Source organism: Enhydra lutris, unplaced genomic scaffold, assembly GCF_002288905.1.
Source record: "Enhydra lutris kenyoni isolate GAN:26980312 unplaced genomic scaffold, ASM228890v2 scaffoldscaffold90, whole genome shotgun sequence".
Lineage (NCBI taxonomy): Eukaryota > Metazoa > Chordata > Mammalia > Carnivora > Mustelidae > Enhydra > Enhydra lutris.
In genome coordinates this window covers 5,499,179-5,564,263 of record NW_019154174.1, presented here as the reverse complement: position 1 = coordinate 5,564,263, position 65,085 = coordinate 5,499,179, and the positions used below count along the sequence as shown (strand labels likewise).

The 65,085-nt window shown below is 55.9% G+C and overlaps 7 protein-coding genes and 1 long non-coding RNA gene across 12 annotated transcripts in view; 3 read left to right on the top strand and 5 right to left on the bottom strand.

Moving 5' to 3' along the window:
- Positions 1–7,767, bottom strand: part of LOC111162306 (family with sequence similarity 57 member B) — a 9,424-nt gene extending 1,657 nt beyond the window's left edge. The window contains exons 1-4 of one of the 2 annotated variants that reach the window (XM_022526634.1): positions 7,658–7,767; positions 7,447–7,505; positions 6,673–6,799; positions 2,219–2,302 (exon numbers count right to left, since the gene is read on the bottom strand). In XM_022526634.1, coding sequence (XP_022382342.1) covers positions 2,219–2,302; positions 6,673–6,799; positions 7,447–7,505; positions 7,658–7,767 — 380 coding nt within the window. Of the gene's footprint in view, positions 1–2,218; positions 2,303–3,185; positions 3,643–6,672; positions 6,800–7,446; positions 7,506–7,657 lie in introns of those variants that run through there. The other variant, XM_022526635.1, reaches the window with a different exon arrangement.
- Positions 7,768–18,703: 10,936 nt separating this feature from the next.
- Positions 18,704–23,443, top strand: LOC111162343. Its single transcript, XR_002641569.1, has 3 exons — positions 18,704–18,775; positions 22,702–23,214; positions 23,369–23,443. It is a non-coding gene; the product is annotated as an uncharacterized LOC111162343 (long non-coding RNA).
- A 130-nt stretch (positions 23,444–23,573) lies between these two features.
- LOC111162175 (aldolase, fructose-bisphosphate A) lies at positions 23,574–29,009 on the top strand. 2 transcript variants are annotated; one of them, XM_022526386.1, is made up of 9 exons: positions 23,574–23,732; positions 26,178–26,304; positions 26,390–26,601; positions 27,184–27,238; positions 27,349–27,509; positions 27,870–27,953; positions 28,081–28,255; positions 28,419–28,618; positions 28,707–29,009. In XM_022526386.1, the coding sequence occupies exons 2-9, from the start codon at positions 26,193–26,195 to the stop codon at positions 28,800–28,802; spliced, it is 1,095 nt and encodes a 364-aa protein (XP_022382094.1). In that variant the 5' UTR covers positions 23,574–23,732; positions 26,178–26,192; the 3' UTR covers positions 28,803–29,009. The 2 variants fall into 2 exon arrangements, with proteins under 2 accessions (XP_022382094.1, XP_022382093.1); XM_022526385.1 differs by lacking the exon at positions 23,574–23,732 and adding an exon at positions 24,686–24,875.
- A 1,873-nt stretch (positions 29,010–30,882) lies between these two features.
- LOC111162177 (protein phosphatase 4 catalytic subunit) lies at positions 30,883–38,206 on the top strand. Its single transcript, XM_022526387.1, has 9 exons — positions 30,883–30,975; positions 31,209–31,371; positions 34,686–34,737; positions 35,328–35,378; positions 35,600–35,701; positions 36,267–36,440; positions 36,543–36,669; positions 37,489–37,678; positions 37,766–38,206. Exons 2-9 carry the CDS (start codon positions 31,274–31,276, stop codon positions 37,893–37,895), a joined length of 924 nt encoding a protein of 307 aa, XP_022382095.1. The 5' UTR covers positions 30,883–30,975; positions 31,209–31,273; the 3' UTR covers positions 37,896–38,206.
- Positions 38,207–39,010: 804 nt separating this feature from the next.
- On the bottom strand, positions 39,011–42,825 carry LOC111162332 (T-box 6). The gene is made up of 8 exons (XM_022526691.1): positions 42,708–42,825; positions 42,384–42,618; positions 41,151–41,418; positions 40,911–41,057; positions 40,735–40,805; positions 39,574–39,647; positions 39,307–39,490; positions 39,011–39,224 (listed from the first exon to the last, which is right to left on the bottom strand). The coding sequence occupies exons 1-8, from the start codon at positions 42,823–42,825 to the stop codon at positions 39,011–39,013; spliced, it is 1,311 nt and encodes a 436-aa protein (XP_022382399.1).
- A 1,148-nt stretch (positions 42,826–43,973) lies between these two features.
- LOC111162241 (yippee like 3) lies at positions 43,974–47,120 on the bottom strand. 3 transcript variants are annotated; one of them, XM_022526513.1, is made up of 5 exons: positions 46,681–47,120; positions 46,341–46,523; positions 46,193–46,236; positions 45,872–45,980; positions 43,974–44,459 (listed from the first exon to the last, which is right to left on the bottom strand). In XM_022526513.1, the coding sequence occupies exons 1-5, from the start codon at positions 46,744–46,746 to the stop codon at positions 44,370–44,372; spliced, it is 492 nt and encodes a 163-aa protein (XP_022382221.1). In that variant the 5' UTR covers positions 46,747–47,120; the 3' UTR covers positions 43,974–44,369. The 3 variants fall into 3 exon arrangements, with proteins under 3 accessions (XP_022382221.1, XP_022382223.1, XP_022382222.1); XM_022526515.1 differs by having other exon boundaries at positions 46,881–47,078; XM_022526514.1 differs by having other exon boundaries at positions 46,341–47,078.
- Positions 47,121–48,601: 1,481 nt separating this feature from the next.
- On the bottom strand, positions 48,602–53,846 carry LOC111162237 (glycerophosphodiester phosphodiesterase domain containing 3). The gene is made up of 10 exons (XM_022526506.1): positions 53,706–53,846; positions 53,423–53,465; positions 53,044–53,179; positions 52,908–52,953; positions 52,645–52,763; positions 52,461–52,550; positions 51,935–52,068; positions 50,545–50,604; positions 50,392–50,443; positions 48,602–48,789 (listed from the first exon to the last, which is right to left on the bottom strand). Exons 1-10 carry the CDS (start codon positions 53,842–53,844, stop codon positions 48,616–48,618), a joined length of 993 nt encoding a protein of 330 aa, XP_022382214.1. The 5' UTR covers positions 53,845–53,846; the 3' UTR covers positions 48,602–48,615.
- Positions 53,847–55,053: 1,207 nt separating this feature from the next.
- LOC111162236 (mitogen-activated protein kinase 3) lies at positions 55,054–61,074 on the bottom strand. The gene is given in 10 exon segments (XM_022526505.1): positions 55,054–55,118; positions 55,952–56,106; positions 56,193–56,302; positions 56,486–56,617; positions 56,967–57,081; positions 57,351–57,467; positions 57,646–57,835; positions 59,708–59,890; positions 60,928–61,038; positions 61,040–61,074. Coding segments are annotated over 9 exon segments (1,116 nt in total). The 3' UTR covers positions 55,054–55,118; positions 55,952–55,983.
- Positions 61,075–65,085: the final 4,011 nt, after the last annotated feature.

Sequence of the window (65,085 nt, the reverse complement as noted above, 5' to 3'; positions counted from 1 at the left end):
GCAAACTCAGGCAAGATCTGAGAGACAGGCGAGGTTAGGACAAATGACAGCAGAAGAGGCAAAAGCAATGGAGACGGGTCATACTGGCGACATCCATTGACACGCAGGCACTGTTCTAACATCCAAAACCTTTTACATGCCTAAACTTATTCACTCCCCACAGAAACCCTATACAAAGTAGGGTTGGTTACCACCCCCATTTTACAGATGAGGAAACTGAAAGACTAGGTGACTTGGCCAAGGAATAACCAACCATGGGAAGTCTGGCTCCACTGTCCCTAGAAGATTCGAGACAGGTATCACCGAGAAGCCGCACTGGGGACTTGGTGGTACTGTCAACGCTGCCTGTTCTGCCCGAATATGGCCCAACCTCTTGTTGTTGTTGTTGCTGGTTTGTTTGTTTGTTTGTTTGTTTGTTTCAGGTACAGCCAAGCATTAAGAAGAAAATGCTGAGGAAAAGGAGCCAAGAAGAGAGAAAGTTCTGTGTACTTTGAGAATAAACAAAAATGAAAAGTGCACAAATATGCAACATTGCATTTTTCTTCTTGACTCAGCACAATGAGCACTTTCTCTTAAATGTTATAGCCGCATGGCAGGTCTCAGGTGGGAGTGCGAGGTCAGGGAACTGGCCCAGCTAGGTGGAGGGATGAAAGCAAAGTCAGCCGGAGTGACGCAGAGAAGGAGCTGAGACCACATAGGAGGAGCTGCCCAAGGGAGAAGAGGAATGAGGGTCTGGGGGGAGGCCAGTGAAGGATCGGGTGAGAGGGAGACAGAATACAAACCCTTGAAGACCAGCCAGCAAGGGGACAGGTAGCCCACTCCAGGAGAGATGATTTGGGGCAAAGAGAATCTGGGACCCACGCTGGAGCATGGAGAAAGGCAAAAGGGAAAGGGAGCAGCAGCCCAGGTTAGACACTCAGGGCAGGAAAGCAGGGAGAGCCCTGGTGGAAAGGGGTTCGACTGGCCCAGGGGGAGTTGGAGCAGGAGTGGCTGGGAGAGCTAGCCCCAGGGGCCAGTGTGGCTTGTTGGGGGGGGGGGTGGGGGGGGAGCAGTCCTGGTTTGACCTGAAGAGTTAAACCCGTCCCCCACCCTCAGCAGCTAGGTGTTCAGGAGTAGGAACAGCTGTTGTCCCTGGATTAACCCTGATCTTCCCCACCCACCTGAGGATTACAGGGGAAGGGACAAGAACAGACCCGGGGAGGGGGGTAAGAAATATGAGTGGAAAGGTGACCTCTGTGTGAGAAGGCTCCTCTTAGGTCCGGGGGTGGAGGAGAAGGGCAGAGGGGAAGAGGAAGCCAAGTGTCCCAATGGAATCTGAAGAAAGAGTTAAGTGCCCACTGTGCAAGGGACAAACTGCTTTGGGCTCACGCAACTCAATGCCTCCTCAGGGCAGCCCTTCCAGGAAGGATTGTACCTCACTCCACAGAGAAGGGAACTCATCTGTAGAGAAAGAGGGGTGCCACCAGGTCAGGGTCCTCTAGACTGTGCTCCTACCACCCAACAGTCACCAGAGAAGGGGGTCAGGACCGGAAGTTAAGCGCGGAGTGTCTGTCTTCAGCACCCAGCCGGGCAATCCTGCAGACGGGTCACCTGGAGCTGGCCCGTCAGCACCACGGACAGGGCCCCCTCTCCTTCCTCCTCCCGCCCCAGCTCTCAGGCCTGGGCTTTTTTGGCAAGCACCCCGCACTGCAGCAGCAGCCAGTGCCAAATTCTGGCCTCTTCACCCTTCCCCTCCCCCCCACCCCCCACAGCCCAACCGTTAGTGGCCTTGTCTCAGTCATCTCGCTCCTCTGTCTCCCTCTTGTGCACGGAGCTGGGACTGGACACCTGGGTTCTGGGAGGGGGGCAGAGGGGTGAGCCTGGCATGGGAGGGAGGTACCCCCGTTGCAGTGCTGGTTAGAAAAGGGGTCTGAGGGATGTAAGGGGGGAGGAAAGGGCACACAGGACTACGATATGAGAGTCCAGGAAGCCTAGGAGACGCTCTGACAATCCTTTCTGATCCCCTCTCCTTTTCCCCCTGGCTCTGACCTTTAAGGACAGGACATGGATAAATTTATCCCTGGGTGTTGAGTTGCAGCTAATGCAGTTAACTTGCTCAGTCCCAAGTGAAGGGCTTGGGGACCACTGAAGGAGTCCCCTAGAAGACCTGGGGTCCCCGGGAGTTACACGCACACACGGGCTGCGGGAACCTGGGCAAAGTTGGTCTCGTGGCACTTACTGGTCATCAATGACATGCTTGCAGGAGGTGGAGACGATGTAGCCAGCGGTGGAGGCCATGACCGCTTGGACAGAGGACACTAGCCTGGGGAGAAAGAGGGAGCAGAGGTAGAGGAAGGAGAGGCAGCCCTTGGTTTCTCTTGTCTTTACTCTCCAGTTCCTGTGCCTCGGGCCACTGTCTGCCCATCTCTGCCTGAGGCCAGCTTGCCCGGGGCTCGCCCCCCACCTCAGGCTCCGGGACCTGTCCTGCTTCTACTCCTCAGTACACCCCACTCCTCGCTGCTGTCTTCCTTCCCTTGGTCATTCGTGGACACCGAGTGGTCCTCCTCTCAGGAAGACACCAGGGAGGTCATCTTGAGATGAGACAATGCTGTTAACAAGGTGTTTTCCTCGGGAGGGTCAGGACAGGGACAGCACTGGATGGCAAGGAGGTACCCCAGGCCTGTTCTCGCAGTGCTAGGCCATCCAGTCACCATGACACTCTTTGGTGACCCCACATTCCCCCAGCCACTTTCCCGCTCACTCTTTGACTGTCCCCATGCTCCCCTCCCCAACTCTGGCCCTCATTCCAGCTTGTACAGAGTTCTGCTGTTCACTCCTCTGTCCCTTGTACCCCCAAACATGTGCCCTGACTAATACACAGCTCTCTGCCCCTTGCCTTATTCCCTAATATCTTATAGGAATGTTTTAGTCACATGCTGATCCTGTTTTGGAGGGTGGGAGGGTGAATGGGGGAGAGGAAAGAAAAGCAGTCTGGATACTAGTAGATCAGATGGCTGGGCTTGAACGAGGTCTCCTGGGACAGTAAGGCAGTGAGGGGGGCAGGAAGCTTGGAGGTAAATCCCACCAACCACTTCAGGAACCCCCAGTCCCTAATGGGCCAAGGGTCCAGGGAAGGACTGGGGTACCTTCCACCCCTATAATGCCTGAGAAGGGGAGAGGAGCCGAGGGGAAGGGATGCAGTTTACCTGGCTGAGACAATGACCGCGTCAGCCTCCTCCCAGCGCAGCTGGGGCAGCCGCTGGAGCGTGTTCTTGGAGAGGAGGAAGAGTCCGGGGAATACCACCCCCCCAGCCACCATTGGGGTCAGCATGGTGGCTCAGGCCACGGGCAGGGAGGCTGGCGGCCGTGAGGGGACAGGGAGGCCAAGCTGAAGGGAGTTAGAGGTGGAGAAGGGACACCAAGCCAGGGAGGGAGGGAGAAAAAAAGGGGCACAAAGGGGACAGGGCGGGGACGGGATGGGGCAGGCGAGTCAGACCAGAGGAAGGGAGAAAGGGAGTTAAATGAGACTGGGGAAATGGGGAGAGACTGGGTAGAGGGAGGATCCGGGAAAGGGAGCGGGAGGAAGCTGGCCAGAGGGCTGGAAGCGAGGCAGGAGGAGAGGACTTGATAAGAGGACAGACAGGGAGAGGGTACCGGAGGAGGAAGAAGATGCGGGTGGGGGAGGGGAGGGAGAGAAGAGGCAGGTGGGGAGGGGGGGTTTACGTGGAGAGGCTGGGAGGACCCGAGAAGGCGGGGTGGGACTGTGGTGCCAGCCCTGGGAGGGAGGGAGAGAGGGAGGGAGGCAGGAAGGAGGGAGGGAGACAAGAGGAGAGGCCGGGCAAGTGGTCAGCGGTCAGCACTGCTCTCCCGCCTCTCGCTGCCGCCACGGTCCCCGCCGCCTGGCCCGGAGGCTGCACGGGGCATTATAGAGAGTTCCTGCCCAGCCCCCTGCCCCCTCGGTGGGGAGGGGGAGGGGGAGGGGGAGCCACCAGCTTGGGGAGGGCGGGGGAGGGGTGGGGAATGATGGCACCGACCAGACACCAAGAAACCGGACCTGCAGCAGCGTCTCCCCATGCAGCTCTGAGCCACAGCAGCGGCTGCGACAGAGATGGGGGGGAGCAGAGAAAGAGGAAGGGGGAGGCCCTTAAAGAGACAGCAGCTGCGGCACAGGGGGCTGCTGGGGACATGGGCCAAGGGAGGGTTGGTTCTCCTGTTGGGGAGGAAGGTGCCCCTGGGGTCCCTGGCCAGCTGGGAGGGGGCTCGGAGCCCCCAGATGGCGACTGGACCCTTTTTCCCACCAGCACATTTCAAATGCCTGCCATTTCTTCCTCTGCCAGTGCCTCCCAATGCTTGCCTCAGTGGTCCGCTGGGGTCCCAGTTCAGGGGCGCCACTCCAGCAGAGAGAAAAAGGGTTCCTTGGAGGAGGGAGTGAGACAAAGTGGTGCAGCTTGCTGTCTCTGAAGGATGAGTTTAAGGACTGGATGAGAATAAAAACACCTCAACACAGCCTCCTTCAGGCTCAGAGACCCCCCACATCCTTTACTCCAATGGGAAGGGGGAAAAGTGGAAGGTATGGATGACGTGCCCCTAGGTCCCATCTTGGCTGCAAGCCTGTCTTGTGATCTTGTCTAACATTTGCAAAGCACCTGTCCCGCTTTAACAGATCAAGGAGTGGTCCTGAAGCCTTTGGTGGCCCTCCCCACAGGTCACATAGTTAGGAGAGGCAGGAGCCCTCCCATGCTGGGTATCTGAGTCGCTGCGGGGTTTGAAGAGGGTGAGGAAAACTTGCCTCTCTGAAAACCCACCGGGAATGGGAGGATGTTCCTGCCCCTGTCCCTCAGGCTGCCTGGCCTTTCCTGGCCTCCCCTAAGCACTGGTCACATTCTTTTCCTTCAGGTTTATTATCTTCCAGTCTCCCCTTCCGGGGGGGTGGGGGAGACTTCACAGAATAGTAGTTTCCATGTGGGAAAGGACCCCAGGGATTTGCTGGTTCAAACCTCTCATTCAACCGTGAGGAAACTGAGGCACAGTGACTTAGGGTCATGCTGCATGTCCGTTCAAGGCCCTGCTGGAACCCCATTGGGGCTCTGAGCTGCTTCTTGGAATTTGGCCTTCCTGTCGTGAACCCCACTGTCCTCCAGACTTCTGCATGATGTGGGGCCTGTACCCAAAACGTACTTTGGTTTCCAGGCCTATCCTATGGTACACTTCAATAAGCAACCCTGTGGGGGCACCTGGGTAGCTCAGTAGGTTAAAGCCTCTGCCTTCAGCTCGGGTCATGATCTCAGGGTCCTGGAATGGAGCCCCACATTGGGCTCTCTGCTCAGCAGGGAGCCTGCTTCCCTCTCTCTCTCTGCTTGCCTCTCTGCCTACTTGTGATCTCTGTCAAATAAATAAATAAAATCCTTAAAAATTTTTTTAAAAAGCAACCCCGCAATTTGTTTTTGCCTGTCCAAAGACCTTTCCCTTTGCTCCCCAAAAGAGGTGCAAAAGGCTGGATTTGCAATTTTGTGCTGCCCTCTAGTGGCATGCAGAAGGAACAGACCCTGAGAGGTCTCTAGCCTTTGGCCAAGGAAGTTAGGGACAACTTAGGGATAATAGTGGCCCTAGCTTCTTGACCTCAGGGCTTCCCCTAAGAGGGGGAAAAAGAACCCAACTTCTTCTTTTTTTTTAAAGATTTTTTAAAATTTATTTGACAGACAGAGATCACAAGTAGGCAGGCAGGCAGAGAGAGAGGAGGAAGCAGGCTCCCTGCTGAGCAGAGAGCCCAATGTGGGGCTTGATCCCAGGACCCTGGGATTATGACCCGAACCAAAGGCAGAGGCCTTAACCCACTGAGCCACTCAGGCACCCCAGGACCCAACTTCTTAAGTGTTTACTACATGCTGGGCAAGAGGCAAGGTAGTTTATGTTCATTCTTAATTTAATCTTCCCAGATGGTAATACCTGTTTTATAGACAAGAAATGGGCTCAGAGATTTAAGGGAGGGGGAAAAATTTTTAAAAACTTGCCCAAGACAACACAGCTATGAGAACTGGCAAAACTGGATAGCTCCAAAGAACAAAGTTGAGTTTGGGGGGAGGGTGGGCGATCGTAGGGCTCCTTATCTACTTGATTCAGGGCTACAAACCTGGTCAAGTCATGGCTTCTCTTTGGATGACATGAATTACAGCAGACAGAGACACTTTCCTGTCTTCCAGGAATCCACCTAGACACCCACATTAACTCTGCCTTCTGTCTGCTCCCTCTCCCACCGGTTTCCATGATAGCTCATGTGTATATTAAGCTATGGCGAATAGGTCAAAAATTGGCAGCAGAAGGGCCCAATCCAGCCCACAAACATGCTTTGTTTAGCCGTATGGTGTTGTCAGGATAGTATTTTCTTAAATTCTAACTTATTTGTCAGTGTTTGAAAATTAGGAGATCTCACATCAAAGCTCAACTTCTTTTAAGAAAGAATCAGGTCAGACAACATGGAGCCCCCCAATTCTAGTTCCGTAATGTTTGGTTGGAGTCGACCAGCTGCTGCCCCATGGATGGGCTAAGCATGGAGTCCTCAAGCTCGCCAGGCATCCCCACACAGCCTACAGCCTTGTTCCTGCTTCTGCTCTCACTACTAACTCTTCCTGAAAGCAGGAGCCCAGCTCCAACCAGCCCCAGCCCAGGAAGGATGCCCTCACCCTGCCCTCTTACTTGGACGCCACCGAAACAGCCTCCGCTCTCTCCATCCGCAGGTTGGAGTGGCTCTGCAGGCCCCAGCAGAGGACAGTGAAGCTCAGTGGGAAGAAAATGCAGCCCAGTACAAAGAACAGGGCCATGTCTGTCTGGGGTAGAGAAGGTGAGAAAAGATGAGCATGAGAACACACAGTGTCCCTCAGACCCGAAGACTCCCTTCACCCTGATTACTCAACGCCCCATGGGATCCATCCATCTGTAAGCCATCAGGTGTTGCTCTCCCCTAATCTCTTTGGGATTTTTTTTTTTCTTTTAAAGATTTTATTTATTTATTTGAGAGGGAGAGAGAAAGCATGACCAGGTAGGGGGGAAAGCAGAAGGAGAGGGAGAAGCAGACTCCCCACTGAGCTGTAAGCCCAAGGTGGGGCTCAATCCCAAGATCCCAGGACCAGGAAATCATGATCTCAACTCAAGGCAGACGGTTAACTGACTGAGCCATCCATGCGCCCCTCTTTGGGACCTTTATTTCACTTTAAATATCCCTCATCCAGAACAGTTGGACATCCTGATTTTTTTTTTTTTTAATCAACCAATTACGACAATTTCATCTTCTCCCTGTAATCCTTGGTGCTGGTCTACACTTCCCAATCCATCTCACACCTTAAAATTTCTTCTCTTCATCCCTCAACCCTACAGATGTGTGCCTGCTCCTTCTTAGGAACTCCACCCTACCCCTTCTTCTGCCCTCCCCCAAGCTCTTCCCTTCTCCTCTCCCTTCTCCTGGGTTCTCACCTGGAGGGGCAAGGTGGAGGCTACAGAGGGAGGCTGATGATTTTCCCCAGCACCCAGAACTCAGAAAAAGGAAAGAGGGTGTTCAAATTACAAAGATATTTGAAATTCAAAAATAATACTTCTTAAAAAAGAAAAACCAAGGCATTATCCCATTAACAAAGGGGGAAAAAAAAAAAGAAACAACGCAACCCCTGAAAACATACATATTTACATATATGTTATTTTTGTCTGGAAGAGCCTCCTCTCCCATACACTGCAGGGAGGGGAGGGGTGCAGAAGGCCCAGGGGTGATGCAGGGAGTTGGGACTCGCCATCCTGCATCTCTTAGGCAGCTTTGAGGGGACCTTCTTTCAGGACACAGGGAGGGTGTCAAACTGCAAGGGCACGAGGCTGAGGCAGCTGGGCGGAGGCAGTTGAAGAGGGCGGGAACACCTCGCTCCCATTGGTGGGCGGGTGGACGGTTTAGAACAGGCTCTCCCCCCATTGGCCCACCTCTTGAAACATGCGCCCTATCATATGCTTCCTGGCAGAGCGGCCTCCTCTGGCGGGGGTGGGCTGTGCGGGGCTTTCTAACGCAGAACTGACCAATTAGAATTCGTGGCTGGCTCAATGGACAGCTTCGTTTCAGGCAGAGCTGGAAAAGGAGTGAGGAAAAGGTGGGAGGGGGAGAATAGGAACGTCCTAGGACTCGTGGCTTTAAAAGGCAGTACAGTATAGGATAATAGTTAAGACGGCAATTTCTAGGGTGGGACCATCTGGGCTTCAAAATCAGACTGCGGATAATAAAAGAAACTGACTGTATGCCTCCATTTGGATGAAGTTCAAAACGGGCAGAAAATCTTTAGTGGAAAATCAGACTAGCACTTAACTTGGTGGGAAGCTACTGACTGAGGGGAGACCCCAGCGAGCCTTCTGAAGTGTTGGGAATGCCCTTATTTTGATCAGGAGTGTACACATAGGTAAACGTGCCCAAGGCGTACCCTTAAAATGTGTGCATTTTATTTAAATGAAGCTGGAATTAATTTTTTAAATGCTAAACAAATTTAGGCTCTTCCATTCCCTGAAAGATGGTGGCCCAATCTCTGTGGACCTCAATTCTTCATCTGTGAAGCTGGTATAAAATGAAACCAGGTCATTAAATGATACTTACAGAACATTTACTATGGGCCAGACACTGATCTGAGTGCTTACAAATAACTCATTTCCCCATTAGCAGAGGAACAGCTTTGCGGGTTGTGTATTATTGTTCCTATTTTAAAGAGATGGGAAAACAGAGGCACAGAGAGGTTTGGTACCTTGTCCAAGGTTACACAGGAAGAGAACGAGGATTTTTAAAATCCTATTTTCTGACTACATTGGTCTCTATAAATTTTTTTAACTCTTTTTAAGATACTTTTTTAAAAAGATTTTATTTATTTATTTGACAGACAGAGATCACAAGTAGGCAGAGAGGCAGGCAGAGAGAGAGGGGGAAGCAGGCTCCCTGCTGAGCAGAAAGCCCCATGAGGGGCTCGATCCCAGGACCCCAGGATCATGACCCAAGCCAAAGGCAGAGGCTTTAACCCACTGAGTCACCTAAGCACCCCTGTTTTTGTTTTTTGTTTTTAAGATTTTATTTATTTATTTGGGAGAGAAAAAGAGCGCAAGCAGCGGGGCGGGGCAGACAGAAGGGAGCAGAGGGAGATGGAGAAGTAGACTCCCCACTGAGCAGGGAGCCTGACCCCAGGACCCTGCCACAAGATAAGATTGTTAAAGATGAAGCCATTAGTGGCCTAATTAAACATTCTCCCAACCATCCTCTCCTCACCATCTGATGAGGACCCCTTGCCCTAACTGCATAACCCATTGTGGGTAACAACTCAAGTTGGAAACACTTGGTTTAGAGCAGTGTTTCTCCACCTTTTTTCTGCCATTATTCTCCCCTAAGCAGCCTTTTTGAGACATTTTGTTTCCTAATCACCACTAATCATGAAATTTTGATAACACAGATAAACTGCATATCTGTGCTTAGTATACTAAAAAGAGGTTTTTTGGTTTTGGTTTAGTTTTTTTTTGTTGTTTGGTTTGGGGTTTTTTTTTGCCACCGAGAACCTATTTGTGTCCCCATGGGGGCGATATTAGCCCAGTGAAGATCTGTTAGAGCCACCATACCCACGCAGATTCTGAGCTGGAACACCCAAACACACCATCTCAACATCCAATGAAACACTGTTGGTCCCATTTCACAGACGCACGTGGCGAGACGTTGCATTAATTATCGAGGACTGAAATGTCTGGTAAATGCATTAATTATCGAGGACTGAAATGCTGGTAAATGCTGTTCTCTGCATCCAGAGACCTACGACGATCCTAGCTCAGCCACTTAATTGTCTTCTTCAAAACTGCGCTTTCTCACAGAACATGGTGGGATTGGTCCAAAGAGGTCTTCTCTAAACCTCAGGGTTTGGTTTGTCCGTTTGTTTTTGCCCTATTGGACAATTATCTGTACAGTGCATACTAGCCCTATACATAAACTAGCTAATGGGGTCGTCACAATAACCTAAGGAGGAGATACTAAAGATTATATAACCTAAATAACCTAATAACCTAAAGATTATTACTTTCCGTTTACAGAGAGAAAATCGAGGCACAGAGAGGTTGCGAGATTTGCTCAAGGTCACACAGGCAGTTAAGTGACATAGCTAGGATTTGAACCTCATAGTCTGATTGGCAGAGTACCCACTCCTAACCACGCACTTGAAAAGGAAACTCTTTATCACTACCGAAAATAGAATACCAGTATCACTTGCGTAAATAGAAGGTAACAAAAAAATTAATACAATGAAAAAAAAAAGTGTTCTAATCTTCTAGCTAGATACTTTAACTTTAATTCCTAGCTAGGAATTCTGAACTGGAGGCCTGCACTCTATTTTGTTAAAGACAAGACAGGGCAAGATAAGCACCGATAGAGAGGTGTTAAAGGGCTTCTGGCAGCAAAATGAGACATGTTCCTGGAATAATCAGAAGTGTTGAAGAGGAATTGGAAGAGGATAGCTTGCGCGCGCACACGGGCGCACACGCTGTCCTGCAGATGGGTGTAGAGTGTAAAATAAACCCAGATCGGACGCGTTCCACGCACCGTGATCCCTTGTCAGGACGTTCTAGGGGTGCCTGAACTCCCTGGAGGAGGAGGGGAGGCCGCGCCCGTTCTGTGGGGCGGAGCGGGGAAGGGGAGAGCAGCCCTTGGGACCACGCTGAAGGAGAGGGGCCTTGTGGGTGGCCCGCCCCCAAGTGCCCGTCCAGGGACTCTGGCTGTTTTCCGCCCCAGCCTGGCTCCCCAGAGAAGTCTCTCACCCCGCCGCCGTCCTAATACACCTGTCACACAATTCACGGCGCGCGCGGGGGGGGGGGGGGGGGGGGGGGGGGGGGGGGGGGGCGGTGTTGGTGGTGGAGTTTACCGGTTCCTGCTACTCCAAACTCCTATGTCCAAATGCTGTCTTGTGCATCCTCTCCGCCTGGGTGCTCGGAGCCTTGGCCCTGGGAGGCGGGCGTGCAGGTGTGGTATCACCGAAGGCAGGCCGTGAATAAGTAAACAATAAGCAGCCAAAAGTGGCCTGTTTCCCACATGATACCCAGGGAAGGGTCCAATTCCCCCTACCCGCGCTCTGGGGAGAGTCGCACCCAGTGTGCCAGAGCATTTATTATTTAGTACTTTTATTGTACCTGTCACAGGTTAGGCACTGTTCTAAGCGAGTCCAGTCCCACCCTTTACCTGTGCAGTAGGAAAAAGAAGAGGGGCCCCATAGGTGAGTGGAATGAGAAAAGGAAGAGTCTGGCCAGGCCCTTTTGTCTCCCATAGACTGGCTGTGTGATCTTCGTCAAGTATCAGAACCTCTCTGAGCCTCAGTTGTATACACACCAAGCTCTGTTGCCTGGGCTCAAATTCTAGCTTTGCATGAGGAGAACTCATGCAAGTGATTTATTGCTTCTTAAAATAAGGATAGGGACAGGAGCAGTCTCCTCTCTCCCTCGGGCTGCTAGGATGAGTGAATGAGATGTATGTAAAGCACAGTTCCTATGTGGGCCCTTGTAAATCTATGATATGCATTCCGAGTTGTTCTGGTTCTTTTTTTTTTTTTTCCATGAGCCCTTGTTCTATGCTGGGGACTCCATATACCTTTCCTCCGATAATCACGAGCCCTACTTTACGGATGAGCGAGACTCAGGCTCGGTGAGGTCAGCTGACTTGCCCAGGGTCACACAGATACACAGTGGCACAATTAGAATCCATTGCCTGTCCTAAAATTCTTTTTCAACCGGGTCAGGATTCTTTTCCATCCATAAAATGGGAGTAATGAGGGGCACCTGGGTGGTTCTGTCTGTTAAGTGTGTGCCTTCGGCTCTGATCAGGATCTCAGGGTTCTGGGATGGAGCCCCGCATCGGGCCTCCCTGCTCAGTGGGGAGTCTCCTTCTCCCTCTCCCTATCCCCCACCCCCTGCTCCTGCTCTCGCTCTCTCTCAAATAAATAAATAAATAAATAAAACCTTTTAAAAATTAAAATAAAAATAAAGTAAGATGGAAATAATGGTTCATGCCACTCAGGTCTGCTGTTAGGATTAAATAAGATAAAGTCTGGGAGAAGGGCTTGATTGTAAGCTTACTCTAGCTCTAGTCACCCTGACTTCTTATTCCCTGGGAGTGACTACCTGAGCACAGGCCTTTCATTTTCCTAAAAGGATGCTGATAACCTCCTCTTAGTCTCTGGGAGGCAATATCGTCTGATGTCCACAGGATGGGTGGAAAGTCTAAGATCAAAAAATCGGAGCAGCCGGGTTCCGTTCCCATGCCTGCGGGCAGGCCTGGCTGGGTGTCTCTCACCTCCTGGGTGATCGGTGGGTCTCAGATGTCCCGCCCACCCCATAAGGACTGACAGCCCATCATCTTTTTCTCTCCTTCCTGGGGGCTGTGCATGGTCCTATCTGACATCTCTAGCTTTAACCGGAGGGAGAGGGAGACCTTGTGGTTGTGCAGCTGTCACGAAGTCAGTTTCTCCCTGCCTCCAGCAAATGGTGTGATGTGGGCAGAAGTGGCCTTGGCAAAGTGGGTGTGTACGTCACCCGTCCTATTGGTTTGTCTCGCCCAGAGGAGGCCCGGTGTGCTGTCCACCATCCTACATAATGTATGAGCCGTGGTAGGAACAGAGTACCATCAGCAGTGAGTCTGACCACTGCAGGCCGTGGACGTGTCCAGAGGCTTGCCAAGGCTGACGTCTCTCTGTTGGCAGGAACAGCACAGAGGGAGGGAGTCTGTGTCACCTGAGGCCTTTCCTGGGGCTGGGGTGGGAACTGGCCTCGTCTTGGGCCTCAGGATTCTGCAAAGAATACAGGGCAGACAAGAAGACGGCCCCAAGAAGGCAATCTGACTCTAGAGGCAATGGTGGTGACACAAGACAGCTAGCCTCCGGTCTCCTGGTTGGAAGCTCCCTCCAGGAGGGCTGGGGGTGGTGGAGCGATGGTGGGTGGGACTCTGCTAGTGTGGCTGAAGGTGAGAAGAGAGATTTGGAACAAACCCTGGCAATTTCTGGGGTTGCCTCGTGGTGCCAGAAATCCCCAGGGAGGGGCGCCTGGGTGGCTCAGTGGGTTAAGCCGCTGCCTTCGGCTCGGGTCATGATCTCAGGGTCCTGGGATCGAGCCCCGCATCGGGCTCTCTGCTCAGCAGGGAGCCTGCTTCCTCCTCTCTCTCTGCCTGCCTCTCTGCCTGCTTGTGATCTCTCTCTGTCAAATAAATAAATAAAATCTTTAAAAAAAAGAAATCCCCAGGGAGAGCAGCAGAGATGAGGTACGTAATGGGTAGAGGCCATGGACAAAGGTGGGTATATGGTGTTACTGCTGATGTGGGAAACAAAGGCGGAAGAAAAATTATTAAATTTCCTACAACCTGTGGACAAGTCCTTGAAACAGGCAGAGTGACATTCCTCTCGGGACTCAACTGTCTCGAGGGCAAAAGGCAATCCTAGCCCACCTCCCATCTCCTGGGATCCTGTAAACCTACTTTAACATTCAAAAATTCTTTGGGAAACTTCCTTTATCTCTGAGTCCCCCAAGATGCATGTTGGCAATCATCCTCCAAGCATATCGCCCATGGATATACAGCTGAAGGGTCTCATGCCTAAGGTTTTATTAGACGGAATAAATGACCTTTTCCCAACAGCAGCTGGCTCCCTCAAGGTCCTGGAAACCTTGCTTCCAAAATTCCTTAGAGACTTAAGCTATCCCAGACCCCCTCCCAACTTGAAAGTATACAATGGGCTACTCCTCATGACCCCAGTGCAGTTCTTTCTGCCCACAGGTCCTGCCCCGTACTTGAATAAAATCAGTTTTTTGGACTAAAGATGCCTCAAGAATTCTTTCTTGGCCATAGGCTTGGAACCCTAACGTTTTTTTCCTACATCACTGTTTTCAGGGGACATGCCCGGATGCAGGAATTGTGGATGAAGCCTGAGTCCTCTGTGTGCTTACATGAGCATACAGAGTGCAATCATGTATGTGTAGATCCCAAAAGGGCAGGAATGCAAGTCGGGAGTCCAGGTGGCTTGTGAGCCAGGGGAGGACTAGGGCTTCTCAGTAATAACCCTTTCTTGGTGGATGGCACCAGATTTGATTCATTCATGGAATCAGTTGAGTACTTGCTGGAGGCCCCCAAGATCCTACCAACTGCCAGGGCTTGGGATACGGGAATGAATCAGATCCAGGCGCCTGCCATCTAACCGTCTAACGGGGAGCCAGGCACCAAAGGGGAGAATTCAAAAACCTTGTCATCAGGGCTGGAATAAGCTTGTAGATTAATCAGGTGCCCAAAGCAGCCACTTCTGCCTGTGGTTCGCAGTAGTCGGGGAGACCTCCCTGAGGCAAAACCCACAGAGGCTTGAAGGATGAGGGAGTTCCTCAGGGGAAGGGTGTTGTTCTAGCAGAGGGAATAGTATCTGCAAATGCGTGGAGCTCTGGAAACCTTTGCACTGGCTCAGGAGCCTCGCCCAGATCCTATCAAGGAAGATTGGAAGAATGTGGAACACAGAACAGTCTGACTTGTTTACAGATCACCAGATCCTCCTCCCCCAGGGGAATGTGCGCAACCTGTGGGCAGGAAATTTACCTTGTTCTCGGCTGGAGGCCCAGAGCCTAGAGGAGATAGGCGGTTAATGAACAAAGGGAAGATAGGAGGGGCCCAGACTGGTTGAGGTGGACAATCCGCTAAGCATTTGGACTTTGTCCTTTGGAGGTTTAAAATAGAAAAGACACGGGATCTGAGGTGGGCGGGGGGGAGGGGATCCCTTTGCCTGGGACCTGAAGGTTGAAGAGACCCGCCCAAGTCTTAGACTGGAGCACTGCCAATAAAAACTGAGTGGGGTAAAGTTGACGAGAGCCTGCTTCCTCCTCTCTCTCTGCCTGCCTCTCTGCCTGCTTGTGATCTCTCTCTGTCAAATAAATAAATAAAATCTTTAAAAAAAAGAAATCCCCAGGGAGAGCAGCAGAGATGAGGTACGTAATGGGTAGAGGCCATGGACAAAGGTGGGTATATGGTGTTACTGCTGATGTGGGAAACAAAGGCGGAAGAAAAATTATTAAATTTCCTACAACCTGTGGACAAGTCCTTGAAACAGGCAGAGTGACATTCCTCTCGGGACTCAACTGTCTCGAGGGCAAAAGGCAATCCTAGCCCACCTCCCATCTCCTGGGATCCTGTAAACCTACTTTAACATTCAAAAATTCTTTGGGAAACTTCCTTTATCTCTGAGTCCCCCAAGATGCATGTTGGCAATCATCCTCCAAGCATATCGCCCATGGATATACAGCTGAAGGGTCTCATGCCTAAGGTTTTATTAGACGGAATAAATGACCTTTTCCCAACAGCAGCTGGCTCCCTCAAGGTCCTGGAAACCTTGCTTCCAAAATTCCTTAGAGACTTAAGCTATCCCAGACCCCCTCCCAACTTGAAAGTATACAATGGGCTACTCCTCATGACCCCAGTGCAGTTCTTTCTGCCCACAGGTCCTGCCCCGTACTTGAATAAAATCAGTTTTTTGGACTAAAGATGCCTCAAGAATTCTTTCTTGGCCATAGGCTTGGAACCCTAACGTTTTTTTCCTACATCACTGTTTTCAGGGGACATGCCCGGATGCAGGAATTGTGGATGAAGCCTGAGTCCTCTGTGTGCTTACATGAGCATACAGAGTGCAATCATGTATGTGTAGATCCCAAAAGGGCAGGAATGCAAGTCGGGAGTCCAGGTGGCTTGTGAGCCAGGGGAGGACTAGGGCTTCTCAGTAATAACCCTTTCTTGGTGGATGGCACCAGATTTGATTCATTCATGGAATCAGTTGAGTACTTGCTGGAGGCCCCCAAGATCCTACCAACTGCCAGGGCTTGGGATACGGGAATGAATCAGATCCAGGCGCCTGCCATCTAACCGTCTAACGGGGAGCCAGGCACCAAAGGGGAGAATTCAAAAACCTTGTCATCAGGGCTGGAATAAGCTTGTAGATTAATCAGGTGCCCAAAGCAGCCACTTCTGCCTGTGGTTCGCAGTAGTCGGGGAGACCTCCCTGAGGCAAAACCCACAGAGGCTTGAAGGATGAGGGAGTTCCTCAGGGGAAGGGTGTTGTTCTAGCAGAGGGAATAGTATCTGCAAATGCGTGGAGCTCTGGAAACCTTTGCACTGGCTCAGGAGCCTCGCCCAGATCCTATCAAGGAAGATTGGAAGAATGTGGAACACAGAACAGTCTGACTTGTTTACAGATCACCAGATCCTCCTCCCCCAGGGGAATGTGCGCAACCTGTGGGCAGGAAATTTACCTTGTTCTCGGCTGGAGGCCCAGAGCCTAGAGGAGATAGGCGGTTAATGAACAAAGGGAAGATAGGAGGGGCCCAGACTGGTTGAGGTGGACAATCCGCTAAGCATTTGGACTTTGTCCTTTGGAGGTTTAAAATAGAAAAGACACGGGATCTGAGGTGGGCGGGGGGGGAGGGGATCCCTTTGCCTGGGACCTGAAGGTTGAAGAGACCCGCCCAAGTCTTAGACTGGAGCACTGCCAATAAAAACTGAGTGGGGTAAAGTTGACGAAAAAAAAAAAGTAGAATGCTCTACGATTGACAAGTTAGCTTTTTTACAACTAAAAACTGAGTGGGGTAAAGTTGACGAAAAAAAAAAAAGTAGAATGCTCTACGATTGACAAGTCAGCTTTTTTACAACTAAAAACTGAGTGGGGTAAAGTTGACGAAAAAAAAAAGTAGAATGCTCTACGATTGACAAGTTAGCTTTTTTACAACATCCCCGTAAGGCAGGAGTTTTACAGGGGCGGAAATGGATTCCACGAGGTTCAGTGACTGCGTCAAAGTCACGCAGCCCGTTGGTGTGTAGCCCAGGGCTCGGTCTTCCCTTTGCGGCGCCGCAGGACCCAGCACGGGATGAGGGCTCGACCCGGGCAGCTGGCAGCGGGAAATCGCCTTTTCCGTGCAGTAGCGGCGGGAAAACCCGGCCGACCGCAACTAAGAGGGGCGGTGGCCGCCCAGGATCTAGCGGGGGAAGAGCGACGGGCGGCGGCGAGAAGGAATTTGGGTCTCGGCGGCCGCCGTAGGAGCGGCGCTCGGGTCGCCATGGCAACGGCCAGAAGCCGCGGGAGCTTCTGGGCGGCGCAGCCGCCGCGGCCCATTGGACGAGCGCAGCGCGGAATCCGCAAACTGCCCCCGGCCCCGAGGGTGCAGGTGCTGGGGACCGGTCCCTGGAGGGAGCCAGGGTGTGGGGACAGCCGGGGGTGTGGCCAGGGTCAGCCTGGGGCCTGCGAGGGGGACGCCTCCCCGGGCCCCTGATCCCCACTGTCTGGACCAGGACGATGTTCGGCCTCAGTTTCTCCAAGTGGGAGTTGGGGGGCTGGATAGTGGGTACCCCCAGTCCGATGGCCCCTCTCAGCCTCCGAGACCCGGACTTTCTCTCCTTGCAGGTCCTGGACTGACGGCGCTGTCCTGACCCATGGACGTGAGTCCCGGGCCCCTCACCCTTTTTTGCAGCGGCCCCCTCAGGACCTTAAGGTCGACTTCGAGCCCCAGCCCAGACTGGAGAGGGGACTGTTTACCCAACAGAGACCCTTCGAGCTCAGGACCGGAGATGTGAGAGCATGCCCGGAATAGATAGACCTCACGTGGAGAGCACATTTCCGCTCTTCCTGGCAAGATGAGAAGCTTGCCTAGTAATCAAGGAGGAAAGGCATCACGGGCTGAGGGAACAGCTTGGGCAGAGACTCAGGGGTGGGAGGGAGCATAGACGTTTGGGGAGCTGCTAGGACTTCAGTCTGGCTGGAGTATAGAGGGCGGGGTAGGCAGGGCTGGATTGGGGCTTAGTCGCTGAGATAAGTTTGGATTGAGTCAATGGGAGCGATTGATGGATTGTGAGGAAGGGAGGGATACACAACACAGCTGGTGTGGAAAGGGGCAAGATTGCAAGTCGGAAGACACTTAGGGAACAGTAACGTCTCCTGAGGGGTGGCACACTAGAGCCGAGGAATCAGAGATAATAGATACATATGGAGAGGCATTTTGAGAGCAAGATCAACAAGTCTTGGAAAATTCTCGAAAGACCAACAGATACTGATGGTCCTGAGATGGGGATGGGAGGGGAAAGTCGCATTTGGGAAACAGGAGAGTGTAGTTCTAATGAATTAATCCCTGCCATCCAGTGGCTGTCCCTCCCCTCATCCCAACCACCTCTGGTTGGGTCAGTCGGGTTGTCCCACCCGGTGTTTTTGTGTTCCCCACAGCCCCTCCCACCACCTTGTCACCTCTTCCTCCTGTGCTTGTCCAGGCCTCCTCTAGCCCATGGAATCCAACCCCGGCTCCCGTCAGCAGTCCTTCCCTGCTCCTCCCCATCCCTGCCATCGTGTTCATCGCTGTGGGTATCTATTTGTTGCTGCTCGGCGTCGTGCTGCTGACTAGGCACTGCCTGCTGGTGAGGGGCCTGGTAGAGGCCAAGGGGTGGGCTGCGGGAAGAGGAAATGGTCTGTCAGTGCCCTCATCTGCAGGCGTTTACCCTGAGGCTCCTTTGCTATTTAGTCCCTGCATCTGTCCCTAGCAGTTGTGTCTCCCCACCCCCCACGTCCTCCCACCATCTGGCTCAGATCCTAACCTTCCATCTCCTACCTAGGCCCAGGGCTGCTGTGCCGACTGCAGCTCCCCCTGCAGGAAGCAAGGGGCCTCTAGGCCCCAGGACTATTGCTGGACCTGTGCAGAAGCCTGCGACTTCCCTCTGCCCAGCCCAGCCCACTGCCTGGATGCCTGCTGCCCCCAGCCCACGGAAGCTGTGAGTTCTCATCCCAGCCCTGACCTGGACCCTCTCTGGGCCTTCTTTTGTTGGTGGTGTTCAACAAACATGGATTGCTGGGCATCTACTTTGGGCTGGGCTCAGTTCTGGGGACTGGGTCAGTGGGGAGACAGCCAAAGACACCTCAAATGGCAGCATATTACATACTTTCTGGTGCCAAAGCTACTTGGAGAAAAGAAAACAAGGGTGGCAGCTGGGGGCAGGTGTGTAACCTGAAGGGCATACTGGGTTCTGAAAATGGTCGTTAAAAGAAAAATCAGCCCAGCCCAGAGCTCCTCCTGTTCACTGAGTGAGTATGATGCCCCAGATCCCATGCTACTTTATTGACATTATATCATTTACTCAACAACCCTGAGAGCTCGGCATTTTTAAAAACCTGGATATGTATAGTTCTGAGTATGAAAAGCATTGATTACAAAGTGTGCATGTAGAAATACATAGAAAGCACCAGCTTAGAAAACAGCTCGCTAACCAAGGCCGCTACATTTTGTGTATGCCCCTTGTATACTAAGAGACAGCTGTCCTTGCTCTGTTACCTGCCAGTATTTGGCAAAGATGGGGTCCTGCCACAGATACTCTTTCGTCCCTTCTGCTACTTGCCCTTTTTGACCTGACATCACACCTTGACATCCCCCCCCCCCCCCACCGCCCACTGCCAACCATCCTGTGCCTGTGTATGTAGACAGGTAAGTATTTCTGTCCTCTTTTTGCGGGGCAGGGAGGAGTTGGCTGCGGGAGGTTGGGTCATTTCTACAATGTTACATAGTAGAGGCTAGCACAGCAAATTGCTCCATTGTGTGTGGAAACAGAATCCTCAGGGAGAAGCCTGGCTCCCGGAGGACAGGCCATTTTCGTTTTTGTGGGTTGAAAGACGGTAAATGGAATCGACCACCTTCCTATTTTAGGCTCTGATTTAGGCAGCGACGCTCTTGCCCTTGAAGTGGTGACCTTGCCCAGGAGGAAAGAGGGAGCATAAAAGATCAAGCGAATTCATAACTTGGGCTCACTGGTAGTTGGTCAAATTCCTAGGAGATGTTTTGAGTTTTGAAGGAAATTACAGGGCCAGAGGCTCTTCTCTTTAAAAAAAAAAAAAAAAAAAAAAAAAAAATTTTCTTCTGTTTTCCTGGGGTGGCTTGGAAAGGGAGCCCAGGATGAGGATAAGGGGACAGAGGGGGAAGAGAAGATAACCCTGGGTCCTAAAAACTCCCTATTTTATAGGAAATGCTCAATTACAAAACAATTTATGGCCCCTTGTCCAGGGTATGCTGTCCCTTGCCCCCTCTTGTCAGTCCAGGCCTCTTCTCAGGCAGGGTGACGAAGGAATAAGGTACAGGGAATTCCAGACCTGCACACTCCAGGACTTGATCTACCTGGCTTCTGCTAGCACCAGGAAGGAAGGATTCTAGAATGGCCACAGGGCAGGGCAGGATCGTCTGTCTTTGAGCTGCCTTTGCACAAAGTACAGTAAAATGTCTGTTCTTCAGTTTCCTTGTAGTAACAGTAACAGCCACAAATAGGACAAGGCGCTTGCCTACTTGACAGCTGTTCGAAACGGGCTTCCAGGGGCTGGAGTGACTTACCTGAGGCCCAGGCTAGGATGACAACCTGAGTTTCTCTTCCTTTCTGGGGGAGACACCTGCCTGCCCTGCTGTTTTCACCAAGCAAGTGGCAGAGATCTGCGCTCATTCACCCACTCCTTCACCTACTTAAGGATCTATGCAGTCATCGCCAGGGCCCTGTGCCAGGCCCAAGGGGCTCTGCAAAACAAGCTGGACCTGGCCCCAACCCACATAGGGCTTCCATTGCAGCAAAAGACAGACAGGAAAAAGTGGGCAGTTACACTGGAGCAGGAGAAATGAGGTGATACATAGTGCGATAGCTGGTTCTCAGCCCTGTGTGTGATCAGAGATGTGGAGGAGACAGACACAAAGCCAGGCCTCTGGGCCCCCCACCCAGGAGGTCTGGCTGGGGCAAGGGGGCCACAGAGAGCTGTGGCAAGAATCCCTGCCTTTTCTCGAGTGCTCAGTATGCACTAGGCAGCGAGCTTAGTTCCTTCCACTGATTTCCCACCGTGAGCCTCTGAAGCAGGCATTCTTTCTTGTTGCAGAGATGACCAAACGGAGGCTCAAAACATGAACAGGCCCAAGGTGGGCGTGCATTTGGTTCAAATCCAGGCCTGAGCTCTGGACACCACAGCGTCGCAAAAATCTGGGGAAAGGGAATCGAAGCTGAAGCTGTAGTGTCTCAAGAGGCACAAAAGGGTTAACAGGCTTGTGGCATTCTTGTTTATGTACTGAAGTAGCAGATTCCTTCCAGAAGCCACATGGCTGCTTGTGAGAGTCAAGAAATCCATTAGACAGTTATTAATGACTCGCTCTAAACCCTTCCAGTGGACAGAGCCCAGAAATGCTTTTAATACCCTCTCTCCGAGGTGAGGGCGGCAGAGCACACAGTGCCGCACACGGAATGACGGCGTGGGCCCCCCCAAACCCACAGAGCCCACTTCTTCCCAAACTGGGACTCCCCAGGGATGCCCCAAACCACCCCCTCATCAGATACAAGGAAACCGCTTCACTCCCCCTTCTGCCATGGGGCTTCTAGTCTCCTTGTGAGACAATCCCGCTGATGGCCATGCCAGCCCAGTTCAGACCCCTGTCCTGCTGCCAGCAGATCCCCTTCCCTCACTGGAGCCCCTAGTGATATCTGATCTCCCCAGTCATCTGACACCGCACCCCCAAACCACAGCTTGTTGCAAAGGTCATTCCCCTATTCCTGGCTTGGCCTGGCATCTGATTGAGTCGTGCAACTGTGGCTGTCAGCTAGTTGGGCCTCAGGCCTCAAGGAGCCAATCTCCTGGCACATCCTGGGTGTGTCCTACTCCAGCCGCTTGGCCGGGCTCCAGTCCATGCGTGAAGCAGTGGCAGATCACCCCTGTCGCTGGGCAGGAAAGGAGTAGGTTGAAATAGACCAGGTCTCTCTTCTTGTCATGAAGGGCATGCAGTCCTATTCCCCAAGAGACAGACCCTTCTTTTTCCCCTGGGAGCTGAGGAGTTCTCTCTTTTCCCAAAGAGGGGAAAACGCTTTGATTGATCCATTCATTGAGCATTCACTTGTGCCTCACATACCTGCAGAGGGCAAGTCCTCGTGCTTGCTCAATGGGGACAGGAGACCAACTGTCCCCTGTCCCTGCAGAAGCTGATCGTTCTGGGCCTGGGAGGCAGTGGGGTCAAGGGGGATCTCCCTCTCCGAGCCTCCACTCTCTCTTCTGTAAAGAGGCCTCCATGCAAGGGAGCCTCCAGTCCCTCCATTTAAAAAATGTTTTTTAAAAAATCTGCCAGTTACCATTTTCAAAGACAACTGAGATTTTTCAGAATCATTCATGATTACAGTCTGTGCCTTGCAGGGAGCAGACGCTCAGAAATAATGGGCGGGGTCCTGCAGTTTGGTCTCCCACCAAGGAAGAAAACAGAACCCGATTCTTTTTGTCATGGAAGGAAAATGTGTGTGTGCTCTCCCTCATCTCCTCCCTTGGAACTGAGTGAGGCCCCAAGGATATAGTAGAACCAACTTTGAGCTGAATGTCAGTACTTCATGGAACAGGATTACTTGATTTCTCAGTCTCCTTGCCTATAAAAGGGGAAGAAGGAAAGACCCCCCCCCCCCCCCCCAATAATTTCTTCCAGCTTCTGGACTCAGTTGTTTGGAACGCTGCCTCCCTGTTCATTTCTCAACGGCGCAGGGAATTGATTTGTTCTCAAGAATAGTAGGTGGTATCCTCTGTTCCACTGGGCAAATGCGGCTTCCCAAGCCTCTCTGTTCCTTTCTCCCTGGAGAGGGAAACAGCTTAGGGGACTGGTTGCCCTTCTCCCTGCCCACCTCCCTCACCCCTCTCTCCTCTCCCTCAGGGTTGGGCCCCTCGCTGTCCTCGCTGCTGTCCACTCTGCGACTGTGCCTGTGCGTGCCAGCTGCCTGACTGCCAGAGCCTCAACTGTCTCTGCTTTGAGATCAAGCTCCGATGAGGACCCGGAGTCCTTGCCCCTTGGAGAGTGGCCAACCCCCAGGGCCCCCACGCCCTGTTCCCTGACGGGGCCTCCAGGCACCTTCTCCAGGCCCCTGGAACCACATATGGCCTGCCCAGCTCATTGGGCTGTGCAGAGCCTGGCTCCCAGCAGAGCAGGACTCAGAGAGCCCCCGGGCATTTGGACTGTCCTTTGGAGGGCCAGGAGGGAGAGGGCCTAGCACTCTGGCAGGGGACCCCACCTGCCTATCCTTCTCTCCATGTAAACCGTTATCATTGAAGGTGAGGGTGGGAGACACTGCTCACCACAGACCATCTATGGGACAAACTTGAACCTGGAGTATGAAGATATAGGGCTGCCCCAGCCACACCTTGGCTGTGGATTCTTGGTTATCTTGAGGTGAGTGTCGTGCCTGCATCTGCTCTCCCGCCAAAGGAATGGTCTCCCCAGAATCAGAAAAGCCTCCTTCAGGGCCCAGAAGGGAGGGAGGATAGAGAAGGAGGCCTGGAGGGCCACAGATCCCAGTCTCCTTTCCTCTTCTCCCTCCCGACAGATCCCTGTGCTGAGATCGATTTCTCTTGACCGCCTCTGAGGGCTTCAGGCTGGATTTCCAAGAAAATTTCCTCTAAGGTACTGGTGAGTGGGCAGGGCCCACCCCTGCCCCCCAACTAGGGCAGCCCCAGGGCTTCCTTTCCTCACTGTAGGCCCCACGCTGGCATGAATGTCAGGGGCTTCAGGTTTCCCTAAATATAGGTCCCTGCCAGGGGATCCGTGGCAAGGAAAGGGCAGAGGTCATCGGAGGAAGTTGGGGACATGGGCTGGGGGGAGGGCAGGAGCTGCCTTATAACCCAGCCCGAGAGCGGCCTGGCTCACTCGCTGCTGACCAGGCTCTGCCCGCTCCTTCTGCCTCCTCGCAGGTGGGCGCCGGCGGCGGGACACAGCAGGGATGGGGTTGGGGTCGGGCTCGGGTTTAATGGGTCCGGTTTAGGAGGGGAAACCTGGCCGATAGGATGAGGGGTTCAAAATGCATCGGGGACTAACCAGCTAGGGACAGATTTGATTTGGACAGGCAAGTCAGATTCCAGGGAGACGTCTTCGCAGGCACTCTAGCGCCGCATCCCCAGACTTGCTGGGGCTAGCGGTGGCTGCCGCGGGCCGGTCGGTGCCGGGCGCGAGCGGAGAGCGCCTGCGCACGCGTGGCGAGGCTGGTTGGACGGGCGCGGCCGTGGCGCCGACACCCGCGCGGGCGGGCCACCGGGAACCACGGCCCCGCCGCCCTCGAGGAGTACGAGAGCAGCCGCTCTTCCGCCCGGGCTGGTGACCCTGGGAGGGGCGGCCCGGCGCCGCTGAGCCCGCAAGGGCAGCCTGCGGACGAGGCCGGCCGACGCCCGACCTCTGGGCCCGCCCAGGTGTGACACAGACGGCCGTCAGCGCAGGCCGGAAGCGGGGGCTGCCCCGCGCCACCCGGCTGGGCCTGGGGCGGGGAGGCTGAGCCTCGGTCTTTCCAGGCTCTTGCACCCGCTTCCCCCACACCCCATCTTCTCCGGTGCCCCAAATCGGCTGAGTCACGGTGCCCCAGAACGCGCCAACTGGGGGGGGGGGGGCAGGGGGAGGGGGGGGGGGAGGGGGGGGAGGGAGAGGGACGGGAGGGCCCAGGCAACCCGCAGGATGTGGCCCGAGTCACGTCCTAGGGGGGCCGGGGGGAGGGATCGTGTTCTCGCCGTGCTGTCCCCGCCCAAGCGCCGCCTCCGGGCTTCGCCTTTCGGGGGCGGCCTCTGCACAGTTCCTCGCCTGCAATTGGACGCCAGGGCGCCTCCGGCCCCCTTCTAGGGAAAATAACCAGTGGAGGCTGGCGCGGTGCCTTTATAAAGCCCGGCGCCACCTCCCTCCTGCCCGCCCTCTGCACCGCCCCCTCGGGAGTTGTATAGGCTGCGTTCCTCCTGGAACGCGCCGAAGAACCAAAGTCCTGGTGACGACGGTCGCGTTCCCTCCGTTAGTCTGCTCGCCCGCGCGCCGCCCTCCACCGCCGCATCCCGCAGATCCGCCCCCTCCCGTGCCAGGTGAGCGCCCCTCGCCGTGTGCGAAGGTCAGGGACCGTGGAGAAGGATTCTGGGGGCAGTCGGCAGCCTGACCCCATCTCCCCCACCAAAGCTCGGGCCCAGCATCTCGCCCTTCCCACTACCACCTACACGTAGGCTCCTGGCCCGGACTCCGCAACCTTCTCCGGCTTGAGCGCTCTCGGTTTGCTGCGCAATGCAGTGGCTCCGCGCGCTGAGTCATGGCGGGGGGAGGAAGCCGGACGAGATGGAGGGCCATTCTCTCTCTCCTTCTCTTGCTCGGACCCCAGGTGCAAAGCATTATGGCTCCTTCGCCTCTGCGGGGGTCCTAAGAGGCAGCGAGGGGAGGGGGCCAGCTCCTATCTTGCCTGAGGGTTCCGGAGAGCGTGGTTGGGCCCTGCGCTGGGAGGTGGGCGCCCCCGACGAGGGGGGAAACCTCATGGAGGTGCCTGATGCCCCGTTAACACTTTCCGTGTCTTTCCTTATTGGGTGACCTTGATTGTGAGCCTGGAGCAGCTGCGGCCGTGCGAGCAGACTGGAGCATTTTCTGGGGAAGGGGTGGGCCGCTTGCCTCTCTACAATTTTTTCAACCTGTATGAGCAGTGAGATGGACAAACCTTACTCCTAGCGCGACCCTGGGCTGGGCTTCCTCTGCTGCCCTTCCCTTGGCTTCTGATTATTCTCCTGCCCTTTCTTTTAACACTCTCCCCCAACCCTGGGGTGGGGGGGAGCTTGACCTTGGGATGTCCTTGAGGCTTTGGAGCCTGGGCCAGCCCTGGGATCATGGGTGGATTGGAAGGCCCTGACAGAGGATCTGGGTTCTAAATCTCAGCTTTGACCCTTGTGCTGTGGGACTTGAAGCACCGAACTTTCCCTTTTCTGGGCCCTTGGGTTGGGCCCTCTGCCTGTGTGCTCTCTCTAAATTCTAAAATACTCCGGTTCGGTTCTGCTTCTAGGCAAGGTGACCCCATGGCAGAGCACATGCAAGAAGGGTCCGGCTTCTACATGACCCGTCTGTCTATGGCTCTGGCCTATTGCATTGCCCCAGATGCCAGTATGCAACCCCACCCACAGCTGGGAAACACCCAGCAACAAACAGAGTTAGGAAAGGTACCGGAGGCAGGCCTAGTATAAGGAAGTTGGGTTCAGGGGAGGGCTGGGGACAGGAAGTGGCCAGAAACCTGCCGGTGTGGAGCAGGGGAGGTAGGGAAGCTTTGTCTTGACTTCCAGGAGTGGGGTCCTGCTGGTCGGGAGACCTTGTGAGACCCAGCTAACCGGTCCCCTCTGTCCGCTGCCTCTGCCCAGGAACCGACCGGCACCATGCCTTACCAATACCCAGCGCTGACCCCGGAGCAGAAGAAGGAGCTTTCTGACATCGCTCACCGCATCGTGGCTCCGGGCAAGGGCATCCTGGCTGCAGATGAGTCCACTGGTATGGGCAGGACACAGGAGGAGGAGTGCCTAGGGTCCAGGATGACCGGCTGATCCCCTTATTTCCGCGTGCTGCCCCTTTGCAGGGAGCATTGCCAAGCGGCTGCAGTCCATCGGCACTGAGAACACAGAGGAGAACCGCCGCTTCTACCGCCAGTTGCTGCTGACCGCTGATGACCGCGTGAACCCCTGCATCGGGGGTGTCATCCTCTTCCACGAGACACTGTACCAGAAGACAGATGATGGGCGTCCCTTCCCCCAAGTTATCAAATCCAAGGGCGGTGTTGTGGGCATCAAGGTGAGGGAGCGGGGTCTCGGAATGTGAGAGATGAGGTAGATGTGGGGAGATAATGCCAGAGCTGTAGGCTGGGGTGGGGTGGGCGTTGGGTTGGGAGTCTGCCCCAGGTCACTGCCAAAGCGTATGTGAGAAGAGCTAGAAACTTAGAGGATCTTTTTAGCTTTTTTTTTTTTTTTTTTAAAGTAAGCCCTACACCCTTTGTGGGGCTCAAACTCCCAGCCAACCCTGAGATCAGAAGACACAGGCTCCACTGACCGAACCAGATATATGTGCCTGCTTGGCATTTTTAATCCTTGTAATACTCAGAGCCCAGTATTCTTTCGTCGTACAGACAAAAACCAGAAACTCAAGGGTGATGCGTGTTGGTTCACTGGGTTAGTAATGGCTAGGAGCCCAGGCTCGCTCTGATCACATCCCCATGTATTTTCTACCTTCTGGGATCAAGTATTGTGACTACGGGAAAACGTTTGCAAAGCGAGGTACCTACCACTCGAGAGGTTGAGAAAGGTGGAGGGCAGAGTGGAGTGCTAGAGGGCACTTCTCCCATCTCACATTGTTGCCCACTCCCCCCAACCCCAACAGGTAGACAAGGGCGTGGTACCTCTGGCAGGAACAAACGGCGAGACTACCACCCAAGGTGAGAACTCCGCTCCCTGCCCTCCAGACCAACCCATTCCAGGCCTGACTTCTCTGGGTGCCACCTGCCCCCTCCTCTGCCATGCTCTGACTCCTCTGTCCCCCCTCCAGGGCTGGATGGGCTATCTGAGCGCTGTGCCCAGTACAAGAAGGACGGAGCTGACTTTGCCAAGTGGCGCTGTGTGCTGAAGATTGGGGAACACACCCCCTCAGCCCTTGCCATCATGGAAAATGCCAATGTTCTGGCCCGTTACGCCAGCATCTGCCAGCAGGTGGGCTGGTGGGTCCCCAGCAGGCCACCTCCCATCGCCTTTGGTTCCAGAATGTCAGCTAGCCTGCTGCTCATCTGTCAGGATACATACCACACCTGCATCCAAGGCAGCTGTTCTGGAGCCTCAGCAAGCGTCAGGCTTGGGCCCATGGAGGATACCCGAGGGCTCTGTGAGCCGGGGCGGCGGGTGGGGTATGATTGTGGGGGTGGCTCGGAGGAGATCCCTGTCTCCTGAGGTCCGCTGCAGGCTGTGAAGCCATGAGTTTCTGTTGTCATGGACAAAAGGTCTTGGCTGATGGCTGCGGAGAGCTGCAGGTGGGCTCTGGGTTAGGGGGACTCATGGCTCCCCTGTCCTCCACAGAATGGCATCGTGCCCATCGTGGAGCCTGAGATCCTCCCGGATGGGGACCACGACTTGAAACGCTGTCAGTATGTAACCGAGAAGGTAAGGTGCCTGCCTGTGTGGGCGGTGTGGTGGCTGGGCAGCTGGGCCGAAGGCCTTGGGGCCGACCTCTGTCCCCACCCCGCCCCCAACTCCACCTCAATTCCACTGTGGCCCTGCTCTGCTCTAGGTGCTGGCTGCTGTGTACAAGGCTCTGAGTGACCACCACATCTACCTGGAAGGCACTCTGCTGAAGCCCAACATGGTAACCCCAGGCCATGCCTGCACCCAGAAATACTCTCATGAGGAGATTGCCATGGCAACTGTCACAGCACTGCGCCGCACAGTGCCCCCTGCTGTCACTGGTGAGACCCATATCCTCCTCTTGACCTGTGGGAGGTAGATGAACTGCAGCCACAGTCCTTAACGCCCATTGGGTCAGATTTCCGGGTCAGATTCTAGAAGCTTCTACCAAACCCCAGGTTTTTGCGTACAGCCACTTACTGCACTTTATTCCTTGCTCGGTAGGGATCACCTTCCTGTCTGGAGGCCAGAGTGAGGAGGAGGCATCCATCAACCTCAACGCCATCAACAAGTGCCCCCTGCTGAAGCCGTGGGCCCTGACCTTCTCCTATGGCCGAGCGCTCCAGGCTTCTGCCCTGAAGGCCTGGGGTGGGAAGAAGGAGAACCTGAAGGCTGCCCAGGAGGAGTACATCAAGCGAGCCCTGGTAAGGATGGGACTGGATGGAGGTGGGCAGGGTACCAGGGCAGGTGGAATTCTGATGAGACCTCACTCTGGCTCCTCTCCCCTCTTAGGCCAACAGCCTTGCCTGCCAAGGAAAGTACACCCCAAGTGGTCAGGCCGGGGCTGCAGCGAGCGAGTCCCTCTTCATCTCTAACCATGCCTACTAAGCAGAGGTGTCCTAAGGCTACCCCCTCAACACTCCAGCCCCTGCCCCCTCCACCCTCACTCTTGAAGAGGGGGGCCTCAGCGGGGCTCCAGGCTGCTCTTTCCCATCACTTTGCCTCCCACGTGACATTGGTGTGTGGTGTTGTCTGTATATGCTAACTCCATTGCTCTTTCCAGCCCACTGCCAATAAACAACTATTTAAGGGGGAGTCTGCTGTCTGTGTGTGGTGTTTGGGCCAGGGGAGGGCTGGGGGAGGCGGCAGCGTCTGGAAGAATCCTTGTTCTCCGTTTGTCCTTGAGAGGCAGGAGAAAATCGAATGGGTTTGGGAGAGGACCTTCCTGCTTTGTTTTACTCTAGCCCAGGGCTTCAGGAAGAGACCTTGTGGAATTTTCTCCGCCATCAAGGGCTTTTGCCCCTTTTGCCAGCAGCACCCACTAAGGCTCACAGTTGGGGACTACGTGTGAACTGTTAGGCTCAGCTGTGCTTTCAGACCCAGAATTTACAGATGCAGAAAGGCTCCTATGAGAAAGACCGTCACTGACCAAAGCCAACATTTCCTGAGTGCTGTGAGCTAGGCCACACAAGTGATCTCTATGAGTAGGTGTTCATGCTTAAGGCCATACTGCTTGAGATGGCACTTTCTTGATGAAGACAAGATTATTAATACATAACGTCCTTCATCTACACTGTTGAGCTGGTCTGTTTTCCCATCTTAACAGGAGATGAGATTAGAACTGGCTTAATTAATCTTCTTTGGGGCGGGAAAGCCCTTGAGAAACCCAGAATCCCTTTCCAACAGTGACCTCAGCAACACAGAACTGTGGGGCTCAGGTTCCAGGTTAAGCCCTGAGCCAATGTAGCTGCTGTATTACATGAAGCCATAGTGAAGGCCCCGCACTTGACCGGTGCCATGCCCTGAACCCTTCCCGCTGGGGTGGAGCAGTTACCTACATGGGTCTGAGCTGTTAGATTAGATCCTGGTCATAACCAGGGACCTCATGAGTGGGTCTTGCCATTTCCTGAGTTTCTTGATAACGTGCCCTTTACTGTGTCAGCTTCCCTCTAGAGAAAAAAAAAATCTTGACTTCTGTGGTCTCTCTGGACCTAGCAGAATCCCTGTGCTGATGCTTGTAGAACTGACTAGGACCTTGTAGGAGTTCAGGGACTCTGTCCTTTTCCTTCAATGCACATCTGCGTGTTGCCTACATACAAAACCAAACCCACTCTTACTTCTCTAAACTTCGGCCTCACTTCTGTGCCTGGCTTCTCTTAAGCACTCTGAAAGTCAAGAAAAGCAAAAATTGAAGGTCAACAGAAGATAGCAAAAAGGACTTTTCTAAAGAGAGCTGCCTGTGCAAAGGCTCCAACACCACGAAGTATGCTTAACAGACAAGCCGTTTCCTTCAAATGTCGGTTTGGGGGTTTTGGACCTTTTGTAGTAACAGTGAGTTCCAGAACGTGTAAGTGATAGATGGAGGAGAAACTAGAACGGAGTCCTTAAAATGGAGTACAGCTTGCAGACAAGAGGAAGCAACGGAGGGATGGATGTCTGGGACTATTCTGGAATCGGGTCACGTTGACTGAGACGTAAGCTAGGTGTAAGCAAGGTGGCCTTTCTGCCTCTCACTAAGAGGTCCTCCATGGCAGGGATTTCTCCGCGGCCGAGGAAGGAGATTTGGGCGGGATTCCTCTATCCATTGAACTTAACCCTGAGCCTATGCGTGCTGTGCTCGGCCGTGTTCTAAGCACTGGGGGCTGCAAGTGTGACCCTCCGGGATTGTAACGGGGGAGGCCGAGTCAGATAAAACGTGCAACGAAGTTACACGCGGAGCCGCAGCTCCGCTTGCTTTCCTCACTGAGACCGGAAGGGAGCGGACTGAGGTGTCCACCTGCCGGAGCAGCACCTGCCCGCTCCGCCCGAGGTCACCCCCGCCCGCAGGCCGCCGACATCCGGTTCCTTCGCTCATTTCCATTCTTAGGCTCGGGAGGTGGGGTTAGGGGCGCGGCGCGGGAGGGGGAGGGTGTGTATGACGCCACATCCGGCGCGCGGCGGAATAGATCCCCCTTTGCTTCCGCGGCGGGGCCGGAAGTAGAAGCGGCGGTGGCGGTGGCCCAAAGCGAAGGGAAGGAGCAAGGCAGGGAGCCCGGGAGCGGGAGCCGGAGTCGCGGCGGCGGTAATAGTCTGAGACCCCTGTAGGCCACCGTCCCGAACGCGGGACCGCCGGGTTCGACGGGAGTTAGCGGGGAGCGGCCAGGGCTGTGGGACTTCTGGAGATCGGGGGCCGATGTGAGAGGAGGCGGGGGTGGGGGGGTCGGGCCAGCTCCAGGATCGAGTTGCCTCATTCCCTACACCCCCGGCGGCCCCTACGGACAGTCTGATCAACGGGCTCGTCTTCGCCTTTCTCAGGAGACCCCTGTGCGGTGCGGAGGGGGCGGCGGCCCCGGCTCTGACCCGCGCCGGGGGGGTGGGCCATGGCGGAGATCAGCGACCTGGACCGGCAGATCGAACAGCTGCGGCGCTGCGAGCTCATCAAAGAGAGCGAAGTCAAGGCCCTGTGCGCTAAGGCCAGGTGAGCCCGGTGGCCCCACTCTTCAGGGGTTCCGGCCTGGGGCAGACCCAGCTGAGAACTTGGGGCCTCGCTCATCCTGAAATCTTTCCCAGAGAGGAGCAGAATAGGGCCACTTCCCTCGAGGAGCAACCAGCCTGCTGGGAGAAGACAGACCTGGAGAAAAACACTTAAAGTATTAGGTGATGTGTTTTCAGTGGCGTTAGAGAGTTTTTATAAAATATTTAAGAAGCTCAGGGAGACAGCCCTACTTCTCAGGGGGAACAGAGGTTTCTTGGAGGAACTGAACTTTAGGGATAGGTGTTGAAGAGTAAGATGATAAAAGGGAATGTCCACAAGGATAAAAGTTCAAGGCAGAAAAGCTAAAGACTCTGGTTTATAAAATTCTTTTAACTCTAAGAACCTAAGAACCTAAAGGCGGGTGGTACTGTCCCCATTTTGCAGGTGAGGACTCATGTTCAGAGTCAACCAGCAAGTAAGGGATGGAGTCTGAAGCCAGCGCTCCACGTCCTGTCTCTTCTCAGGCCTTAATGCCAGACCGTGGAGTTGGGTGACCTCGTGTTCTGTGTGAAATGGTAGCAAATAAGCCAGAGTAGAATTAAACCTGACGTGGCGGGAGACCCCTGGGAAGAAAGATGACGTGGTGGTTAAGAGCTCAGGCTTCGGAATGCGATGGTTCTAGGTTGGAATGTGAGTGCCACCGCTTACTGGCTCTGTCGGTGGTCGTGAGGTCTCTGCACAGTTTCTTCATTTGTTAAGAGGGAATAATAGTATTTAAGAAGATGTTGGTGAAGTACCAGTAAGCTGGTGCTTGGGACGAGCTCGGCACTGCGCGTTGGTACAACGTAAGCGCTCAGCAGTCTTCAGGTGTTGGTGTTAGTACCGCATGGGATGAGGGTACTGCCCATAAGGCCTGATGTCACCAGGGAAGGCCTCTAAGAGCAGGTGGAGTGGAGGCTCTGAGATGTGTGGGCACCAGTGAGAAGACCACTTACCCGCCTCCCCTGAGGTACTCTTTGTGGCTTGTATCACACTGGGGATGATGGGGAAAGGGCCAGCAGAATGACCCTCCATTTGTTGAACAACAGGCCGCTGTTATACAACAGGCCTCACACTGACACGCAACTTCTGTCTTCCTCACAGCAGTCTTTTTGAGGTTGGAACTATTTGCTCCCTTTTACATGACTCCTAGAGGCCTCGTGACTTGACTGAGGTCACCCAGAGAAAGTGGCCGCCTGACTTCTGAACTGGTGGCTCTCAGCCCCTTGCTTGGCTTTACCTCAGACAGACCCACAGCGGCCGGACCAGGCCTGTTTGACGAACAGGCAAGGCCTCGTTTTAAATGCGTGTCTGTGACTCTGTGTTTTGCCAGCTCAAGCAAATTTCCTGGACTGGACCAGCCCCGAGGTGTTTTTAGTCATCCCTGTTCCCTCAGTCTTGAGAGGCATTTTTAGGAACCAATTGTTGCTTGGCACCCTTCTTTTTCCTGTAAGACTCACCTTGCCTGAGGGCCTGAATTGACTTGGTGGTGATGGTAGCTAGTGCTCGCATCTAGAGAGCTAGTTGCCATGTACTCTGTATGGATTAGCGTAGTAAGAGAGCAGAGGGTTTTTTTTTTTTTTTAAGATCTTATTTATTTGAAAGAGTGAAACAGAGGGAGAGAGACCACGAGTAGGGGGAGAGGGAGAGGGAGAAGCAGACTCCCCACTGAGCAGGGAGCCTGACGTGGGGCTCGATCCCAGGACCCTGAGATAATGACCTGAGCTGAAGCAGATGCTTAACGGACTGAGCCACAGGATCGCCCCAGAGTGGAGGGTTTGAATCAAGTGGTCTCCAGTATGAATTCCAGCTTTGTCACTTGTAAACAATGTGACCCTGGTCAAGTCACTTTACCTCTTCAAAACTTTGATGTCATTATGGAGCTCAAATGGGATTCTGTGTATGCAGGGTTAGGGACTGGGACTTTGGCAGGCACTTCCTAAAGGTGGCATTTGTTGCGGAAGTAAAGGTGGGCAGGTGTGAGCCCTGAGAGAGCAGATGATGCGCTGTGAGTGACAGAGCTGGGGTCAGAGACTGGCCCCTGTTCCCAGAGCATGCTGGCCCCTGCCAGCACCGGGTCAGTGGGGGGCATTAGACCCGGAATCTGTGGATAAGACTGGCACAGATTCTTAGTCGATTAGGCTTCTGAGTTCTACTTCTTATACTCTCCAGCTCTGTGACCTTGATCCTGCCCTTTTTTTCTCTAAGCTTCGGTTTCTCTGTCAGATGAGGACGAAAAGAACCTCAGCTGGTCAGCTGGGAAGGTCGTCACAAGCAGTTGATGTGGAAAGATGCTGGACACAAGAGCCAGTCCTGGTGGGAGGGCCTGGTTGCCAGATGGGCCCTCAGACCCCGGCCAAGGCTTCTTCCCGTTCCCAGAAAGCCAAGCAAGCACACTTCCCTCCAGCTGCCTTTGTCAGAGAGCGTACGCTCAGGGACATAGGTAAAACCACCTGAGCTCGGGGGTCTCCTAGTCTGCTAGGAGGCTGGCAGGGAAAGGTAGCCAAGTGCCCCGGGCCCTCCCACACCAGATCAGTTTGATAACAGCGCCAGACCCCAGAGCCAGGCCTCCTGGTTCAAGTCCGCCCTGTTGGACTATGGCCAGTACTCATCTGAGCAGTGGGCAGCGCCACAGTGTCTGCCTTTGGGGTGGGCTCTTCATCGTGTCATCGACGCAAAACTCTCACTACGGTCCCAGGGCAGGGCATGATCTGGAGTGGTCACTGCTGCTGTCATCACGGTGGAAACCCGGAAGCATGGCGCCTCTTCCGTTGGCTGTTACTGACCGAGTAGTTTTCTGTCACGAACTCCCAAGTAGTAATAGACTCCACTGCAGGGAGAAATAAAAGAACAAAGTTGTCACCCCCCTCTAAATAAGGAAATAGCACAGCGCAGGTCTTTGACACTGTGTCTGATGACTGGGTGCCTTCGGACGGCCTGGGCGAGGCCTCCGTGATGGGCAGAGAGGGACTGTCAGCTCAGCGGGGGACACGGTCTCAGAGTGTTCCAGGCCGAGAGAGCGGCATGAGCAGAGGGCTCTGTGCGCAGAGGAGGTCTGTTTTCTGGAATGAGCCCTGGATGTGTGAAAGAGGGCAGCCAGAAGGGTCAAGGCTCGGAAGGCCACTGCCTTCTTGGAAGGGCTTTGGATGCAGTAAGTGTCTGGGCTCTGGCCTTGGGGAAGCGCGGTCAGCCCATCCTGGTTCAAGGACTACCTCCTTGATGAGAAATCGGGCTGGGCTGGCCTGGCTGTGGTGACCCTGGTCTTCTCCTGTCTCCAGAGAGATCTTGGTAGAGGAGAGCAACGTGCAGAGAGTGGACTCGCCGGTCACAGTGAGTACCGTCTGTCCTTTCAGAGCCCACCGTGAGCTTTCAGGTGCGTGGGCATTCCCCTTAATCTTGGCGGCCGCCGAGGTCTACCCTCATCCCTGAGAGCCCCGAAGGCTGTGTGTCTACTCCCTCTCCTGTCTTCAAGGGAGCCTTGCTGTTCGAAATGGATGTTACGGGAAGGCTCTTTTGATTTGTTGGGGGGATGTGCTTGGCCTGAGCAGAAGGCCTCTTAACATGGGAGCGATTCTGCTGCACACGTTCACGTGTGTTCTCTGTTACTAGTAGCTTTCTTCTGGGTTCTTTGAGGGGAAGAGGGAGAGGAGGGGGCCAGGTCTTCCAGAAGCTGTGGGTCTGGCTAGAAAGACCTGGCTCTAGCTCTTCCCCTCCCAGAGCAGTTGGCACTCCATGTGGGATGGGGTGTGATTCCAGACCAGGCGAAGTCAGGGTAGGAGAGTAGATTTTTGGCCCTGAGAAGTCGAGACTTGGCCAGGAGTGGTGAGGAGCTCCTGAAGCTGCGGGTGTTTTAAAGGCTGGTCTCCGGGAGCAGAGCTTTCAGACTCTTGAGTTCCAACCCGCCTTTCTTCACCTCCCAGGTGTGTGGCGACATCCACGGGCAATTCTATGACCTCAAGGAGCTGTTCAGAGTAAGTGTGAGGCGACTTGGGGACAGATGACCTGGGGGCTGACTGGGAGGCCCCTCTCATTGAGAGTGGAAGCTTTGAGTTTGGCGCATGGCGGGCAGGTGAGGGGCTCTAGTTAGGTGGGCCGTCGGAATGGGGCTGCCGCTTGATTGGCAAAGAGGCCACCATGGTGTGGGACATTTTGGGACCAACCAGAATCTTCCTGCCTCTCCACCACCCCCCAGGTGGGTGGCGACGTCCCTGAGACCAACTACCTCTTCATGGGGGACTTTGTGGATCGCGGTTTCTACAGCGTCGAAACGTTCCTCCTGCTGCTGGCACTTAAGGTGGGAACCCAGGCTTCGGGTGCTCACAGCTGGGCCCTCGGGCCTGACCTGTCTCCTTTCTGCCCTGGTCTCCTGACCCATCCGCCCCGAGCTCTGAGCTGTGCTGCTGGGGTCCGGCTTGCCAGGGGGTGGGCCAATCCACTTTCCTTGCCTCGAGGGCGTGTGATGGGGCCCCTGGGGGAGAAGCAGGAGCTGCGCATTGGAGGAGAGGGAAGAGAGGACCCCTGTGTTCAGGCAGTGGCAGGGCATGGAGTTCGCCTAGGTACGGTGTCCATTGGTGGGCGAGATGACAGGGCACTGGGGGGTCTGGGTAGGGACCTGTTGGTGATAGAGGAACCAGTGAGTATGTGGTTGATGGAGTGGGGTAAGCCTCCGATCCCCCGGAGGAGGGACATGGGCCTGCGAGGTGGGTGCAGCGGAATTCCGGGCAGTGGCGGGGGTGAGGAGGACTGGGGGTGGTGGCGGTGTGTGACTGACACATGTGGAAAGCTCTGGGAGGGGTGCATGAGCTGACAAGGGAGGGATCGAGCCCAGCCCCCAGCCCCTTGTGGGTGGCTGCCCGCAGGTTCGCTATCCTGACCGGATTACCCTGATCCGGGGCAACCATGAGAGCCGCCAGATCACGCAAGTCTATGGCTTCTATGACGAGTGTCTACGCAAATACGGCTCAGTAACCGTGTGGCGCTACTGCACTGAGATCTTTGACTACCTCAGCCTGTCAGCCATCATCGATGGCAAGGTAGGCCGGCCACCAGGCCCTGCAGGGATGGGACGGCTAGGAGAGGCACAGGGAGAGGCATGGGGCTCAGCTCGCCTCTGCTCCGTTCTTGTCTCCCTGTAGATCTTTTGCGTGCACGGGGGCCTGTCCCCCTCTATCCAGACCCTGGACCAGATCCGGACAATTGACCGGAAGCAAGAGGTGCCCCATGATGGGCCCATGTGTGACCTGCTCTGGTCTGACCCCGAAGGTGAGGGCGGGCGGGCCGGCAGGCGGGCTCTCCCTTCAGTTTGGCAGGAGACTGAGGAGGTCCTGTGGTTAAAGGGATAGTTAAAGGTGACAGTGTGGGACGGACGGTCGGGCCAGGCAGTGGGGAAGAGCGAAGCGGGGCTGGGTCTTCACCAGCACCCTTGGTGCGGACGGGGAGCGTGGGCTGAGCTCGAGCTCGGAGAGGGGTTGGGCGTGTGTCTCATCGCTCAGAGGCTTGTTTGGACAAAATCATCTGCGCCCTCAGTGTGGAGGGGCTTCTGCAGAGGCTGGACTCCTGGAACACTGGCCCCATGAGGAGCCCTCATTTTGTGGGGTTCCCCGGCCCGTCTGGAGCAGAGCTGAGACTGAAAGCCGAGTCTCCCAAATCCCAGTCCAGAACTCCTTCTGTGGTCACACAGCTTCCGCTCCCTCACTGCCCTGCCCGCGTGTGCAGCCAGCCCTCCCAGGGCGGGGTGGGGTGGGGGCGGGAAAGCCCTCTTCACACCGGCTGGACCTGCATGGTCATTAACAGCACTTCCTTTTGCTTTCGGGTACACCTGTTATGGCCAGTAAATCACACGGTCACTCTGACTATGGGGTAGCTCCAACTATCTGAACATTCTGTCTCCTTAGGATCTTATCTGCTCCAGCACTTGCTGCCCTGTCCCCAGGATCCCCCAGAACACACTCAGGCCCTGGGCTCCAGCCCCAGGGGCCTGATTGGGAGAAGGGGATGGGATGTTCTCTGTTGAAGGGCGGTGGGTACTGGAGAAGCCTTGAGGACACCCTCTTCCCCCATCCCTTCCTTCCTTTGCCTCAGACACAACAGGCTGGGGCGTGAGCCCCCGTGGGGCTGGCTACCTGTTCGGCAGTGACGTGGTAGCGCAGTTCAATGCGGCCAACGACATTGACATGATCTGCCGTGCCCACCAACTGGTGATGGAAGGTTACAAGTGGCACTTCAATGAGACTGTGCTCACTGTGTGGTCGGCGCCCAACTATTGCTACCGGTGAGCCGCCCGGGGCCAGGCGGTCGGGGTGGGGGTGGGGAGCCAGGCTGAGCCACGCCGCTGATGCCACCGCCCTCCTGCTTCCAGATGTGGGAATGTGGCAGCCATCCTGGAGCTGGATGAGCATCTCCAGAAAGATTTCATCATCTTCGAGGCTGCTCCCCAGGAGACCCGGGGCATCCCTTCCAAGAAGCCCGTGGCCGATTACTTCCTGTGATCCCTCCAGCCCCCTGGCCCTCGGACCACTGTGACTCTGCCCTCTTCTCCAGACGGAGGCTGGGCATTGGGGGGCTGTCTCGGCTCTGCTCTCCCCCCGGAGAGGGCACTTCGAGGGTGAGGACTTGTCTCTGGAGAGGCTCGGAGCCTCAGCTCCATGCTCCTCTCCTTTCTCCCCACTTGAACCATGGAGTTTCCAATAATTTTCTGGTTTTCTTTTTTCCTTTTTCCTTTTTTTTTTGTTTGTTTGTTTTTAGATGAAAAATTTTGAGAGAAAACAAAGAAAAATTCTAATAAAAGGAGAAAAATGGTCTTTGGGTTTGTGTCAGACTTGATCGGTCACAAGCAGCAACGCCAGCCTGGGACCTGGGGGCACAGAGGACCTTGACTGCCCCGGAGTCTCCTGGTCTATATCTAGGGACAGTGACTGTTTCCAGAAGGCTTGCCACATGCTAGGTGGAGGTCTGGGTTCTCAGAAGCAGCCTTATTTAATTCTCAAAACAAGTGAGCATCAGGACATTCTGATTTCCCCACTTCCCTGAAAAGGAAATAGCCCCAGAGCTGTTGATTCATACGCATGAGGTCAAGCAGCTGGAAACTGGCAGGTCAAAATCAGGGCCCAGGTCTCCCCACAAAACCTTTGCTCACCCAGCCCCGCCCAGGGCTAAATAACATTAGCTGATGTTTTTAGAGCACCGAGGTCTTTGGAGTTTTATTAACAAAAATACTCTGGTCCTGACAGTGGACCGGTGTGGCTTGCACTGGGGCGAGGGGGTAGAACTTGCAGAGCCCAAGGGTGAGGCCCAGGAGGTGGGAGTGTTGGGCAGTGGCCCCATTTGGCCAGGCAGAGCCTCCCTCCATTCACACCGAGGTGAGAGCCTGGAAGGGGAAGCTGGCCCCAGCTGGACTCCCAGCAGCTTAGCCAGAGCTTTGAAGCCGGGGTGGGTGGGAGTGAAATCAAAGTGTGAAGTGGGGTGGGGGAGGCCCCAGGCAGCCATTTGGCGTGGGGGATGGGGCCAGTGGAAGGGATGGGGCCACAGGCCTGGGGGAAGGGCGGCAGAGGTCTGTGATGGAAGATGGGGTGGGGTGGGGGGAGGCAGAGGGCCCAGGGAGACCTCAGTACATTGGTTTGGAGCCCACATCCAGGTAAGCCCCAGGGCCGGGGTAGGCAATGGGGAAGGGGCCCCCCTGGAGGAAGTGTGAGGCAAAGGGTGCTGGGGGGGCAGCGGCTGGGTACCCCGAGCCCCCTGGCCCAGGCTGCAGCTCCAGGAACGCAGCTGAGTAGGGCGCTGGACGCCCCGAGTCTGGAGCCTCAGGGAAGCTGGGGTTCCTGAAGTAAAGAGACGTGTCAGAATAGGGGAAAGGGACCCCCAACCTGGAGGAGCCGAGCTCTGTGCCCTTGTCCCACTTGCCTGGTTGGAAGGTGACTGGGGGCCCCGTGAAAAGCCGCGGGGTGCAGCAGGTAGGCTTCGGCGCTGGAGCCGCCGCACGGAGGAGCTGGGGCCGGAGCAGCTTCGCGGGGGGCCGGGGCCTGCTCTGGATCTGACTCACGGACGTCCCCAACCAGCGTGGAGTCGCAGGGACCGCCTGGTGCATCTGGGCAGATGGAGAGGATAGACTGGGCTAAGGAGGACTGGCACCTGAGGACCGGCACCCATCACTACGGAGACTGCGCTCACCTCCGCTCCCATAGGCCTCTGCCGCTCCAGGCTCTGGGCCCCGCAGTTTCCTCTTCACACGGGCATCTCGCTCCCTGGAGAACAGTGACGACGACGACGACGATGATGATAATGATGATGATGGTAATAATAGCACCTGCCAGGTGCCAAGCATTTCACCAGGGACGCTTTCGGGCAGGTGCCATTATTATACCCATTTTACATACGAAGGAATCGAAGGCCAGAGAACTAAGTGACTAGAAAGTGGCAGAGTCGGGCTCAATTTCCCCCTTAAAACTTTCCAATGGTTTCCTGCTGTGTGTATTGCATTTGGGAAAAGGCTCCCCAAGCTAGAAAGCGAGGGCATGGTCTGAACCCAGCTCATCCCGCCCCGCTTGCCGAGCCACTCTTAGCTGGAGTCCTCTTCCGTCTGCCCCTGCTCACCTCCTTAGCTCATCCTTGTCTCAGCTCCCGTTCTTGTCTCACTTCCTCAGGGAAGTCCTCCCGACCTCCCATGGCATGGCACAACCTCCCTCACGACATCTGTCCACGGTCTACATTTGTAAGGGTGACCTTTTGATGGATGGCTCCCTGTCTGTACCCACCTTGAGGGCAAAGGACGACTCTGAGGGAGCTGAACTCTACTCAGAATAGAAGGCGAGTCCTAAATAAACCTCCACTATCCAACGTAACGTGGCTCCCCTTCACCTCTCTTGCCTCTTCCTCTCCAGTCGCACTGCAGGCACACTCCTCCCTCAGGGCCCTCGCACAGGCTGTTCCCGCTTCTTGGCCCGCTCTTCCTCGGATACCCACTCTAGGTCCTCCAGGACTTGACCAGGACTCTCAAAGTAATACAGACCTCACTCCGGTCCTTCCTATCTTCCTTCCTGCCTTTATTTCTTTTCTCTTTAGAACCCATCCCTGACATATTATATTTTACTTATTTCTCTCTGTTGACCTGCCTACTCTGTCCCCTAGAGGACCAGTCCCATCAGGGCAGGGCCCTTGGTTTTGTTCACGGATGGGTCTCCAGCGTCTAGAACTGTGCCTGGCACACAGCAGGTGCTAAATGGGAAGCCGCGAGGAAATAAATGTCTTTACTTACTGCTGTGTCCCTGGCACACGGTGGTCGGCTCACAAGCATTTGTTGAACGAACGAGGGAATGAATGAACAGTGCCCACCTCTTACAGTTTCTGCCGTTCTCCCGGAAGCCCTTGGCAAAGGGATTGGCGGCGATCTTCAGTTGTGTGATCTGGGGACACACATCCAGGGTCAAAGCTCCCACGGCCCAGGGCAGAGCCCACCCTTCCATCCCCTCCCCACCCCCACACACACTCCCCGAAGCGAGGTCACTCACCCGCGGGTTCTGGTAGGCTGTCACAGAGATGAATGCTGTCTCGGGGAAGCGGAAGGAGGCCACGCCCCCCCAGTGCTGGCTGCAGAGCTGGGCGGCCCGCACCAGGTGGATGCGGGGCTGGTACTTGTGCATGGAGTGCAAGATCAGCTGGGAGAGAAGGACCGAGGTGACTCCCTGCCCGCCCAGGGGGGCCCCCACACCCACCCCTCAACTTGTCCTCCCCGCCAGCTGGGGCCTCACATGGCCGTGGGGGTCCAGGGTGCTGTTGGTGAGCTTGACACGATGGAAAGACACAGGCTGCCGCATCCAGTGGGCACCCGTGGCAGGAGAGTCGGGGTGAATATAGACGCGGTCAGGCAGGCGGGGCTCCGCCTTGCCGCTGGGCTCCCAGCGCCGGCCCTGCCAGCGGTAGCGAGCCCCGTCCACTGGAACCACATCCAGAAGAAACAGGTAGCGGGCCTCGGGGTCCAGGCCAGTGACTGAGACTCGGCAAGCAGGAAACATGCGCCTGGACAGAGGAGGGGATGGGAGAGGCCTGGCGCTACCGGCTAGGGCTGGGAGGGGGCACAGCGCCGGCAGGGGACACAGCCGCCGTGGGCTCACCCAGCTTTGGCAGAGAAACGTCCACAGAGGTGGAATTAGAATTCAGACGGCAGGGTCTTGGAGCTGGAGGCTTGTCTCATCCCATTTTACACTCGGGAAACAGAACAGACAGGAGATCTGACCAGGGTCATGGGGCAGATTAGGACCAGAGCCAGGACCCCCGATTCCTGGCCCCTTCTAACTCCATCCACAGAAGCAGTGGTGACACACTTCTGTCCCTATAATCTTGCCGGGAGTCTGCTGCTCCCCACTCTGGTCTCCTCACCTAATCTCCAGTACCAGAGTCTACACTGCTGGCCAAACCTGGTTCAGGAAAAAAAAAACGTCCTGCCCGCATTGGGACGGAGGACTTAGCATGCTCAGGCCCGAGTTCCCAGACTGGAAAGACACGGGCCACACACTGGCCACATCCCTGCCTCCAGAGTGACCCAAGACCTAGTCATATACTGACCCTGATCCCGGCCAGACTTCCCTGAATGCCAGTCACTGGCTGGCCCTTGACCCTAGTGGTAGTGTCAGTGCTGGCTCTGGCCGCAGGCTGACCCCCGATTTGGGCCACTGATGACTCTATCACCCAGCCAGACTTTCTGACCCAGGCCCAGACTGACCTAGGACCCTTGCTATATAGGTTGGTCCCTAAACCAGCTACAGATTCCACAGACTGACCCTCGACCCTTGCCACCAAATGACCCCGATCCAGCCCTAGAGTAACCCTTGACCCAGGCCACACTCACACCCTGAACTTAGGCAGAGCTCTAGACCCTCTAGCAACCCCTAGACCTAGCCCCATTACCAGGAACTCTGCCTTTCCCAGGAGACCCCCCCAACCAGGCACACACTGGGCCCCTTGACCCTGGCCCAGCCCCTCACCTCCCAGCTTTGGTGATGATCATCTCTGTTCCCACAGAATTGAACTCTTTCCACAGCTCCCGGTTCTCCAGGCTCAGGCTGACTCCGGGGAGTGAATGAAGGGCCTCAGGGGCTGGGGGGGCTGGCTCAGTGCCCAGGGCTGGGGGCAGCGGGGGCAGGGGTGGGGCAGCGCCCAGGGTGCAGGGAGCAGCCTCAATCCCGGAGAGGAAGCAATCCAACTTGGGAGTGTCCAGATCTGGAGAAGGGATGGGGGGCAGAATGAGGAGCCAGCAGAGGGCCACAGCCCCCAGCAGTCCCGACACAGGAACTGGTCCCCATGCTCACCAGGGTAGCGGTAGCCCTCTGGCAGGGCAGGCGGGAAGCTGGAATCTGTCCCCGGCTGGGGGGGCCCAAGGCGGTAGCCTGTCCCCAGAGAGGGGTACAACTCTCGTGGATGGTACATGGAGTACTCCCCTCTGGCCTCAGGTCACGCTGCCTAGAGTCAGTCCCCCGGTGCTGAGAGATGCCCCCTTTATAGCTCACAGCTCAGCCCCTTCCAGACCCAGGATCACAGCCCCTCCCCTATTTGGGGCCCTGGAGTTGGGCTGGGGTGGAGACCCCTGGGGCCTGGAAGGGGTCCAAGAGGGGGCCGGATACCTGGGTACCCTCCCCTTCTCTCCCCCCACTCCAGGCTTCATTAGGTCCGACCCCCTGCCCCCTCATTACATAATTAACTCCTCGGCCTGATTGATCCCCGGGGCTCGACAGGGACGCAGTTTGGCGCTTCCGGCCAGCTGGTCCCCGTTCCCACGGGGGGAGCCCCGGCTAGGGATAAGCTACTGAGGGGCGGGGCCTCGACCCTGGGATGGAGCCTAGAGTCCTGGGGCAGACCTTGGCGCCTCAGACTTTTCTAGCAGGTACCCCCTGCCCCCTCCACTTGGAAGCCAGGGCTTGGAGGGATGAAGCATGACTGGAGGAAAAGAGCAGGGCTGGAGGAACTCGGCATGAGCTTGTTGTTACGCGGGGCACTGGGGACCTCGAGGAGTCCGCAGCCGAGGCCCGAACCCCTGGAGTCCTTCCTTCCTGTTTCCCGTTCCGCAAAACCTCCACCCTCCGCAGAAACTCCGAAGTGCAGACGCACGCACAGCTCTACAGTCTCTGACGGCTGGAGCCGGGATTTCCCAGAAGGTCCCGCTCTGGGGAACCCTCGGAACTACACTTCCCAGCAGGCCCAGCGCCGAGATTCAGAAGAGAGGAGACGGACAGATGCCGCTGGGGCCGCTGGAATGTGTAGTCGCGACGAGAGGGGCGGTGAAACTGGTGGCGCGTTCGCCTCCCAGGAGAGCTTGCCTCTAGGCGGCGGCAAAACGCTAAAACTGAGGAGGCGCTGATCAGCCGAGGTCAAGGCCTCAGTAGGCCTAGTGGGGTCGGGAACCTCCGGGGCTGTGGGATCGGTCCTGGGTCTCAGATGGCTGAGCCCCCGGAGCGCAGACTCACGGCTTTGACCGCAGTGCCTACCCCATGCCATGTGGGGCCCAGAAAAGAACAGGTCTATAGAGGCAGGAATCTGCATTTGAGTCCCCTGTTCCAGGATTCCACGTGAGCCTGGGGCTGTCTCCACTCCATTGTTTTATTATGTACAAACGCTACAGAACGAGGGGAGCAGACAGGAGTGGGGTAAGAGGGGCCCGGTGGGAGGAGTTCAAAGGGCAGACGGTGCACTGGGGCTGGGGGAGCAGCACATAGGCCATATCTATAGGGCAGGCGGGGCACGAAGGGGTTAAAAACGAGATCCAAGCCAGCCAGATCGCAGGGAGGTGCGGGGGTGTCTTCCACCTTCTGATCGCCCCCCAAGGTCACAGTGCATGCAATAAAATATATGTACAGGAGCTGGATCCTTCCTCTGCAGGGGCCCTGAGGGTCCAGAGCTCCCTTCTGGTGGAGGGAAGCCAGTGGCGCCCCCTGGCGGCCAGGCCGGGCTCGAGCCACATGCGGCAGGAGCAGGGGTCAGTCCCAGCCGTTGTCTTTGATCATGTGGTTGAGTTCAATGATGTACTTCCCCTCTTTGTACTTCTGGCTGCTCTCGAAGGCCTGTTCCTGGAAAGAGGGGAGAGGACGTCATCTCTGGAGCAAGGGCTTTACCAAAAGGGATCAGGGTTGAGGAGCAGGTATGACTGGCCCCATTTTACATATGATGAAACTGTCATGCAGAGAAGCCAAACCACCTGGCCACAAGACACAGAGCTAGTAACTGACAGAGCCAGTCTCTCACTAATGGGACAGACTGAACTTTCTGAATTACTGGTAGTTTTTAAGTACTAATGTCGGTTCCAACAGAGAGACTATGGAAGTTTTTAAAAGGTCCAGGGATTACAGACTGGTAGCTAAAGGCCAGTTTTGACCTATGCATGTGTTTTGTTTGGCCAGCAGAGTTTAGAAAAAATGACTTTGAAATACTAAAATACAGGTGGGCCGGGTTCACTCCACTTTGCCATGGACTGCCCCGTCCCTCCCCAGAGCTATGTTGCCCCTTTTGCAAACCCAAAGTATGCAAGCCTGCATACTTGCTTAGACATGCAAGCCCTTGAATTTTTGACCCCTGGATTGGGCCATCTCTTTATCTGTCAGCGGTCCAGAGAGGCTGAGACATCCGTCTGGGGGCACAGAGCAAATCTGTGGCTAGGCCAAGGGTGAACTCAGGTTAGGTGAACTGCCTCCACCTGGGACATCCACCCCACAGAGGGCCCGCAGCTCTGAGTAGTGCCTGAGGAGTCCTGGCCCTTGCCATTTCCCAAGACCGTCTTCTTCTGCTGCATCTAATCTGATCCCCATAACTATTTTGGGTGCCAGGTTGTGGCCTTTTCCTCCACTGCCAGATAAGGAAATGAAACGCAGGGTAGTGAAATTAGACCCTGGACAGCAGCTGTGGCAATGAGGGTAGTGAAAAGGAGGCTCATGGACCCAAGCTCCATGTTGCTGTGGGGTCCTGGGCAACTTCCCTGAACCTCTGAATGGCAGTGGAAGCTGGCCATCAAGTATGTGGAGTTAAAAACAAACACACCACCAGGATTCTGGTCCCTATGCTGTTCCTTACAGCTGTGTGACCTTGAGAAAGTTACTTAACATCTCTGGGCCTTCTCTGCTTCTGTAAAGTGGAGTTAACAACAGACCCTACCTACAGGATTGTTGTAATGATGGAATGAGAGAAAGTGTGCCAGGCACACACAACAGTGCATCCATAAGCCCTCAATAAATGGTCACTCGGATGATGGCCTCATCTGTAAAATGGGCATGCGTGTGTCTGTGAGGAGAGGGATGGGTGGAGAGAAAAATTCTAAAAGCCCTTGCAGGATGTGACAGAACAGAGCATGGTCAGGGGATGAAAAGACAGCCTGACTTGTGGGAGCTGGGCCTGTGGGTTCTGAAAGATTACTGTGTGACTGCTTGTGAAGAAGAGGTGATGGGAGGTTGGGTCAAGGGGAGCCTGGGGTCAGAGGTCATGGACTCACATATTTCCAGCCCAAAGTCGTCTTGCAGTTCTCGCAGTGGATGTCAGCGACAGCATGGAGGCCTGTCAGCAGCACCCGCTCCTCGGCTGGCCCGCAGCCCACGTTCACCCTGCGGGGACATGGGGGGAGTCCCAGGGAGGGTCCCGCCATCACAAAGCCCCCCCCAGCTTGTATCCAACTGTGTCTGTCCTTAGCATCCAAGAGAAGGGCGATAGCATCTTCCAACTGGAATCAGGGGACTCTAGGAGTCTCAGCATGATGCCGGGGGTCACAGGTCCCAACAGAGGTCACGGAAAGAAAGAAGGGGAACCGAATACTCACACAGAGTTGAAGAGGTAGGCACGCCCCTGACTGCCCTGGAAAGACTAAAGGGTGGGAAGGAGAAAGGAAGGGAGTCAGGGCCATTGGTGGAGAGCTGCCAGGTAGCCCTTCTAGTCTCTCATTCTAGCCCCAACGGTGACCTGGTTACCTTGGAGATGAGGTCGTCGTGGTTGGCCAGGTGAGCGCGGCAGTGGGCACAGCTATACCTCCGGTGACAATCATCCAAGTAGGCCTGAAACGTCTTGGGCTTTGAAATCCGCACCATGGCGGGGGCCGGGGGCAGTGGCCCCACGCGGGGAGCAGCCCACGGGGAGCAGAGGGAGCCCAGTGCCTGCCAGGGAGGGAGTGAGTGGGCTGTCAGGACCTGGGCCACGCACTTGCAGGCACACCCAGGGCCATGGGGATGCTCTGTCACACTTGGCTGCTGTCTCCTCTCCCCAGAGCCAGCAGCTTCTCCGGGGGCCACAGCGGGCTCAGTCTTGACTCACTGAGGAGGCCTCAAGTTGCATCATGGGGAAACTGAGGCTTGGAGGAGCCTGAGGTGAGTCACCCATCTACTTCCGGCCTCACCCCTGCTGACCTGACAGCTGAAGCTGGAGGAAGGGGCTTCAGAATGGATGAGCTGTCGGTTCTGGTTTAGGGGTAAAGTATGGAGGGGTTAGGAACTGGATGGTCCTTAGGACCTCACCTGAACTGCCAAGGGCGGGGGTAGGGTGGGGGTGACGCGGCTCCACTCGAGGTACAGGGAGTTCACCTGGGAAGAGGGTCCCTCACCTGGAGAAGGCAGAGGCCCTCACTGAAGGTGGAGGGTGTCACCTAGGAGGGGAGGGGCTCTTACCTGGGGGGGGGGGCGCTGAGGCCTTGTCAGTGTTGAGGAGCTCTTACCTGCATCGCGGAGCCTTACCTGAGACCCCGGGGCTCACCTGGGGCGCTGGGGTGGGGGACGGACGCCGGGGGAAGGGGGCAGTCCTCACTGGCGGGGCGGGGGCGCGGGGCGACGCGCAGTCCTGATGATGCGGGCCTCACCTCGCCTGGGCGCGCGGGGGCCCGATCCGCCGGGGTGGCCTGGCCTGGGAGTGGAGGGCGCTCCTGGTGGGCGCCGTCCCCCCCGGCCCGGGTTCGCAGCCGCCGCGACTTGTTTACACCGAGACCAGCTGCTGCCGCCGCTGCGGCGGGAGGGGGAGGGGGCCGGCCGCTGGTCCCGGCGGTCGCCGTGGCCAATCGGCGCGCCGCATGCAAATGAGGGGGCGCGTCACACAGCGGCCAGCGCAGGCCGGGCCTGCCCTTCCCCCTGCTCCCCGCTCCGGCCCACCCGGAAATGCGGCTGCGGCCCCTCAACCCAGCCGGTCGGCCCGGCGGGCTGGGTCCCGTGGCGCGTCCGGCCTCCCGCGGTCTTCGAAGGGGCTCGGCTCTGCGGTGCGAGACCCGACGCGGGGTTAGGAGGGGAATGGTGTTCGGACGCGCGCCCCCGGGGTAATAATATCCGTAATTATCCGCGTTTAACCACCGCCCGTGCCCCACTCTTTTAATCCCCGCAGCGATCCTATGAGGCAGCTTTCGCTATTGTTCCCATTTTCCGGGGGAGCGGAGGTCAAAGAGGTCCAGCAGCTCTCCCGAGGTATCCAGCTGGGAAGGGGCAAAGTTGGGATTCACTTTGGTCGGATTCCACGGTCTTCGCCCTAGCAAAAGGCACTGGGGAAAGGCTCTCAGAACAGAAGAGCTAAGGGTGCCCATCTGCGCTAGGCCTCTGGGAGCCAGAGCCTCGGAGCAAGCCAGTTCCTACTGTCGAGCATCCTCCCTTCGAGGAAGCCTTCTTTGATGTCCTTGCCTCTGCAGGCTCGGTTAGTTTACCAGGCATCTACCCTACTAGACTCCTCTTACTCCCTGCCATGGCCCCAGGATGCTGCCTGGCCTAGAGCAGTCAACAAATGGTTGTGAGATGCGATTTGGTCAGTGAATAAGGTACTAGGGCTGGAGAGGGCTGAGGAGGTTGGGGCCGCTCTTGGCTTAGACCCAGGAGTGGAAGGCTGGACCGGATGAGGCAGGAGCCAGGCACCAAGGACTCAGCCTCTGAGGCCATGTCTACCTTCCGCAGCCTGGTGAGGAGGTCCACAGGCCCAGATGAAGTTCCTTGCTGTGTGCCTGGGGTTCTTCATGGCCTCAGGAGAATGGAACCCATGGCTCTGAAGGGACAGGAGGCCTTGTTCCTTCCTACAAGGGACATTCCTGAGGACAGTGGAGGCCAGATTGGCACAGGGTGTGGTGGCATTACTCTGGGTCTGGAATGCAGTGGAACCAGTGGGTCAGGCCCCAAATTCTGGCCCTCGGCTGGCCTCTGGCCCTCAGTTGCCATCTTGCAGTGGGCTAGGATCTCCTCCCACCTGTGCCCCCCAAACACCAAGACGTGACTCTGAAGATGACATTTATTGGGGAAGAGACACAGAGGAGAGGGTGAGGGCCTCCGAGGTCTGGGCAGCTCCTCTGTGGTTGTCCAGGTAGCGCCTCAGGGCTGTGGGGTAATCGGTGATGACGCCGGTGGCCCCCAGGCCATAGGCTGCTTCAAAATCGGACTCTTCATTAAGGCACCAAAAGATCACCTGGGTGGGACGGAGGGGCTCACAGTTTGACACAGTTTACCTGGAACTTCCCCTTGCATCTGATGGTGGGGGAGCTCTCCTCCTCTGTGGGGAGCTCCCGGCACTGGGACGCTGGGGTGGATTGTGAGACCGCCAGGAATTTTGCAAGCTGGTTATTAAACACAGCCATTATGAAATACTAAATTCTATAAACTTGTAATTCAATAATGATCTTTAAAACGAAGGTAATAAATACTCCAAACTCTTCTCTTCCTAATTATTTTACTGCACGTTACCATTACGTACTGGTAATGGTAATAACCTCTGGAGGTTACTCTCATCTGTTGAGCATGTCAGGTGGAAATACCACCCAAACTCTGCTCAGTGATTTCACGCTGGCTGCCGGAAACTGGGCAAGGTGAGAGCACGTGCACCTTGCTCTAGGGAAGTCATCTATTGCTCAAACCCAAGCCCCCTCTTTCTCTCTGCTGCAAAGCTGGCTGCGGCACATCCACCAGCACGCCAGCATCTCCCAGCCTACCCCAATTAGTTGCTGCTCGGCGTCTTCCCTGTCGCCTGAGTCCACTCTTGTGGGCACGGAGGTGGGAACAGATGGTATCTGTACCCTGGGCAAGTCACCGGACCGCTCGGTTTCTTAACGTGACAGATGGGAATGATGGGGCAAACTTCGGAGTCACGGGGGAGGGGGTGCTAATCACCCTCCCGTGGTGGTGGAGTCCCGGCCTGTCTGCCAACTCCCCCACCTGTCCCCCCGCTTGCCACCTACACCCGACACCTGGCAGTGACAGCACCTGCCTCCTGAGGCTCTGCTTTGCCACATGGTGGCCAGAGTGACCCTTAATGGGGTCACCCAACTGGATCAGGCCTCTCCCCTGTTTCAGGCCCTCAGAAGCATCCCTTCTTTGAGGCTGAAGTCCGGGCTCCTTGTTGATGCTCCCAGGCCACCTGCCACACCCTTCGCTGCCTTCCCCAGCCTTCACACTGCGGCCTGCTGGAACCCCTCTCGGTGCCTCCGATGGCCCTGGCCTCTGGCTTCTCCCAGCTCTCCCACATGCCCAGCTTCTTGCTGGAGATGCTCTCCCTCTCCTCTCCCTGTGAGCCAGCTCCTCACTTCTTCTGGAAGGCCTCCTTTGACCCTACTGACCACAGCGCTGTTTCCTTTCTGTCCACTCGGTGCCCTGCAATTGTCTGCCTCACTTCCTTCCTCTGCCCCTGATTTGATGGTAAGCTCCCTGGGAGGGGAGGGCCTGCAACATAGTGCATTCTCAACAAAGGTCTGCTAATTCAGTGACCTGGTCAAAGTGGCTGCCCAGGGGAGGGGCGGGGAGCAGGCCAAGCTGGTTTTGCCCTTCTCAGGTCCTTTCCCAGCCCCGCTCCCCCTCTCATCAAGAATCGGGACAGTAGGTTCAATACACCACCACCATCATCATGATGATAATGGCTCACACTTACCAAACCATTAGGAGATACTAGTTAAATACACCATTACCCCCACTTCACAGATCAAGAGACTAAGACTTCCAGGTGACCGGTTTTTGGTGGCAGAACTGTGACCGGGATGCGAACCACCCACTTGCTAAGGGGGTGGCCTTCCAGCCTCACCTGCACTCCTCGCTGTTCCAGGTGCTGGATCAGACTCTTCCTCATGATTAACCTGGTAGGGAGAGGGAGGTGGAGGCCATGACGAGAGGGGACCAGGCAGGGCAGTGGGAGGTCTCCATAGGGACACGCCACCCAGCATTCTCACCCCCTCACCATTTGGAAACCACAGCTGCCAGTTTGTTCAGCCCACGGCGGGAAAATGGGAAGTAGGTCCTGCAGAGAGGTGGTGTCATGGTCAGTCCCCTGCATCTCACTCTGTCGCAGGGGTGGGGTGGTAGTGACCCCTGACCAGGGTTACCCTGGCACCACTTTGCAGGTGCCCCAGAGAACAGGTCCCTCGTTGATCCGTGAGTCTACTCCCATGTCCGTGCCTCCATACTTTGCAAGCGCCCCCTCCTGGCCGTTTTACAGAAGTGGAAACTGAGTCTGGGGGAGCTGAAGGAACCTGCCCAAGGTGTCACAGCCCACTGGTGGTGGCCCTAGGGCCAAGGCCAGAATGTAGCTTGAGTCTCAAGCTGGCTGCAAGTGTCTGAAGGTCCCCTGACTGGGCCCGCTGGCTTCCCATGGCCAGACAATGCTCAAGGAGTCCGCTACCTGCCCTGATCAGCCCACTTCAGGGATGACTGTGGAGGCCCTTTATATAACGAGCCAGCGCAGGCTCTGGAGTGGGACCCAGGCAACCTCGGGTCCTGCACTTCCAGCTGTGTGGCTGGGAGCAAATTACAGAGTCTCCTTGAGCTTCAGATTCTCCGTGGGTACTGTGGGGGTCACGATTCCTCTAACTTCTGGGTTGCCACAACGTAAAGCTCTAATCAACTAAAGGATGGGAAGACACTTTGCAAACCCAGTATAAAAGTTACGTAGACCAAGACCTGTGGTCTAATGATGTCTTTGTAGCAAAGGATTGTGGGGGCTAGCTGGGAGCCTCCCTCAGGCCAGCAGAGGGGAGAAGGAAGCATTCAGAGCTGCCACAGAGTTCTCAGAAAGGCGGGGGGCGGGGGGCGCAGGCTTAAGAGCTGGCAAAGTCTCCAAATGGCGGGACTTTACCCAGCTGTTACTTTGTTAACCCTGGTCCCCCAGCAGGAGGAAGCTTGCTTTTCCTTTCAAGAATCACAGACCGATACTATAATTGGTTAATATTTGTCTCCCAGCCAGACTGTAAGCTCAGGGGGGCCTTACCCCACCCATATCTTATTTACTAGTGTAACTGCACCTAGAACAGAGTAGACATTCAATAAAAATTTGTTGGATGAATGAATAAGTGAATACTTTGTCCTAAGACTCCTTCCACCTCAACACACATTCACATAGAGTTTCCAGGGGGTTTGTGCCCCCCCCGCCCCCCCCACCTTGGTATTCCTGAATGCTCACTGAGAACCAGTCTTCAGAGGACCCTGGGGTTCATCCCTGAGGATGGCTAGGGAGCTGGGGACCCTGCGTCATGAGGCCTGAGGTGGGGGGGGGTCTTTATCTGAGGACAGAAGCATCTGGGGGACCGGGGTGGAGGGGAGATGCAGAAGGGAAACCGGGACACTGGGAGTACCTATTGATGATGGTGGGCAGGAAGCAGATGAAAAACCTCTCCGGGATGTGGGTGAAGGGCAGCAACCCCAGATAATACACCAGCACCAACCACAATCCTCGGCTTATCGTGAAGGCAAACGGCATCTCGGGGTTCTAGGAGGCAAGGAGAAGTGGGAGGGGGGTCAGTCTGTTCTGGGAAAGCAGACGGGAGCCTCAGGCAGATGGGAGCCTCAGGCTCCAGGGGGGAACAGTGCTGGGCATTCAGGAAGCTCTAGTGCCCGCAGGATCAAAAGTGTGAGCTTGGCCCAGTGTTTAGGCCTAACTGCACCGGCACCCTACACTCCCCACCCCACCCCCCACCATTTCCCACCAGCACGCCTTTGCTCACACTTTCCCCAGCACCTCTCCTTTCCAAATCTTCCCCTTTGAGACCCTGCTCAGGGCCAGTTCTTCCACAACACCCCAGACCTGTCCAGCCTAGGCCCCCAGAGCCTCCAGCTCTTGGGAGGAGGGGCCGCTGGAGCAGCGAAGGCGCAGGGACTCACGGCAGCCCTGCACTTCCTCATGACCGAGCTCTTCTCTGAGGCCCAGATGGTGATTTCATTGCGGTCAAAGTGCCTCACCAGGCCCGCTACCTGCGAGGATGAGGAAGAGGAGGAGGAAGAGATGAAAGGGAGTCAGGCTTCTCTCCAGCCCCAAGCCCCTGGCCACCCCCGTCTGCAGCCTCACCTTGTTAATGAGCTCTTCATTTACCGATTTGATCTCGACACTCATGGGCAACCGAGGGAACCTCTGGAACACATCCTCCAGACTCATCATGTGCCGGTCTGTCCCGTGTGCAAAGTGGCCTAAGTGGGTTGTGCAGGAGGGGTCAGAAGGGGATGGGTGGGGTGGGGTGGGGTGGGAACCTGGCAGGAGAGTCAGAGTCCCTGAGAAGAAGAGAGGGCAGGAGGCCGAGGCCATGACACCCCTTGGTAAGGTCACGCTCTCACCTGGTGAGAAGTAAACCTCCAGCTCCTCCTTGTAGAGGGGCAGCTCCTGGGAAGAACAGGGAGGAAGTCACCAGAAGGCACGTGTGGAGGCATGGTGGCTCTCTAGGTACAGTAGTGGGGCTAGGGCGAGGCCCACCTCAAAGTTCAGGCTGCTCACGTCCCTATTCACGCCTGATTGGCGAGACAGGTTCTCGTCGTGTGACACCACGACCACACCATCCTGGGTCAGCTGGCAGTCGAGCTCCAGGAAGTCGGAACGCTGGGCCATGGAGCTATGGGAGTGAAGGTCAGTGCGGGGGAGGGAGGCCCAGGGAAAGGGGCAGGCCAGCCCACAGGGCGGTGGGGAGGTGGAGGGCAGTGTGGGGCAGAATTCACTGCGGGACGTGCAGGCTCTGCGCTGCACACCTCCAGGGGGCCCCAGTCACTTGGGCCACGGAGTGGTGCCCCTGGTGTCATACAGTGCACCACTGGGCCCACCTCACTGGGCAGCCTGGGTGGCAGGTGCACACACTCACTTCTCCATGGCCTCCAAGGTGTGCTCCAGCCGCTCTCCCGATCCTGTGTGGGGCAACTGGGTGGGTCCCAGGGGCCTCCCTCCTCTCCCCACACCCCCTGCCTCTCCTTCCCCCTTCCACATCCCGCCCTGCCACCCTGCTCTCCTCCTCCCTCAGGCTCTGCCTCTGTAACAGCGTGCCGTCCCGGACCTCTCCCACTGCCGTCCACCCTGGCACCTTGCTTCCCGACTCCACCCACGTGGCCGCCATCACCATCCTCTCTTTCTCCCTGTGCCCAGCTCACCTGCTCGGTGGGCCCCCAGGCGCGGCAGGAAGGCTGGCGCCCGGGGTGTGTGCAGCAGGCGAGGCCGGCGCAGGAAGAAGATGGAGAGCATGACATAGCTACCCAGGGCGGGCAGGGCGTAATACAGCACAGAGCTCATGGCCACGCTGCCTCTCGGGGCTCCCGCCGCGTCAACGCCGCGGTTCCGGATGGACTGTACTGCCTCAGCGGACTGTCTGGCCAGGCTAGGCTGGCTCCGCCACCGGTCGCCACCACACCCCTGGGACCTGCTGAGCCTGCTCCTGGCCTGGGGCCAGGCTGCAGGGCTCGGCTAGGGATGGGGGGAGAGGCGGGAGGAGAAGCTTCCGGCAGCTCTGGCTCTCCCACCTTGAGACCCTTCCCAGCTCCCGGCACCCCTGCTTCCCCTGGGCCACATTGCGGGGAAACAAGGCCCCCACTGCCCCTGGGGCTGCTACGAGCTTCCCCCTCCCCGCCACAGGGGCCTGTGGCTGGGGTATATGACAGGCTGCCCAAGCCATTTCCAGAGAATCCGGGGGTGTGGAGGATGTCCCTGAGTCACCCCCGAATCACCCCCAGCCAGTTCGACGGGAAGCCATTAGGGAGGGGAGAGGACAGTGACTAAGGGCAAAATGGACCCCACGCTGTCCAGGAGTGTGGCGCTCCTGACAATCCCATCTTCAACCCTGGCCAGCTGGGGAGCCAATGGTCACCAGAAGTGTGTAAAACCACACAGCTGGGAAGTGGCCAGGCAGGTGCGGCAGTCCTCAAAGCAACGGTCATGGTGGGGGCGTCGGCGGACACAGACGGAGCCATGGCCATCATAATCACATCTCTATATTTATATATTAGATACAGGCGCAGGGGTGGGTGAGGGCGCTGGGCTCTCCTTGTGTCCCCGCTCCACTTCTGGTCACCCACACACAGAGGCAGCAGGGGTGTTAGACAGGGGGGCTTTGGGGGAGGGGGTTTAGGCCTGGGCCCTGCTCCTCAGGGGCACTAGCCCTTGAGCCTTAGGAATATTCCTTCAGGGAAAATGGGGTGGGGTGTTCATGGGTCAGGGCCGCCCCGAGTCCCTACCTAGTATCCCCCATCCCTCCCCCACCAACCAGGGACCTTCAGTAGGTCCCGGGGTGGCCAGATCCCTTCCATTCCAGAACTACCAGAGACTGTGATAGTGGGGGTAGACGAAGGCAAGCAGCAGAGGGCAATCTGCTTTGGAGCCACCCAAGCCCCTCAGGTCCTGGGAGGGGAGGTGGGGCACAGGGAGCCTCGGCCGGCCTGAAGCAGGAGGCCAGAGCGAAGCCGGGGAAGGTGGCCGGGCGCACCCTCTGCCCTGCCCAGGGCGCCGGGGGGGTCGGGGTGGGGCACGGGGTCCGTTTCCTAACAGTCCGGCAGGAGAGGGGCAGGCAAGGCCTAAACAAAAAGGCAGGTGGGAAAGAACTGTCAGCACCCACCAGAGAGCCTGCCAGAGCCCTGACCTCTGCCTCCATCATCTCCTCCTCATGAATGCCCAGGACAAGCCTTGTCTTCCGTTAAGTGTACATGTTGTGGGGGGGTCTCAGTGCCTATCTCAGGGGACAGCTGGAGAATGCAAAGAGTTAATACATATAAACCCCTGACAACAGTGCTTAGGGCTCTGTGTCTGCTCTCGTCCTCAGGGCTCTCCCCAGGAAACTGAGGCACAGAGAGCTGAGCAGTCTTGCACAATGTTGCACGGGTCTTACTAAGTGTCAGGGCTGGAGCTGGAGCGCAGGAATGTCTCTGCCTTCCCTTCATTGGGCTGTAGCTGGCCGGGAGGACAGAACAGAGACTAGAGGAAGGAAAGCTGTGTGGGCGGGTGTGCGAACCACTGACCCGGACGAGGTGCGAGGGAACTTGGCATCTGGGTCAGGCTGGGGACTGCTGGCTCCTCCCAGAGCAGTTACTGCCCCACCTCCCTCTCTGCCCACACTGGGGAGCCAAAACCTGGCTCTGGTCTTCAGATCGGGGAGAGGGACCCTCAGGGACCTCTGGCCACAGGGCCTGGAGGATGAAGAGGTGCAGCCAGGTGGGGGACTTTCGGGGTGGGGAGAGGAAGAGGATGTGAAGAACCAAGGGCCCACAGCTGTGGCCTGGGCAGGCTCTAGCCTGTCTGCTGCCACCACGCACCTGCCTCGTGGGCGTGAACAAGCCGGTGACTGTACGGGGGTGTGTTGGGCACACTGGTATCGGGGTGAACCCGTGCATGGGCAGTGGGGAGCACTCACCAGGCCCCCAGGAACAGAAGTGTCTGTCCAGATTAGGGGGCCTCCAGCGCCCCAGGCTGGAAGCGGGCTGTCTCCTGGAAGATGAGCTCCTTCAGCCGCTCCTTGGGTAGGTCATCCAGCTCCATGTCGAAGGTGAAAGGCTCCTCGGCCACTGGCTGGGGTGGCAGAGGTCAGACTCAGGCCAGGACCGAAGGCCGCCCCCCTTCCCCCCGCCAGCGCCCCCTGCTGACGGCCAGCCCACCTCATCACTTGGGTCGTAGTACTGCTCCAAGTAGGGGTGAGCCAGGGCTTCTTCCACTGTGATTCGTTTGTTGGGGTTGAAGGTCAGCATCCGGTCTAGCAGGTCAAGGGCTAGGGAAGGGCAGGAGTCAGGGGTCAGAGAGAAGGCCAGAGGAACTCCCAGTGGAGTTCCAAGTGGAGGAACTCGCTTCACTTCTCGTGCCCGGGGTCCTGTCTATTGAGGCAGTGGCTTGGCGCGTGGGCCCTCTTCCGCCCCGAGCTTTTATCCGGTACCAGTCCCCGTGTCTTGCTCACCTTTGGAGTCTGACTTGGGGAAAAGCTTGGCCCAGGCCACCTTGGTCTTGGAGGGCAGAGACTGCAGATAGTTCCGGGCCTTCATGTTGATGATACAGTTCAAGTCCTCCTGGGATGGGGAGCCCAGGATACCTGTGGGTAAGGCAGGGGCTTTGGTGAGAGCCCTCCTCTCTGGTCCAGGAACGGGAGGGACCCAGACCGAGAGTCCGCACCGATGAGCTCTGAGCCCTGACCGTTATCGCCCAGCCTGTATTATTGTGATGCAAGGGGTCTGGATGTGGGCAGCCCCGGGTTCAAATCCTGATGTGAGCCCTTCAAAGTGTGCGGTGTAGCCTTGCTGTCTCCTATCTATCGAAGGGGGTTTGTGTCTGTGTCTCACTGAAATCCTGTGAGATGCTGGAGGGGCTCTGTAGGAGGGTTCTAAAGAAACCTCACCTCCCACTAGTCTCCCCCCCACATAGCTGGCCAGGCCTCCCCTCACCCAGAATGTGGTTGAGCTGGTCCAGGTAGTGCTTGCCAGGGAAGATGGGCCGGTTGGAGAGCATCTCAGCCAGAATGCAGCCCACAGACCAGATGTCGATGGACTTGGTGTAGCCCTGGGGAGGAGGAGAAAGCAGTGGGCTCCTGGGCCGGCCTCAACAGGGCCCTGCTGTCTGGGCGAAGCCACTACTCCATCTAGACTCAAAACCAGCAGGAAGGAAGAGGGCAGAGGCCTGGAGGACCTAATGCTTGGCCTCCTTCCAGAGCCTAACAGCTGGAGTCTTGTGACAAGGCCTGGATCCTGGGGGTCATGCCTGGCTCAGAGGTGGCTCCAGGGCTGCCTGGGACCTGGCCCCTTCCCTTCAGGTGTGGGTGGTCCCCCTACCTTAGAGTTAAGCATGATTTCTGGAGCCCGGTACCAGCGTGTGGCCACATACTCTGTCAGGAAGCCAGTGTGGTCGTGCTCGGGATCGGCAATCCGGGCCAGTCCAAAATCGCAGATCTGGAAGCCAACCCAGGCTACTAAGGTCGCTGCCCAAGCCCCAGGGCCCAAGCAGTCCTATTGCCACGTCTCAGCCCGCACTGTTCCCTTTGCTCGTGAGGTTCTATTCAAGGGGGCTCCCGGTCACCTGGAAGCCCCGGAGCCCTGGGAGGAGGGGACAGGCACCCAGTGCTCTGACCTTAAGGTCGCAGGTGGTGTTGATGAGCAGGTTAGAGGGCTTTAAATCCCGGTGGAGCACGTTGGCCGAGTGGATATACTTAAGGCCCCGCAGGATCTGGTAGAGGAAGTAGCAGATATGGTCGTTGCTCAGCTGCTGGCTTTTGAGCAGTTTGTAGAGGTCAGTCTCCATCAGGTCCTGCACAATGTAGCTGAGGGTGGCACCCGAGACCCCCGGGGAGCGGGGCGTGGGGGGCACTTGGTTAAGAAGAACAGGCTCTGGTGGCTAGCCTCCACCCCCCCTTCCAGCCACTGCCCCTGAGACTCCATGGATCTGCCAGCCCGTCCCATGACTGTACATGGCCCAGACTCAGCCCCTGGGCTCAGGGCTTATGCCACACCTCGGGTGGTGGCACTGAATGAAAGTACTTCAGTTCTGTGGCCTCAGTTTCCCTACTGGGAAAACTGTAGGAGGCAAAAGAGCTTCACAGTTAAAAGCAACAGCTCTGGGGTTTATTCTGCTGCTGTCTAAGCCACCCCCTCCCCCGCCAATCACTGCTCACTGGCCTTAGGACCTGAACCTGTCTACATCTCCACTGCCCCATGTGGAAAGCAAGGGAAAGCATGGTTCTTTAGAGAGCAGTCCTGAAGATTCGGTGAGATGACCCGTTATGTCAGCCAGCCTGGCCCAGGGCTTGGCATCTTTTAAGTGCTCAGCAAACACGGACTAGTGTTGCTGTTAGAAATGCCTGAGCCACACGGCTGTGGAGAGGGTTCAATGAGATAGTGCGAACGCCATCTGGCATGCAATAAATGTTTGCTTAAAAATAAACGCCTGCCTTATGGGGATGCTTTGGGCAAGACAAATGAGGAGAGAACTCCCAACAGCACGCTCCTCCTTCAAGAGGGCTTGGCCACACATCAGAAGATGGAGGAGTAAATGTCCTTTTGTATTTTAGGAGAAAACAAAGATTAAACATACGTTAAGTAAGTGAGTAAGTAAGTAAATAAATGCCATTTGCTGGGTCTCTGAAATGGTGCATCTGGACCGTGTTTTAGAATCAGCCCCGGAAAGGGCCTTCTGAAGAGTCTGGACCAATCCTGCTTGTTTTAGAGGAGAGGAGGCCCAGCGAGATGCAGTGACTCGCTTAAGGTCCCATGGCGAGCTGGGGGCGAGTGTGGAGATTTCCTGCCCACAGCCTGCGGTGGGGGCTCGCAGACCGTGCTGCACAAATCCCCATATCTGGGTGGAGAACTGGGACTGCCTCGGGTGGGGAGAGGTAATGGGTGCTGCAAGCCACTGACAACAGGGCCTGGCAGGAAGTGGACAACCAGCCCAGCTAGGGAAGCAGTGTCGGGTGGGAGGTGGGGGGAGGGCGACAAAGGCAAGGCTGTCCCTCCCTGGGCAAAGTGCAAGTCCACAGGTGACGGGGGTGAGGCCCTGAGCAGGAAGTGTCAAAGAAAGGACAGTTCTCATCTGGGGGAAGGTTAGAGGAGGCAGCCACAGCAGCCAATGAGTTCAGGCTTACTGAGCCTCAGTGTCCTCATCTTTGAAATGGAGCTGGTGAGACCGATCTCCTACAGCAGCTGGGAGAGAGAATAAGAAATGCCAAAGCACTTGACATTCGCTGGCCCTCACTCATAGTAGGCCCTCGGAAATGGGCAGTCTTCTTCCTCTCTGCCTTCCTTCCAGTCTGGGGACCAGGAGAGGAAAGAATCATCGTCTGTTAAACAAGGACTGTGGGCAGAGGCCGGGTCATGTCACAGAACTGCAGATGTCAAAAGACAAAGGTCCCATAGAACCCCTCCCCACCCTCCCCCCAAATGAGGCACAGCACAGAGAACAGACTCGCCCAAGGGCACATGGCCTGGCTGCCACAGGCCAGGATTCACCAAGCCAGGATTCACCTCGGGCCTCCCAGCCCTCTTACACCCTGTGGTCTCTTTCCTGCTGGAAAGTTTCATTTACTGAGTTTGTTTTGGAGTGTGGCAGGGAAGAAGGAAACAGAAAGCAAGCCAGCGCTCTCTCCCAGCCCAGCTCTGAGGCCATGCCTGGCCAGCCATCTGGCCAAGGTGAAGGATACACATCCCTCATGGCTTCCAGGGTGGGCGCCCGCAGAATATCCCGAATGCCAATGACGTTCTCGTGGCGGAAGCGCAGTAAGATCTGGATCTCTCGCAGTGTGCGCTGGCAGTAGGTCTGATGCTCGAAGGGGCTGATTTTCTTGATGGCCACGCGAATCTTGCGCACGTGGTCGTAAGCTGAGCTGAGAGGACCAGAGAGGAGATGTTGGTGTGGCCTTACATGGGGGGGGCCGGGGGGGGGGAGTCCAGGCCTGGTGGCCCCACCCAGGCCTGAGCAGGGAGGGGAGGGAGCAGTAGAGGATTCTGGCCAAGTCATAAACAATGCTGGTTCCTTCCTGCTGTGAAGGCCTGGGATCTCCAGGGAGAAAGCTGGGCCAGGCGGCCCTTCAGTGACTTCACAAACAGAGGAAGAGACTGACCGCTCACTGACTTCCCCTCTCCTCAACCCTGTCCATTCTAGTTGCCCTGACCTCTCAGCCTCCCCTCTCCAGGATGGGCTCTCTCAACCCAAGACAGGTCCAGGGAGTGGGAGGTGAGTGGAGGAGGTACAGTGAGGCAGACACATTGAGGAGGGACAGGATAGGAGGGATGAGGTGGACACCGGTGTGAGGGCGAGGCACCTAGGCAAGAGAGCTGTTCTCAGATGAACAAAGGCCCAGAGCACACAGTGGGCATGAGAGAGAGCTCACAGACCCCTCCTAAAAGTTGCAAGGACACATTCCTGGACCCCTCATGGCTCACTGGGCCCCTGGCACCAGGCCCAAAGCCCTGCCCTACCCTGCCCAGCCCTGAGCTCTGCTCTTCTCTCCTAAACTCCTTGGCAGGCCTCACTGGGAGAATCCAAGGCATCCTCTCCCCAGAGTAGGGTCCTTCACTCGGTCCTCACTAAGGGTATCACCTCCCTAAGAATACTGTGTCTCTGCCTCATCCCGTGTTCCTAAGGTCCCTAAGGGCCACTCAGCTCCCACGCAGACACTTAGATGTCCCTCCCGGCTTTACAGAATGGTCGCTTCTCGGGCCTCCAAGCCCCCTCCCTTAGAACGTACAAGGCGCCCCTCCTCCAGAAAGCACCCCAAGGCCCCCTCCGTGGAACGCCCCCCAGTCCCGTGAAGCCCCCGCCTCCTCAGGGCACTGGAAGTCTCCCCTGCTGCCCAGAAGGCACTCATCATCTCTCCCGGCCCCCCACCCACGAGCCCTCTCCTCCGGAACGCCCCCTCACCTGACCATGCCGTACGCGCCCTCGCCGATGTAATGCAGCTCCGTGTAGCGTGGGCCCACGTCGAACGGCTGCCCCTTCACTACCTCCACCTCCCCCGAGACCCCCGGGCCCCCCCCCCCCGCCCCCCCGGGCCGCCCCCGCCGCCATCTCCACTCCTCCCCTCCAGCCCGCCCGCCTCCCCCCCTCGGCGGCCCCGCCCGAGGCCCCGCCCCTTCCCGCCCGACCCGCCAGCAGCGGAGCGGTGCGCACCAGGCCCCGCCCCCGCGCGCCCCCGCGCCCGCCACGTGACCTGCGCCCGCGCGCTCCCGGTTCACCCTCTGCTGTTGCAGTCGTGGTCCCCGGTAATCCCGCCCGCTCCGTCTGCTCCAGGCAGCCTAGGGGCTTCCAGGGCGGTCGGGAGACGGTCCAAGCCCTCCCGTCGAATGCAGAACAGCCGGCAGGCCCCTCGGTGACCTTCCCCAGAGCCACCCAGCAAGTGTGTGCGAGAGTGGGGACTAGGACAGAGTCACCTGGCTGGGCCCCCGGCTCTGCTGCAGCCCGAGTTGTGGCCCCGGGGCTCCACGTGGAACCCCAAGGGAACCCTCAGCAGCCCTCTGGGGTGGGGCCACCCTAAGCCAGGCCCGGCCCGATGATAAAGCGGTCCCGTCGGTATTTCCTAGTGGCGTGGGAGATGGCCTCTTTACCCAAGTGGCTTGCCTTTCACAGATGAGGACAGTGAATGAAGCCTGAGCCCGGGCTGGTGACTAAGAGCTGGAGAACCCACGGGTCCAGACCCCCAGCCTCATGGCTTTCTGACAGAGCCTGCAAGGCTGGGCTAGGGACTTGGCCTCCGCCAGCAACTGGACAGTGCCGGAAGTGAGGACAGATAACCTCCGCCCACCTTTCCGTGGAACTGCCCCAGAAAGGTGGGAAAGCTGCCTGCAGGGTTGACTAGGTTTGGCTAAAATACACTATCATGCTATTCTCCAAAACAGCAAAATAGGTAACGTTTTTGTTGTCGTGGACTTGGCATAACTGGAATCCTGGCAAGATCATCATCTTTTGATTGGGTACTAGACCTGGTAGTTTACACCATGCTTGGATCCACTGAGTTTTTTACGTAGGACAACCCGTTTTAGGTGTCATCGGATTTTCTTAGCAGAATAAGCAGGGGCCGCATCTATCTTGCTCATTACTGTATCCCCCTTGTACTTGGCATTCAGACATTCAGACTTTTGACTAGATGTATCAAATTTTACAGATGGGGACCCTGTGTTGGGGAGTTGAGACTCAAAATGATATCTTCTGACACAGAGGCAGAGGCTCTTTGTAATTCCATTCACTCTCCCAGATTCATAGACTGTTAGCCACTGAAGAAAGGGCCCTCCGAGACCATCAGTCCATCCCCCTCACTTCACAGAGAAGATGTGAGCTGGAAGCTTCACAAAACATACCTACCAGGCTTCAGTAAGTAATTATGTTTTCTTTTTTTTGGGTTTTTTTTTTTGTTTGCTTGTTTTTGTTTTTTTTTAATCCATTAGAAGCTAGGAGTGGATCCTTATATGTATTACAGATCGAGAGACCAAATGGAACAGTAATTATGATTCTGAAATTACTCATAATTAGATCTACAACCAGGCACTCTAATGCAGATTAATGAGACCGAGTTGCTGCTGGTTCCCAATAGCCTACAAGTCAGTGAAGGTTTAAAAGATGCTAATTAGATCAATGCTTGAGGTTTTTGGTTTCGTTTTTTTTGTTTTGTTTTTAGTTATTCATTTGATAAGCTATCAAGTAGAACTGTGTGCAAAGCTCTGAGCTAGGCACTGTGGCTGATGAAAGATTACTATGTGGTTGTGAATTAGTGGGTAAGAGCAAGAGCTCTCTGGATTTCCTGGGTTAGAATCCTGTCTTTACCACTTACTCGCTCCGTTACCCTGGAGAGATGACCCTCTGGTCTCTACCCATGGAGGTCTCTACCCATGGAGTTTCTAATCTATTTGAATGAAAAGATGCACGTGTACATTGAATAAATCAATGTAATACAAGATAAATGGATGTCCTGTGTGGTGGGTGAGCTCAGGGTTCGTGAGATCACTCTTTCTTTCTTTTTTTTTTTTAAGATTTTATTTATTTATTTGACAGACAGAGATAACACGTAGGCAGAGAGAGAGGAAGAGAAGCAGGCTTCCCGCTGAGCAGAGAGCCCAATGCGGGGCTTGATCCCAGAACTCTGGGATCATGACCTGAGCCAAAGGCAGAGGCTTTAACCCACTGAGCCACCCAGGCGCCCCGAGATCACTCTTTCTTAGAGAAGTGAGAAGAGAGTTAAGGAGGAGATAGCATTTGCATGATGGAGAAAGCAGTAGGGTCTGGGAAGGTCGGCATAGAGGGAAGGCATCAAGAAGGAGGAGCAGCGTGAGTCCCGGCATAGAGACAGAGCATGCTTGCCCCGCGCTGCTGCAGGATAAAGGATTAAAGGGAGTTCAGGCGGGAGGGGCAGCTTGGGGCCAGATTGAGGGAGGCCCAGGGAGTTTGGATGTTACTCAGTAAGCAGTAAAAGCCTTTGAGGGACTTTTGCCAGATCATTTTGCAACTGTGGGAGAATATACTGACTCAGAGAAAGCACCGTGGAGTTCAGCATGGAGCCAGGTTTTCTGAGCGGACCGAGTTTCCCGGCAGAGGAAAGGCTGGTGGCGCGTCGCGGGGAGTGGTGCCTCCCACGTCAAGCTGCGTCTGTCTGTTTCAAAGGGAGTGTGATGCGGACCCCCCTCTAGTGGCTGAGGCTGGTACTTCCTTGGGATTTCTTGGTCTATTTCGCGGTCTGATACTCGACAAATAAAGGCAGAACAGCTCTTCTGCGTCAGGCACTTTTATGTACTTTGTCGCCCGTCATCCTCACAGCAGCCATATGAAGTAAATGCTATGAACATTTAACAGAAAAAAAAAAAAAACAACCCCAAAAGCTTAGTGAACTACTGAGTTGGAAGGAGCTTTCAGAATACTTTTCTCCTCACAGCTCACTGCGCTGTTACAGTTTTTCTAATTGGCTGCCATTGGCTTAGTTCTGTCCTCTGGATCTACCCAGACTAAGGCTTAACCCAGTTCTTATCTGTGACGTCGAGGTCACAAGAGAGGCCAATGGGTAGTTTGCCCAGGGTAACAAGTGCGTAACGTCTGAAGAGCACAAGGGAGCATTCCCATTTCAGCAGCTTCAACCGGTCAACACAACCTGAGAAGGCAGCAAATGTGCAGGAACACGGGTCGGAACGCTTTTAATCATTTATGGGGAGCCTGCTTTGGCTGGAGTTGTGGTCCCGGGATCCTGGGGTCGAGTCCCTTGTCAGGTTCCCTGCTCAGCGGGGAGTCTGCTTCTCCCTCTGGCACCAGCCCCCTGCTCATGTTCTTTCTCTCTCTCTCAAAAATAAATAAATAAAATCTTTTTTTAAAAATTTTATTTATTTATTTGACAGAGAGAGATCACAAGTAGGCAGAGAGGCAAGCAGAGAGAGAGGAAGCAGGCTCCCCGTCGAGCAGAGAGCCCGATGCGGGGCTCGATCTCAGGACCCTGGGATCGTGACCTGAGCCGAAGGCAGAGCTTTAACCCACTGAGCCACCCAGGCGCCCCATAAATAAAATTTTTTAAAAAAATAATTTATGGGGGTGCCTGGGTGGCTCAGTGGTTTAAAGCCTCTGCCTTCGGCTCAGGTCACGATCCCAGGGTCCTGAGATCGAGCCCTGCATCGGGCTCTCTGCTCGACGGGGAGCCTGCTTCCTCTCTCTCTGCTTGCCTCTCTGCCTACTTGTGATCTCTCTCTGTCAAATAAATAAATAAAATATTTAAAAAAAAACAATAATTTAGGGCGCCTGTGTGGCTCAGTGGGTTAAGCCGCTGCCTTCGGCTCAGGTCATGATCTCAGGGTCCTGGGATCGAGTCCCACATTGGGCTCTCTGCTTGGCAGGGAGCCTGCTTCTCTCTCTCTCTCTCTCTCTCTCTGCCTGCCTCTCCGTCTACTTGTGATCTCTCTGTCAAATAAATAAATAAAATCTTTAAAAAAAAACAACAACAATAATTTATGAAGATTTAAGAACTGACTTTTTTTTAAACCCCAAAAAACCCTCTGATGTAGTTTTTTGTCGTTGTTGTTTTCATCACTTCTTCCTGTCTTAGAGATGAGC

Coding starts and splice junctions, on each gene's coding strand:
- LOC111162175 (XM_022526386.1), top strand. CDS start 26,193: ATGCCTTACCAATACCCAGCGCTGACCCCGGAGCAGAAGAAGGAGCTT. Junction 27,510..27,869: donor ACGCCAGCATCTGCCAGCAG/GTGGGCTGGTGG, acceptor TGTCCTCCACAG/AATGGCATCGTGCCCATCGT. Junction 28,256..28,418: donor AGTGCCCCCTGCTGTCACTG/GTGAGACCCATA, acceptor CTTGCTCGGTAG/GGATCACCTTCCTGTCTGGA.
- LOC111162177 (XM_022526387.1), top strand. CDS start 31,274: ATGGCGGAGATCAGCGACCTGGACCGGCAGATCGAACAGCTGCGGCGC. Junction 34,738..35,327: donor GAGTGGACTCGCCGGTCACA/GTGAGTACCGTC, acceptor TTCACCTCCCAG/GTGTGTGGCGACATCCACGG. Junction 35,702..36,266: donor TCCTGCTGCTGGCACTTAAG/GTGGGAACCCAG, acceptor GGCTGCCCGCAG/GTTCGCTATCCTGACCGGAT.
- LOC111162332 (XM_022526691.1), bottom strand. CDS start 42,825: ATGTACCATCCACGAGAGTTGTACCCCTCTCTGGGGACAGGCTACCGC. Junction 41,058..41,150: donor CCCTGGACCCCCACGGCCAT/GTGAGGCCCCAG, acceptor CTTCTCTCCCAG/CTGATCTTGCACTCCATGCA. Junction 39,225..39,306: donor CCCAGTCACCTTCCAACCAG/GCAAGTGGGACA, acceptor TCTTTACTTCAG/GAACCCCAGCTTCCCTGAGG.
- LOC111162241 (XM_022526513.1), bottom strand. CDS start 46,746: ATGGGTGACTCACCTCAGGCTCCTCCAAGCCTCAGTTTCCCCATGATG. Junction 46,237..46,340: donor ACGACGACCTCATCTCCAAG/GTAACCAGGTCA, acceptor CCCACCCTTTAG/TCTTTCCAGGGCAGTCAGGG. Junction 45,981..46,192: donor GCCTACCTCTTCAACTCTGT/GTGAGTATTCGG, acceptor ATGTCCCCGCAG/GGTGAACGTGGGCTGCGGGC.
- LOC111162237 (XM_022526506.1), bottom strand. CDS start 53,844: ATGAGCTCTGTGCTGTATTACGCCCTGCCCGCCCTGGGTAGCTATGTC. Junction 53,466..53,705: donor CCTGGGGGCCCACCGAGCAG/GTGAGCTGGGCA, acceptor TGCCCCACACAG/GATCGGGAGAGCGGCTGGAG. Junction 52,954..53,043: donor TGAGCAGCCTGAACTTTGAG/GTGGGCCTCGCC, acceptor TGTTCTTCCCAG/GAGCTGCCCCTCTACAAGGA.